Source organism: Chrysemys picta, chromosome 12 (assembly GCF_011386835.1).
Source record: "Chrysemys picta bellii isolate R12L10 chromosome 12, ASM1138683v2, whole genome shotgun sequence".
Classification (NCBI taxonomy): domain Eukaryota; kingdom Metazoa; phylum Chordata; order Testudines; family Emydidae; genus Chrysemys; species Chrysemys picta.
The window spans coordinates 19,818,153-19,889,134 of NC_088802.1; the positions used below are offsets into that span (position 1 = coordinate 19,818,153).

Genomic DNA, 70,982 nt, shown 5'->3' on the forward strand with positions numbered 1-70,982 from the left:
GCCATGGCGGAGGTTAACAGCTCTTCCGGCCTTGGTTCGGTAGTGGGAGCAGAGAGCTCCTCTGGCCTCGGGGCCGTGGAGGGGGCAGAATTTTTACTCCCCATCCTGAAATAAGGAGAAGAGCCAGAGACGCAATATGTGACTTTGATATGGTAACTGATTTTATATGGAAAGTGCTCTGATACCATGGTGATGGGTGGCAATACATAAGCCTCAGACAGATCAATCGATCAATAGATAGAGGGGTATGGATGGGTATGGATGGATAGCTAGACATGATAAGTTCATGGAGGATAGGTCCATTAATGGCTATTAACCAAGAGAGTCAGGGATGCAACCCTATGCCCTGGATGTCCCTAAGCCTCTGATTGCCAGATGCTGGAATTGGACAACACAGGATGGGTCACTCAATAATTGCCCTGTTCTGTTTATTCTCTGTGAAGCATATGACATTGGCCACTGTGTGAAGACAGTATATTTATATTGGTGTAAATCTGTAATTACTCCATTGATCTGAGTGGAGTTTTTTCTAGATATTTACCAGTGTAAATACCTCAGTGTGCCAAAACAGATTGCACGTTATGTTCTCCTGGAGAAAATAATGTCAAGAGTTGATTATATTTATAAAGAAACACAGAATGAGACGATGGTAATGGGAGAAAGTTGGCCATTTTATTTTGTGGAGAATAGCCGTAACCCAATCATTTTCCACAGGGCAGATTTGATATCCTTGTTCCTCATGCTATAAATGATCAGATTGATCATGGGAGGCACCAGGGCATAAAAAACTGGCACCACGAGATCCAGACATGAGATTGAGCTGGAGGTGGGTTTAATATAGGTAAAACTAGCAGTGCAAACAAACACAGAGACCACAATGAGGTGAGAAAGGCAGGTGGAGAAGGCTTTATGCCAGACCTGCTCAGAGGGGACTCTCAGCACTGTTTTGAAGATCAAAACATATGACACAATTTTAAAGACAAAGCAGTTTAAGGCAAAGTACAAGCTAAAGGCAATAGCCCCAGTTTCACTGAGATATGAGTCATAAGAAGCAAGTTTGAGGAGCTGGGGGATTTCACAGAAGAACTACTCCATCTCATTGTCTCCATGGAAGCTTATTGTAAATGTGTTTCCAGTGTGCAGTGCAGAATTGGGAACCCCACTGATCCAGATACTGGCTGTCATTTGGACACAAGCTCTCCTGTTCAATATTGACTCATAGTGCAGTGGTTGGCAGATGGTGAAGTACCGGTCGTATGCCATGATGGTCAGTAAGAGAAGCTCTGCTACAGCGAAGAAAAGGAAGAGAAAGTATTGGGCGGCACATCCATAATATGTAATGGCCCTGGTGCTCATGAGGGAATTGGCAATGGACTTGGGGACGACAGTGGAGATTGAGCTAAGGTCTAGGACGGACAGATTCTTCAGGAAGAAATACATGAGTGTGTGAAGACGGTGGTTGAGAGCTATGCCTGTGAGGATGAGAAGATTCCCAGTCAGGGCTGCCGGGTAAATCCCTAGAAACAGCAAGAAATGCAAAATTTGCAGCTCCCAAATGTCAGAGAATCCCAGGAGAAGGAACTCAGTCATGGTGATTTGGTTGGACATTTTCTTCCTGAGTACATCATGTTATGCCTGTGAAGGGAAAGAAAAGGGCAATGGCCAGGGTTCGGCTGCCGTAAGTAGAGGCCTTGCTGGAGCCCTAGACAGGGCCGGCTCCAGCGTTTTTGCCGCCCCAAGCAGCAAAATAAAAAAAAAAATAAAAAAAGCTGCAATCGCAAGCGGCGGCAGCTCTACCACCGCTTCATTCTACGGCGGCAATTCGGCGGCAGGTCCTTCCCTCCGAGAGGCAGTGACGCCCTTGCTGCTGAATTGCCGCTGAACGACCGGACGTGCCGCCCCCCTCTTCATTGGCCGCCCCAGGCACCTGCTTGGTACGCTGGTGCCTGGAGCTGGCCCTGGCCCTAGGCATAACTAACAGTGTGAACCAAAGGCTGCAAACCAAAGTAGGCCTGACCTTGGCAGAATAGTAACACACCAGGTATTGACTAACCAAGTGAGCACATTCCTGATCAGAGAGGATGGAACAAGAACACCCAGATTTCTCAAATAACTTTGTAAACAAATTCCCAAGAGGTGATACAGGAGCACACTGACCCCTTGTCAGATAAGGAGGGGAGGACAGGATAATGGATGAGGATGTTTTGTTTGATCCAGCAGGTACTAGGTGTAGGGCTGGTAACTAACAACATCTAGAATGTAATATGAAATTTGTTTCTATCAATGTATAAAAGGAGAAGTCATGGTGGGGGCATCTTTGAATCGGCCAAGGGCACAGGATCCTGTTATGTTGACTGAGCCTTTACCTTGTCATGGGCATACATGTGTTTGTGCCCCTGTGACCTGTTGGACAGGGCGCTAGTACCGTGCTTTGCTGACAGTAAACCCGGCTGAGCACCTCTGCAACTGAACCAAGCCTCTCTTTATGAACAACATCAAGATCTACTGAATCTGGCAGCAGTGTTGCACACCAGATATGGTTTTGGCTGCTTGGTTCAACTCTCATCCTGAATTTAAAGGCACTAGTTGGTACAAAACAAATTCTGTGGGCTATCAGCTTTGTTGCTTACTCAGTTTTACCATCTGGCAGCTACCCCTCTGAAACAGAAATAAGAAGAGATTCAAGAGAGTGTACGGGTTTGAAATTATTGTATTATTGGACAATATTTGCATTCCCCAGTCTTTGTTAAAAGCTCAGTTTACAATTAAGGGTGGTCAGAAAATTTCTGCTTAAATTGTTTTCAAAGGAGAATTGTGTTATCAATTAATCAAATTTTCATAGAAAGTCTCAGGTATCCTCAAATATATTTAATGGATTCTTCATATGGGTGGATCTAGTCAGAAAAATATCAATTTTCTGCAATTTTTAACTGAAAATGTTTTTTCTCAGTTGTCCAAACATGAATAATTGGAGATTTTATTTTTTTATGAAAGAAATTCTGATAGGCTCTAGATGATTGATTAACTTGATAGCAAAAGTCTTAAAGAGTTCCAAACCAAATTCAAATGTATGTTCTTAAATTAGCCTTGTATATTAATACTCTAACATATTTAATTAAATGGCAAACTTACTGTGCTGGTCTTTGTGGAATTTTTCCCAGTCTGTGATGCATTCGAGCCTCCAGTGTTAGGGATCATTGGTCATATCTATCTATCTATCTATCTATCTATCTATCTATCTATCTATCTATCTATCTATCTATCTATCCACTACCAGGATTGTTTGGTTCTCTCTCTCTCTCTCATGCCCCCTTCACCGTATTATACAGCAGCCATTGCGGTGTCCCTTCGCTGGATGTCCTGAGTTGATGGGTCTCTCTGCAGTTCCTAGCAGACAGGGATCTACTCCACAGATGGGCGCTCTCTGCTCCCCTCCTTGGGCAGGCTTGGCTGAGAGTTGATGGACTAAATGGGATGAGGGACTGAAAGCCTCTCCCAGCTCTAGAAAGGGCCAGGCACAGGAAGGAGGAGAGTGGTGTGGGAAGGAAATGGTGGCCAGGGCTGGCCAAAGGACAGAATCAGGAGAGAATGTCTGGTGTTTGGAACTTTGACAGGAGGAAGCAGAGGTCGTGAGCTGATCCCTGGTGCTGGGGCCATATCAGGGGAGTGGAGCTGAGCAGAAGAGGGGACTGGTGGGCAAAGGGGTTCAACAGGAATCTCTGAGGAAGCTGAGTCAGGAACTCTGAGTGGAGAATTGGCTCTGGGCCATGGAGGGGACTCTCAAAAAACAGGGACCGAGAGTGTCTGTGAGGTGGAGGGTTGTGAGAGGGAAGGAAGGGGATTAAGGGCTGGGGGGCTGGGGGATGTTTGCAGGTCTGGGCTGTGTGTGGCAGAGGGAAGGAGACACCCAGGGACTAGAGTAAGAGCGTTCAGGGGGTGGAGGATGCATCAGAGGCTGGAGTCAAAGGGCCTGAATCTCTTCTCCCTGAAACCAGACATACTCAAGTGTAACACTATGGAATTACCCCGAGATAAGTGATGGGGGAATCAGCCCCATTGACTTCAGTGTGGTTACTCCTGTTTTACAGCAGGGTTAGTGAGAGGGAAATCAGTTGACTGCAGTGGAGTATTTCTAACTTTTCATACATTTGGTGCATTTTGGTGACGATACATTGTGCATAGCTAGAGATCAAACCGGGGCTCAGATCCTCATGCAGGGTCTCCAAAGCTCAAGGGCCAACTCAGCAGAGTGCAGTCCACCCACTGACCCTGAGGGGGAAATAAAGTGACAGCGTTATTAGCCACAGTGTTTAATTCTCAGTTAGGCGTGTCAGCCTTTGAAGTGGTTGGAGTCACAACAAATGGATTGCACTGTGCATGTGCCTGGCGAGAGGAGGAGATGGTTGAAAACTGTTTCTGACTTGCAGCCCCATAGCTGCTGAAAGGAGAATGTTCTGGCCAACAAACCTAGGTCCTGTGAGGCAAAATCTAACCCTGGGCAGAAATCTGTGCCTAAAAACAGGAGGCATCTGCCTCTGTTGAAGGGTTTCTAATCTTGAGGAAATATCCCTTGAGCACAGCCGAATATTGAGAAGGTGCTGAAACTATTTTTGAAATGAAAATAAATAACCCATGCACACGCTCACTGGGAAGTGGGGGGGGGGGGATAATGGGGGTGGAAGAGTTTGTGGAAAAGGAACACTACCTGCTCCTCTCTTAAAGTATAAACTTTATACAGGGTTGTAGTGAGGCCCTATTGGTATCAACTGGGAGGTGGGCGGGCTTACCCGCCCACTTCTAAAGGCCCCTCCCCGAGCCTAGCGGGAGGGACCACTGGACCCAGGAACCAAGTAATTTCTTGGGACAACTAATGAGAAAACAGGGAGTGAGGTGACGGTTAAAGGTTCAAAATCAGGGTACCAGATGCGGACACCGATCAGAGAACCCCGGACAGCGCCCACTGCTCTTCAAAGGTGGCAAAGGAGCCAGCGGACGCTGCCCAGTGAAACTTTGCCCAGAGATGTGAGACTAGGGAGGTACGGAAATAGGCCCCACAGTCGCAGAGCACCTCTTCGTCCAACATCCTCTCCCTGGTATTATAGATGGTGAGTTTGGCTAAAGCCAGGAAGAGGTTGACGAGGAGGTCTCGGATAGGGTGTGCATAAATGAACAGGTGTGGAGAAAAGTGCAGCCAGAACTTCAACAAGAGGTTCTGGAGGAGCCGGAACAGGGGCTGCAACCTGGCGCACTCGAGGTAGGCATGCATCAGGGTCTCCCTCATGCCGCAGAATGGGCAGGCCTCGGGAATAGGGGTGAACCACGCCAGGTACACGCCCGTTCTCAGGGCTCCGTGAAGGAGCCGCCAACCAATGTCCCCGGTGGGTCTTGGGACCAAGGTGGAATAAAGGCTGGCCCACCGGGGCTCCTCACCCTCCACAGGTTGCAGGTAGTCCCGCCATTTAGTGTCAGGGCGGGACGCGAGGGTGAGGAGATGCAACGTGTGGAGCACAAGCGTGTACAGGTGGTCTCTGGGCGCGGTTCGAAACCGGACCGGCTGCAGAGCATGCAGCTGGCTCGGATTATGGGAGCGGGGTAGCCGGGGGGGGCTCGCGGAACAGGGCCCCGATAAAAAGGTCCGGAGGGCCCGGGGTGAGGGGTGGGTGGGGAGCGCCCTCTCGCAGGGCCCGACACAGGAAGCTGAGAGAAGGGGGCGACAAGGCAGCGCCCACCTCCTGAAGTACACGCAGAGGGGTCACAAGGGTGGAGAGCCCCATGTGCCGGCCAAGCGCACGGGGATCCACCCAGTCCCCCCTGGCGTAGTCCAGGAGGTCTCCGACCTTGGTGGTTTCTGCCAGGACCAACCTCCGGCTCACCGAGGGCGACTCCGCCACCTGCACATGGAGATCGGGGTTGTGCAGCAGGGGCTCCATGAGGAGGTCCGCCCCCTCGGTGGCCACAATGGACCTGGTCACTGAAAAAAGCTTCCAGGTCCGGAGGTGGTCCTGGTAGAAGACCAGCAGCTCCGAGAGGTCTCGTGGAAGACGTCTCGGGTGAAGAAAAAGGAACTGCCGGTCGTATCGGAGCCCTCGGAGGCGGCGGAGGAAGGTGTGCGCTAACGTGCTCCACGCCGGACTACCTGTACCATAAAGGAGCCTCTGCAGGGCCTGGAGGCGGAAGACGTGGACCTGGCTACGAAGGCAGACCAGGCCCTGTCCTCCCTCCTCCAGGGGAAGACTCAGAACCCCTGCAAAGACCCAGTGCAGTTCCAGCCAGAAAAACTCCAGGGCCGTCCTCTGGAGCCTGGCCAGGAGCCCCGTGGCCGGGCTCAGGGTGTTGAGCCGGTGCCAGAGCATGGACAGGACGAGCTGATTCAGCACCAGTGCCCTCCCTCGCAGGGAGACACACCGGAGCAGTCCTGTCCATCTCTGCAGCCGCTCACCCACCCTGACCTCCAAATCCTGCCAGTTCTCTGGTGGAGAAGGATGCGTGGTGGAAAGGTAAACGCCGAGATAGAGCAGCGGACCCGCGCTCCACCGAATGGCTTCAAGCGCGGGTGGGAGGGAGCTCGCCTGCCACCTGTCCCTGACCACCAGGCCAGAGCTATTGACCCAGTTGACCCGGGTGAAGGAGGCCGCTGAGTAAACGGCCTGGCAGGCCTCCACCCACACCAGGTCCCCCGGGTCCTGAACCACGAGGAGCACGTCGTTGGCGTACGCCGACAGGACCAGCCGCAGCTCCGGCTCCCGAAGTGCCAACCCCGCCAACCTCTGATGGAGGAGGAAGAGGAAGGGCTCGATCGCCAGAGTGTACAGCTGGCCCAAGAGGAAGCACCCCTGCCGTACTCCCGCCCAAAGCTGACTGGCTCGGTCAGGGTCCAGTTGAGCCTGACCAGACACTCTGCCTCAGCGTACAGCACTTGGAGAAAACCCACAAACTGGGGCCCGAAGCCAAATGCCTGCAGAGTGCCCAGGAGATACCCGTGGTCCATCCTGTCAAATGCCTTCTCCTGGTCCAGGGACAGGAGGGCGAACGACAGACCACCCCTAAGCCCCAGCTCTAATAGGTCCCGGACCAAGTACAGGTTATTAAAGATGCTCCGGCCCGGGACGGTGTAAGTGAGCCCCATTGCTGCTGAGCTCTTCCCGCTACCAGCACAAGCAGCCCTGTCATACAGTCCCACTCAGACATTTGTCCAGCTATCTTCAAACTAATTCAGTCATTTTCCTCCCACAACTCCTATTGGGAGGATGCTCGAGAACCTCGCCCTGCTGGTGGTTAGAAACCTCCCTGTAATTTCTAGCCAGTCTCTCCATCTCCCACATGCCCGAATGTACATGTGAGCTAACACAGTCTGGCCTCGTGTCCCCCGCCTAGTGGTTAGGCCATGAATGGTGGTTTATAACACAATGGGCCCAGAACCCAGCCGGTGCCAATGGTTATACAGCTCCATTGGAGGCAGTAGGTCAGCTCCACAGATGCTGCAATTTGATTATGTGCCACCATAGTCAATGGAACTACACTGATGTGTTCAGGATCTACCCCAAATGTCTTCGCACCTACCCCATTCTTACACCAGTCTGACTCCTGTGGTTCCAATGAAGCCACTCCCTGATTTAGACAAACAAGCAAGACAACTCCCATCATTCTTTCAGTGGCCATGGAACAGGCGCTAGTGGCCAAGCAGTGTAACGGCTATTGTTTTGGCACAGAATGAAAGTCTGATTCCTCTCGTGCACACAATTTACACCCATTTACTCCACAACTGGACCAGAATTTTTACTGGTGTAAATCACCCCAGCGGCAGTGACATCAGCGGAGTTAATTTAGATTTGCATTGGTGCAACTAGGTCAAAATTAGACGTGTTTGTGTGCAATCTGTGTGGTTATGAAAATAACTGACATTAATGAATAGCTAAAGATACTACATGAGCAAACTTTAATTAGAGAAAGACAGAAAATTAATTCTTGGTGAATTACCTACACCCAGTCAGTCTCCTCAGGGCAGCTTTGATCTCTTTGTTCCTCATGCTGTAGATAATTGGATTCACGATTGGTGGCAATACGGAATAAAGAACAGCCGCCACAAGATCCAGAGAAGATGGGGAGCTGGAGGTGGGTTTCAGGTAGGCAAGGGCCCCAGTGCAAACAAACAAGGAGACCACAGTGAGGTGAGGAAGGCAGGTGGAGAAGGCTTTATGTCGTCCCTGCTCAGAGGGGATTCTGAGCACTGATTTGAAGATCTGAACATATGACACAATCATAAAAACAAAGCAGACTAAGAGTAAACACACACTAAATGCAAGAACCCTAACTTCACTAAGATAGGAGTCAGAGCAGGCGAGCTTCAGCAGCTGGGGGATTTCACAGAAGAATTGATCCACCATGTTGCCTCCACAGAAGGTCAATGCAAATGTGTTCCCGGTTTGTAGTATAGAGTTGAGAATCCCACTGAGCCAGGCACCAGCTGCCATTTGGACACAAGCTCTGCTGTTCATGATTGTGTCATAGTGCAGTGGTTGGCATATGGCAATATATCGGTCATACGCCATGACAATGAGAAGGGAAAAATCCGCTGGGATGAAGAAGGTGAGGAAAAAGACTTGGGCAACACATCCAGCATAGGAAATGGACCTGGTGTTCATGAGGGAGTTGGCCATGGATTTGGGGACGGTGACAGAGATGGAGCCAACGTCTAGGATGGACAGATTCATCAGGAAGAAGTACATGGGGGTGTGAAGGTGATGGTCGAAGGCAATGGCCATGAAGATAAGAAGATTCCCCACCAGGGCTGCCAAGTACATCACTAGAAACCCCACAAAGTGCCAAATCTGCAGCTCCCGAACATCAGAGAATCCCAGGAGAAGGAACTCGGTCACGGTGGTTCGGTTGGACATTTTCTTTCTCAGGATATCGTGTGATGGTTGCAGAGGGAGGGACAAGAGCAAGGGCCAGGATTAGATCAGTAAAATAACTCTCCTTTTGTGAAAACCACCTGAATTTCCTTGAGTCAGACCCTCAGCTCAATGGACTCCAGTGCAGTGACTACTAATTTACACCAGGGTGATGGAGAGGAGAATTAGGAATAATTGCTTTTGAGGTATTTGTATATCTCTGTCACCCAAAGGTGGGCGAACTATGTATAATCTTGTATAAATGTTTCTATCCATAGTTTACTGAGGGGAATCGGGTGTCTGGCTGGCCAGATTCTGCTGTCAGGGGCATTGTTGCGAATGTGGGGTAATTTCACAGCATGCCATGGAATTACTCCCCATATATACTGCCCTAAATGGGAGCAGCATCTCGCATGGAGGTGACCAAACCCAGCCATAATTACGCGGTAAACTCTAATCATGAATACAGCTCAGGAGTCCTGATGCCCCGTCCCCAGTTCTAGCCATTTTCCATGCTCGCTGCGAGAGACAGACATTCCAGCTCCCCTCCTGCTTCTCTAACCACTCAACTAAACTACCTTCCAGAGCTTGGAAGGGAACCCAGGAGTCCTGACTCCCAGTTTGCCCCCTGCTCTAACCCACTAAATGCAACACGCCTTCCGGAGCTGGAAATACAGGACAGGAGTTCTTGCTTTACCCGGTGGACTCAACTCTTCCCAGAGCTGGGAACACAAGTGAGGTGTCATGACTCCCAGTCACCTCCTCTAATGACTACATCAGACTGCATCTCAGCCTCTGTCCCAGGGACTCTCCACTGCCATCAGGAATGACTGCTGTGAGTGATAATGGAGAGTCATTGGGCCAGGGTAGGGGCGTGAGAGTGATTCGCCAGCGTGGTACTTGGGACACTCACCTGGTGTCTGGTAGAGCCAAGTTCATGTCCCTGCTCCAATGACTATTTAATTATTGATACAAAGTGGAGCAGCTTCAACAGGAGAGACTGAGACAGTCTCATTTCAGAGCAGCAAGGCCCAGGATTAGATCAGTAAAATAACTCTCCTTTTGTGAAAACCACCTTAATTTCCTTGAGTCAGACCCTTAGCTTCTGAAGATTGATGTAATATGGGAATGAGAATGGGGGAAACAGTCCCGCTGATTCCAATGGAGTTACTCCTGATTTACACTGGGGTGAGAGAAAGTAAAATCAGCTCAATGGGCTCCAGTGCAGTTACTCCTAATTTACATGAGGGTGATGGAGAGGAGAATTAGGAACAATTACTTTTCAGGTATTTGTATACCTCTGTTACCCAGAGGTGGGCGAACTCTGGATAATGGTGTATAAATGTTAATATTCTCAGTTTACTGAGATTAATCGGGGGTCTGGCTGGCCTTATTTTGGTGTCAGGGGCACTGCTGTGAATGTGGGGTAATTTCACTGCATGCCATGGAATTACTCCCCATTTATACTGCTCTAAATGGGAGCAGCATTTTGCATGGAGGTGACCAAACCCAGCCATAATTACACATTAAACTCGAGTCAGGAATACAGTTCAGGAGTCCTGATGCCTCGTCCCCCCTTCTAGCCGAATATCCTTGCTCATAGAGAGAAACAAATGTTCTGGCTCCCCTCCTGCTTCTCTACCCACTCAGCTAAACTCCCTCCCAGAGCTTGGAAGAGAAACTAGGAGTGCTGACTCCCATTTCGCTCCCTGCTCTAACCCACTAAATCCAACACCCCTCCCGGAGCTGGAAATACAGGCCAAGAGTTCTGGCTTTACTCACTAGACTCAACTCCCTCCCACAGCTGGGAACAAAGTGAGGTGTCATGACTCATAGTTCGCTCCTCTAGCGTATACATTAGACTGCATCTCAGCCTCTGACCCAGTGACTCTCCATTGCCAAAAGGAATGATTGCTGCGAGTGACAATCTAGAGTCATTGGGCCAGGGTAGGGGCATGAGAGTGATTCTCCAGCGTGGTACTTGGGGCACTGACCTGGTGTCTGGTAGGGACAAGTTCTAGTCCCTGCTCCAATGATTATTTAATTATTGATACAAAGTGGAGCAGCTTCAAAAGGAGAGACCGAGACAGTCTCATTTCAGAACAGCCCATAGCCTAGCAGCTCAGGCACCCTCCTGTAAATTGGGAATTCAAATCCCTTCTCTTCATCAGTCAGAGGGAGTCTGAGTTTGTCACTGGCCAGACGAGTGCCCACAGTCTTTATGAGAGACAGAAATAGAACCCCCCCAGTTCTGGCTCCTCTACACACTGGACTGAATTTCCTCCCAGAGCCACATATAAAACTCAGGAGTCCTGGCTCTCAGTCCTTGCTACTCTTACCCACTTCACCCCACTCCGTTTCCAGAGCTGGGGATTGAATCCAGGCTCCTCGTCCCCACTACTGCAAACCCACTTGACTCAACTACCTTTGCAGCAATCTAATAGACAGATGAAACAATAAACTGAGAACTAGACAAAAACTAACGCTAGATAGACAGATAGATAGTTTGATAGATCTAACAACAAACTAACAGAGAGACACAAGTAAGAAAAGAACCGATACAGAGAGTGAGAGAGAAAAAGAGAACAAACCCAAACTAACAGGTAGATAGAGAAGTATAAACAAACTAATATAGAGAGAAAAGTATAAACAGACAGATAGACAGAAAGAACAAGAAACTAATGTATACAGAGAGAAAAGCAACAATGAGACGATAGTGTTTGTCACAATTTTTGGAGAATTTTAATCTAAACCCTTGATCCATTCTAAAAAATATGTGTCAATTTCCTCAATTCCCCCACTCCCTATAGAATGAAAAGGAGGCACGAATATTCTGCCCCCTCTTTCCTAAGGTAAATGCTTTGGACTGCCTCAGTTTCCCATGCCCAAATTGAGGTAAGAGTAAAAATATGAAAAAAAATCTATTGGCACTTACAATTTCTTCCTTAAAATGCCACTCTGTAACTCACCAATATATTTCATTGCAAGAGCAAACTTACGGTGCCGGTCTGCGTGGAATCCTCCCAGACTGAGATGTCTTTTCTCCTCCAGCTACAGACTGCAATTGGTTACCCCTCTCTCTCTAGCCCCATGCACACCGCTCTATCGATCTATCTCTCTAACTAATGCCCCTGTCACTGTATTATGAGAGGCTGTTCCCCCCTCATACTGAGGCTGAGCTGCTGCAAATACAGTGAGATCTGTGCTCTCTGCAGATGAGCTGTGTGTCAAAAACTTTGTTGCTGTGGGAAGGTGATTTATCCATGTCTGTTTACAACGGGTTTGTCGGACTCACACCCTGGAGCCCTCAAGGGCTCAGAGGCAAGATTTAATTTTCTTGCCCTCTAGTTCCCCGGAGAGTTTGCAGAAACTAAAATAATCACAATTAAAACAAGGCAGCAGGGTCTAGAGGAAAGATTGTTAGGCAAACACTAAGGACACACAGGGCTGTACTCCAGACATCTGGCAACAATTCCTAGCCCTGCCGCTGACCTGAGTGTTACCTTGGGAAAGTCATTCCATAGGGCTGTCTTTCTCCTCCCACCCTTTGCCTTTCTTTTCTACTGGAAGTTCTTTGGGGCGGAGACTGTGTCTTACATAATATAATGGGCCTCTCATATCAGGTGCAACTATCAGATAATTAATTCTTTATTAAAAAGCTAAGGGGCAAGCTGTCCTGAGATCTGATCCCAACTATTCCCCTGACTTTGTTCAGTCTCTTCACCGCGCCATTCCTCAGTTTGTCATCTGTCCAATGGGCATAATAGTTACTTGGAGGATAATTCATAATGAGTGGTGATGGTGGGGGGAAGTCGTTTTTGGTATTATGAAAACCTGGAAATGGAAAACATTTTTGTATATTTTTTCAGGTTTGGGGGGGAAAGTTTTCAATATCAGAAATATTTTCCCAAAACTATAAAATGTTTACCATAAACTTGCATTTTTACTAGAGAAGTTTATTGAAAACCAAACACTTTTCAGATTCCAGTTTCATTTTTTTGCCCACCCCCCAACCAAAAGCAATATTATGGGATGTTACTGAAAAATGACAATTCCCATAAAAATATAACTTTCATTTTTGACCAGCTTTAATAATGAGTAACTAAAACTAAATTAAATGCTTTTGAGTTGATGTGGGTGCAACATTCATTGCAATTTTATTTGACAGCATCTGCTTGTCATAGGAACTGTCTAACTAGGTAAGATGTTTTGACCATCCAGTCCAGTATTCTGTCCCTGATAGTGGCCAGTACCACCAGATTCAGAGGAAAGTTTAAGAGGCCCCTTAGAGGACAGTTCTTGAATAACCTGCCCATGGCGGAGTCTCATCATCAGCTTGTGAATGGTCTATGGCGTGAGGAGTTTTATCATAGAGTTTTATCTACTCCAAAGTAACTGCATGCTCTCATTATCCAGATAGGCTGAAATATTCAGAGGAATATACTGGATTTGTGTGTCTAAATGCCATTGGCTTTTGACAGGAGAGGAGTGCCCAGTTCCATTAATCCTCTTTGAATATCTCGCTTAGTTTATTATTAATTACTTATTTTGTAGATACCATCACTGATAATTTTCAAATCAAGATTGGATGTTTTACTAAAGGATCTGCTCTAGGTATTATTTTGGGGATGTTCTGTGGACTGGGTTATACAGGAGGTCAGACTAGACAGTCACTATGGTCCCTTCTGGCCATGGAATCTATTAATCTAATTTGATCTCCACCAAAAATAGGAACAACATTTTTTCAAAAATTGACAAAATGGTAGAATTTTTAATTGTCCCACTCTACTTGGCACTGGTGAGGCCTCAGCTGGAGTACTGTGTCTGGTTCTGAGTGACACACTTTAAGTAATATGTGGACAGATTGGAAAGAGTTCAGAGGAGACCAACAAAAATGATCAAAGGTTTAGAAAACCTAACCTATGAGGAACAGTGAAAAGCAGAAGAATGGGGTTTAACTTGAAAAGAAGACCAGCAACCTCAGTCTGTAGCAGAATACAAGAAAATTTATTTAAAATACTGTTTGAATGGTACCTCACACAGCCAGGTTAAATATATATAATGGGATTCTCTGATGTTCGGTGGCTGCGTATTTTACTCTTTGTACTGTTTCTAGGGATTTACTTGGTATCCCTGACAGGGAATCTCCTTGTTATCATCCTTGCACTGCTTGACCATCACATTCACACCCCCATGTACTTCTTCCTGATAAATCTGTCTGTCTCAGACCTTGGATCTATCTCCCTCACTGTTCCCAAGTCCGTGGCCAACTCCCTGTTAAACACCATGTTAATTTCTTATGCTGGATGTGTTACCCAAGTCTTTCTCTTCATCTTCTTCACTGCAGTTGACTTTGCTTTTCTTACCATCATGGCGTATGACTCATACGTCGCCATCTGCCAACCACTGCACTATGAGATTTTAGTGAACAGGAGAGCTTGTGTCCAAATGGCATCCAGTGCCTGGATCACTGGAATTCTCCTTTCTATACTGCACTCTGGGGTCACATTTTCAATAATCTTCTGTGGAGGCAACATGGTGGGTCAGTTCTACTGTGAAATCCCCCAAATACTGAAGCTGTCCTGCTCTGACCTGTACCTTGGTGAAACTGTGGTTCTTTCCTTTAACATATTCTTAGGCTTAAGCTGCTTTTACAATTGTGTCATATATTCAGATCTTCAAAACAGTGCTGAAAATTCCCTCTGAGCAGGGTTGCCATAAAGCCTTCTCCACTTGCCTTTCTCACCTCATTGTGGTCTCCTTGTTATTTTGCCTAGTGGTTCCAAGTAATAACAGACACAATAAAATAAAACACGCAAGTCTATGCCTAATACAGCAAGGAAGTGATTCCAGATGAAATCTCACAATCAGAGATGTTCCAGGAAGCTTCTTTTACAGACTAGCCTCCTTCTAGTCTAGGTCCAGCAATTACTCACACCCCTGCGGTTACTGTCCTTTGGTCCAGTTTCTTTCAGGTATCATAACTTCGAATACAAAAAGATATATGCATGTAAATAGGATGAATATATCCAGTAGATCACAGCCTTTGCAGAGATATGTTAAATGGCACCTCTAACATAGAACATATTCCAGTCATGTCATATTTACACTCATAAGCATATTTCCATAAAGCATGATGGGGTTTATTATTTCTAGAAAGCAACGCCACACCGGACATTCTGGTACTTCTGGGAAAGCTGTGGCCCCGCCCCTACCTCATGGTCCTAACTGCATGCGTCCCTCATCCGTGATACTGGACAAAACCATATCTGGTTTTGTCTCAGTACCAGACAGGGGACAAACCACACAGAAAGGGGATTATCCAGCTTAAAACAAAATGAATGTCCAGCTACCCACCATGCTCACCACTCCCAAAGAGCTTCTGCGTGGCTTTCTAGAAATCTCCTTTACCAGGAACAAGTTCCAACAAACTGGATCTCCTGTATTCTGTCCCAAAGGCACTGAGTAGATATGATGGGGTCAAGGCTATTCTCCAAAAAAATAAAAGGGCCATCTTTCTCCCATGACCATCATCTCATTCTGTGTTTCTTTATAAACATAATCAACTCTTGACATTATTGTCTCCATGAGAACATAACGTGCAATCCGTTTATGCACAATGAGGTATTTACACTGGTAAATATCTAGAAAAACTGCACTCAGGTCAATGGAGTTACTATAAATTTACACCTATATAAATATCCTGTCTTCACACAGTGGTCAAAGTCAGATCCTTCAGAGAGAATGAACAGAACAGGACAATTATTGAGTGACCCATCCTGTGTTGTCCAATTCCAGCATCTGGAGTAGGGCCTAATGGACTTAAAGGGGTCCTTGGGAACTTGTGTTTAACTCCTTAGGCCTCTTAGAAAATCACAGTTCTGGTCTTAGACCAACCTCCTGTCTTCTCCCTAGACATAACACCTCTTGGTTAGGTGTCAGGCACACTGCCTTGGAGAATTTCACTTGCTTTGTAGGTGAAAAGAAGGATTTAGTTCTCCAGGGTTCTCAATTAAGGAACAAAGAAACAAGAAACTGAAAACAGGCTTTAGTTTAGAATTTTAAAGGTCCCTAGGGGGTTTGGACCATAGGTTCCATCAATAGAATAGGCTGTCAAGGGAGCTTGTGGAATCCCCATCATTGGCGATTTTTTGAAAAACAGGTTGGACAAGCAACTGTCAGTGCTGGTCTAGATTTACTAGGTCCTACCTCAGCTTCTCAAGGTCCTTTTCAGCCTAACATTTCTATGGTTCTGTGATTCTATAATATACCTACAAAAGACATTTTTTTTTATTAGGTGGGCTGGCGCCAGCTGCAGAATTAGCAGAGATATGGGAATGTTCTTCAAAGGGGAGGACTATTCTTTCCAGGAATTTAGGATGGGATTTTAGAGCCAGATGATAAGAGCCAGCCACCCAATTTCCCTTTGCTTCCAGTCCCTCCCAGAACAGTATTTCTGTGATTCTAGGGTCTCTGGTGGATATCGAAGATCATAAGTCAATGGACCCATAGCTGCACACCACGGTATCATTGCCCAATATAAACACCTGCACTTCATCACCTAAGGCCTGGTATTCAAAGATGTTTAGCTGCCTGGGAGGTTTTCATAAAGCCTCTTGGTGTCCAAAACTTATTGGTTTCAGTGGGAATTAGCTGCCTAGTTGCTTTTGAAAAACCCACTAGGTGCGTAAATACCCCCTGGGGCCTGGATCCTTAAAGAGGCCCAGACATGGTGACCCACAGTGTGGCAACAACTAACTGTTAGGCACCTAGAAAATCACTGGGGCAACAACAGAATCACACACAGCCTGAGTCAGGACCCGGGCTCCTATATGACGGATAGGGAGAGACAGACACCTAAGAATGGGAGTCACAAAATCCAGCATGCTAGGAGTGGAAGCACCTGAGCTAGCTGATGGGAGATGCCTAGGAGAGGAGTGTGTGCTTGCTCAGAGAGAGATGCTTAAGGCCAGTCAGGGAGGCCCTTGTCTCTGCTAGAGAACCACGAACCAGGGGAAGATAGGTGCATGCTCGGTCCGAGGCCTGATCTGTTAGTACCCAATACTTGATGACATCAAATGGATACTTCGATCTAATCAAATATACCTCACCCTCCCAAACCCCCACTCACCAAAAACATCTGGAACAAAGAAACAAATCAATCAACCAACAAAATATAGTACATCCTCGCTATAACGAACCCCTTGGGATCCAAGCCATTTGTTCTTTAAAGCCAGGGGTTCATTATAGGAAAAGATCCCTGCCGCCAGGGCAATGGCTGACACCATGAACCCCATGGCCATGGCGGAGGCTGACAGGTCTTCCAGCCCTTGGTCAATACTAGGGGCAGAGAGGTCCTCTGGCCTCGCGGCCGCAGCAGGGACAAAATTTTTACTCCCCACTCTGGAAAAAGGAGAAGAGACAGAGACCCCATGTGTGAATTTGATATGGTAAGTGATTTTACGTGGAAAGTGCTCTGACACCATGGTGATGGGTGGCAGTACAAAAGCCTCAGACGAATCGATCGATCAATAGATGGAGGGGTATGTATGGGAATGGAGAGATAGATAGACATGATAAGTTCATGGAGGATAGATCCATCAATGGCTATTAACCAAGAGGGTCAGGGATGCAACCCTATGCTCTGGGTGTCCCTAAGCCTCTGACTGCTAAATGCTGGAATTGAACAACACAGGATGGGTCACTCAATAATTGTCCTGTTCTGTTCATTCTCTCTGAGGCATCAGACATTGGCCACTGTGTGAATACAGGATATTTATATAGGTGTAATTTTATAATAACTCCGTTGACATGAGTGGAGTTTTTCTAGATATTTACCAGTGTAAATACTTCAGTGTGCATAAACGGAGTGCACGTTATGTTCTCATGGAGACAATAATGTCAAGAGTTGATTATATTCATAAAGAAACACAGAATGAGACGATGATCATGGGAGAAAGTTGGCCATTTTATTTTTTGGAGAATAGCCGTAACCAATCATTTTCCACAGGGAAGATTTGATATCCTTGTTCCTCATGCTATAAATGATCAGATTCATCATGGGAGGCATCAGGGCATAAAAAACTGGGACCAAGGGATCCAGACATGAGATTGAGCTGGAGGTGTATTTAATATAGGAAAAACTAGCAGTGCAAAGAAATTGCTGGGGGATTTCACAGAAGAACTGCTCCACCTCATTGTCTTCACAGAAGATTATTGCAAACATGTTTCCAGTGTGCAGTGCAGAATTGAGAACCCCGCTGATCCAAATACTGGCTGCCATTTGGACACAAGCTCTCCTGTTCATCATTGACTCGTAGTGCAGTGGTTGGCAGATGGTGAAGTACCGGTTGTATGCCATGATGTTCAATAGAGAAGCTCAGCTGCAGCAAAGAAAAGGAAGAGAAAGTATTGGGCGGCACATTCATAATAGGAAATGGCCCTAGAGCTCATGAGGGAATTGGCAATGGACTTGGGGACGACAATGGAGATTGAGCTAAGGTCTAGGACGGACAGATTCTTCAGGAAGAAATACATGGGTGTGTGAAGATGGTGGTTGAGAGCTATGGCTGTGATGATGAGACGATTCCCAGTCAGGGCTGCCGGGTAAATCCCTAGAAACAGCAAGAAATGCAAAATTGGCAGCTCCCGAGTGTCAGAGAATCCCAGGAGGAGGAACTCAGTCGCAGTGATTTGGTTGGTCATTTTCTTCCTCAGTACATTATGTGATGGCTGTGAAGGGAAAGACAAGGGCAATGGCCAGGGTTCGGCTGCCGTAAGTAGAGGCCTTACTGGAGCCCTAGACAGGGCCGGCTCCAGGGTTTTTGCCGCCCCAAGCAGCAAAAAAAAAAAAAAAAAAAAAAAAAGGCGCCATGGCAAGCGGCGGCAGCTCTACCTCCGCTTCATTCAACTGTGGCAATTCAGCGGCAGGTCCTTCGATCCGAGAGGCAGTGACGGCATTGCTGTCTTAGGAGTCATTGGTCCTATCTATCTATCTATCTATCTATCTATCTATCTATCTATCTATCTATCTATCTATCTATCTATCTATCTATCTATCTATTCACTGCCGGGATTGTTTGGTTCTCTCTCTCTCTCATACCCCCATCACCGTATTATTCAGCAGCCACTGCGGTGTGCCTTCGCTGGATGTCCTGAGTTGCTGGGTCTCTCTGCAGTTCCTAGCAGACAGGGATCTACTCCACAGATGGGCGCTCTCTGCTCCCCTCCTTGGGCAGGCTTGGCTGAGAGGTGATGGACTAAATGGGATGAGGGACTGAAAGCCTCTCCCAGCTCTAGAGAGGGCCAGGCACAGGAAGGAGGAGAGTGATGTGGGAAGGAAATGGTGGCCAGGGCTGGCCAAAGGACAGAATCAGGAGAGAATGTCTGGTGTTTGGAACATTGACAGGAGCAAGCAGAGGTCGTGAGCTGATCCCTGGGGCTGGGGCCATATCAGGGGAGTGGAGCTGAGCAGAAGAGGGGACTGGTGGGAAAAGGGGTTCAACAGGAATCTCTGAGGAAGCTGAGTCAGGAACTCTGAGTGGAGAATAGGCTCTGGGCCATAGAGGGGGACTCTCAAAAAACAGGGACCAAGAGCGTCCGTGAGGTGGAGGGTTGTGAGAGGGGAGGAAGGGGATTAGGGGCTAGGGGGGTTGTTTGCAGTTCTGGATTGTGTGTAGCAGAGGGAAGGAGACACCCGGGGACTAGAGTAAGAGCGTTCAGGGGGTGGAGGATGCATCAGAGGCTGGAGTCAAAGGGCCTGAATCTCTTCTCCCTGAAACCAGACATACTCCAGTGTAACACCATGGACTACCCCTGAGATGAGTGATGGGGGAATCAGCCCCATTGTCTCCAGTGGGGTTACTCCTGATTTACACCAGGGTGACTGAGAGGGAAATCAATTGACTGCAGTGGAGTATTTCTAACTTTTCATACAGTTGGTGCATTTTGGTGCTGATTCATTGTACATTGCGAGAGATCAAACCGGAGCTCAGATCCTCATGCAGGGTCTCCAAAGCTCAAGGGCCAACTCAGCAGAGTGCAGTCCACCCACTGACCCTGAGGGGGAAATAAAGTGACAGCGTTATTAGCCACAGTGTTTAATTCTCAGTTAGGCGTGTCAGCCTTTGAAGTGCTTGGAGTCACGCCAAATGGATTGCACTGTGCATGTGCCTGGCGAGAGGAGGAGATGGTTGGAAACTGTTTCTGACTTGCAGCCCCATAGCTGATGAAAGGAGAATGTTCTGGCCAAGAAACCTAGGTCCTGTGAGTCAAAATCTAACCCTGGGCAGAAATCTGTGCCTAAAAACAGGAGGGATCTGCCTCTGTTGAAGGGTATCTAATCTTGGGAAACTATCTCTTGAGCACAACTGAATATTGAGAAGGTGCCGAAACTATTTTTGAAATGAAAATAAATAACCCATACACATGCTCACTGGGAGGGGGGGATGATTGGGGGCGGAAGAGTTGGTGGGAAAGGAAGAGAGGAGTTTTGGGGGCAGTGAGAGGAGGGGTGATTATGGAGAGGAGGATAAATGAGGAGGTGGGATGGAGACAGGTTGGGGGTTAGGAGATTGGGAGGGGTAGGGTACTGGGAAGGGGAACATGAGGGTGAGTGACAGCAGCCTGGGGGAATATTGGGGACAGGGGCACCTGAAAGCCCCACATTCCCCTCCCATGTATGTGCCAATATCTGGAGGTTTCCAATCCATCTATGGGGGTCCAACACTACCTGCTCCCCTCACGTGATCTTGAGGGATTTGTCCTTGTCCTTCTGGGGGGCTTAACCTGTCTCCCTTAACGCTTTTTCATGTGTGCCGGGTCTAGGGAAGCGCGGCCTCTTGGTGTGTGAAGCTGAGAAGAGTCACATGGAAAGGGTGCACCAACAACACCATGAAGACCCGGCTGGCCTTGGGGTGACTGGTACGAGTGATACAGTTCACACCTCTCGGAGCTATTGATTCTGGCTGCACCATCTCCTGGAACGGTATTCACTCAGCTCAGAAGAGCTAATTAAGGTTAACAGGCCACTTCTCTGAGCATCCAATGTGGCAGATGGATGCATCCGACTTTGTGCTGCACTTATGGAGAGGTTCTGGGGGTCGATGTGAGGGGAACCCAGACAGGCACAGAATAGAGTTCCTGTCCAGAAAAACGTGGTGGTTCTGAAAAGAGCCTTTTGCTTCTCTTGTCCTCCATATCCATTGCTATGTACAGCTGACACAAGGACCACTTACTCCTACTAACATTTTTCTTTGTCTTCAAACAGCTAGAAAATTAAATAGCCAAAAACTTCACTGAAACAGAGTTAAGGTCTTCCAGTGAGAGCTCGTGCCCATCCAGAAGGTCCCGTTTAGCAAAACTCAAGCTTCAGAAAACCATGACATATAGAATTAAGGTAAGATAAGGTAATGGAAATGCCCACATAACCTTAACTCTGCCCCCTTTGGGCGATGCCCCACAACACCCGTAACACCCACACTCAGGCTCTGCCTTGTCACTGCAATGGACAGGCGCTACCTGCGCTTGCCCTATGCTCGAACACTGTGTCTGAACTATCACTGGGCAACCTTAACTCTGTGTTAAAAACGCAAAATCCTTTGGGTTTTTTTTTTGCCATTTATAGTTAGAATGATCAATCGATTCTTATCTGATTTACACTGGTGTAAACCTAGAGTAACTCCACTGACTTCAGTGAATTTAGTCTGGATTATTACCACTGTAAACAAAGCATTTTGTATAAAAAAGATTGCACATCATCTTCCCATTGAGGCAATAATGTCATCATTTGATTATATCAGTAAGGAAACACAGAATGAAACCATGGTGAAGGGAGAAATCTGAAAATTTAATTTTTGATGAATAACCTCCATCCAGTTAGTTTCTTCAGGGCACCTTTGATCTCCTTGTTCCTCATGCTGTAGATGATTGGATTCATCAGAGGAGGCACCATGGAAGAAAGCACACCTACCACACGATCCAGACCTGATGGAGAGCGGGAAGTGGGCTTCACCTAAGCAAAAACAGCAGTGCAAAATAACAAGGAGACCACAATGAGGTGAGAAAGGCAAGTGGAGAAGGCTTTATGGCAACCCTGCTCAGAGGGAATTTTCAGCACTGTTTTGAAGATCTGAATATATGACACAATTGTAAAAGCAGCTTAAGCCTAAGAATATGTTAAAGGAAAGAACCACAGTTTCACCAAGGTACAGGTCAGAGCAGGACAGCTTCAGTATTTGGGGGATTTCACAGTAGAACTGACCCACCATGTTGCCTCCACAGAAGATTATTGAAAATGTGACCCCAGAGTGCAGTATAGAAAGGAGAATTCCAGTGATCCAGGCACTGGATGCCATTTGGACACAAGCTCTCCTGTTCACTAAAATCTCATAGTGCAGTGGTTGGCAGATGGCGACGTATGAGTCATACGCCATGATGGTGAGAAAAGCAAAGTCAACTGCAGTGAAGAAGATGAAGAGAAAGACTTGGGTAACACATCCAGCATAAGAAATTAACATGGTGTTTAACAGGGAGTTGGCCACGGACTTGGGAACAGTGAGGGAGATAGATCCAAGGTCTAAGACAGACATATTTATCATGAAGAAGTACATGGGGGTGTGAATGTGATGGTCAAGCAGTGCAAGGATGATAACAAGGAGATTCCCTGTCAGGGATACCAAGTAAATCCCTAGAAACAGTACAAAGAGTAAAATACGCAGCCACCGAACATCAGAGAATCCCATTATATATATTTAACCTGGCTGTGTGAGGTACCATTCAAACAGTATTTTAAATACATTTTCTTGTATTCTGCTACAGACTGAGGTTGCTGGTCTTCTTTTCAAGTTAAACCCCATTCTTCTGCTTTTCACTGTTCCTCATAGGTCAGGTTTTCTAAACCTTTGATCATTTTTGTTGGTCTCCTCTGAACTCTTTCCAATCTGTCCACATATTACTTAAAGTGTGTCACTCAGAACCAGACACAGTACTCCAGCTGAGGCCTCACCAGTGCCAAGTAGAGTGGGACAATTACCTCCCGTGTCTTACATACGACATTCTTTTTAATACAGTCCAAATGATATTAACCTTTTTCGCAACTACATCACATTGTTGACTCATTCAATTTGTGATCCACTCTAGCCAGTGATTCCCCATTTTGGAGTTGTACATTTGATTTTTCCTTGGTAAGAGAAGAACTTTGCACTTGTCTTTATTGAATTTCCTCTTGCTGATTTTAGACCAATTCTCCAATTTGTCAAGGTCATTTCGAATTCTAATCCTGTCCTCAAAAGTGTTTGAAACCCTTCCCAGCTTGGTGTCACATGCAAGTTATATAAGCATATTCTCTCCTCCATTATCCAAGTCGTTAAAAAAATATTGAATAATAGCCTTAAAAATGCCACCAGAAAAGTGTTGCAGGTTTTGATCGTAAAACTATGGGTGGAGATTTTCACCTGGGGGCCTGGGATGACCAATTCCCATTAAAACTAATTGGAATTTTTGATATTTTGATATATGGTGTCCAAATATCTATAGGCTACCTTGAAAATCCCATCACCGGTCATGTTGGCCCCTCCAGGAACACAAAATAGCCGACATCACCATGAGAGAGGTGGAGTTGTGTTACCCTGATGTGTTGCCTAATTCAGCTAAAATCTCCCAGAATTAATTTGAATAAATCTGGTCAAAAACAGGAGAGAGGATCAGAATCCTCCTACACCATTATTTAAAGAAATGTTTTTTTTAATTCATAGAAATTTAGAATCTTTTTTAAAAAATCTACCATTTTGTCAATTTTTGGAAAAATGTTGTTCCTACTTTTGGTGGAGATCAAATTAGATTAATAGATTCCATGGCCAGAAGGGACCATAGTGACTGTCTAGTCTGACCTCCTGTATAACCCAGCCCACAGAACATCCCCAAAATAATACCTAGAGCAGCTCCTTTAGTAAAACATCCAATCTTCATTTGAAAATTTTCAGTGATGGAATCTACAAAATAAGTAATTAATAATAAACTAAGCGAGATATTCAAAGAGGATTAAAGGAGCTGGGCACTCCTCTCCTGTCAAAAGCCAATGGCATTTAGACACACAAATCCAGTATGTTCCTTTGAATATTTCAGCCTATCTGGATAATGAGAGCATGTAGTTACTTTGGAGTAGATAAAACTCTATGATAAAACTCCTCACGCCATAGACCATTCACAAGCTGATGATGAGACTCCGCCATGGGCAGGTTATTCAAGAACTGTCCTGTAAGGGGCCTCTTATACTTTCCTCTGAATCTGGTGGTACTGGCCGCTATCAGGGACAGAATACTGGACTGGATGGTCAAAACATCTTACTTAGTTAGACAGTTCCTATGACAAGCAGATGCTATCAAATAAAATTGCAATGAATGTTGCACCCACATCAACTCAAATGCATTTAATTTAGTTTTAATTACTCATTATTAAAGCTGGTCAAAAATGAAACTATATTTTTATGGGAATTGTCATTGTTCAGTAACATCCCATAATATTGCTTTTGGATGGGGGGTGGGCAAAAAAATGAAACTGGAATCTGAAAAGTGTTTGGTTTTCAATAAACTTCTCTAGTAAAAATGCAAGTTTATGGTAAACATTTTATAGATTTGGGAAAAGATTTCTGATATTGAAAACTTTCCCCACCAAACCTGAAAAAATATACAAAAATGTTTTCCATTTCCAGGTTTTCATAATACCAAAAACGACTTCCCCCAATCATCACCACTCATTATGAATTATCCTCCAAGTAACTATTATGCCCATTGGACAGATGACAAACTGAGGAATGCAGCGGTGAAGAGACTGAACAAAGTCAGGGGAATAGTTGGGATCAGATCTCAGGACACCTTGACCCTTAGCTTTTTAATAATTAATTTATTATCTGATAGTTGCACGTGATATAAGAGGCCCATTATATTATGTAAGACACAGTCTCCACCCCAAAGAGCTTACAGTAGAAAAGACAGGCAAAGGGTGGGAGGAGAAAGACAGCCCTAGGGAATGACTTTCCCAAGGTAACACAGCAGGTCAGCGGCAGGGCTAGGAATTGTTGCCAGATGTCTGGAGTACAGTCCTGAGTGCCCTTAGTGTTTGCCTCACAATCTTTCCTCTAGATCCTGCTGCTTTGTTTTAATTGTGATTATTTTAGTTTCTGAAAACTCTCCAGGGAACTAGAGGGCAAGAAAATTAATTCTTGCCTCTGAGCCCTTGAGGGCTCCAGGGAGTGAGTCCGACAAACCCGTAGGAAACATACATGGATAAATCACCTTCCCGCAGCACCAACGTTTTTGACACACAGCTCATCTGCAGAGAGCACAGATCTCACTGTATTTGCAGCAGCTCAGCCTCAGTATGAGGGGGGAACAGCCTCTCATAATACAGTGATAGGGGCATTAGATAGAGAGATAGATCGATAGAGGGGTGTGCATGGGGCTGGAGAGAGAGAGGGGTAACCAATGGCAGTCTGTAGATGGAGGAGAAAAGACATCTCAGTCTGGGAGGATTCCACACACACTGGAACCGTAAGTTTGCTCTTGCAATGAAATATATTTGTGAGTTACAGAGTGGCATTTTAAGGAAGAAATCGTAAGTGCCAATAGATTTTTTTTTTTCATATTTTTACTCTTACCTCAATTTGGGCATGAGAAACTCAGGCAGTCCAAAGCATTTACCTTAGGAAAGAGGGAGAAGAATATTCGTGCCTCAGTTTCATTCTATTGGGAGTGGGGGAATTGATCAAATTGACACACGTATATTTGAGAATGGATGGAGGGTTTACATTAAAATTGTCCAAAAATTGTAACAAACACTATTGACTTGTTGTTGCTTTTCTCTCTGTATACATTAGTTTCTTGTTATTTCTGTCTATCTGTCTGTTTATACTTTTCTCTCTATATTAGTTTGTTTATAATTTTCTATATACCTCTTAGTTTGGGTTCATTTTGTTTTTCTCTCTCACTCTCTGTATCTTTTCTTACTTGTGTCTCTGTTAGTTTGTTGTTAGATCTATCAAACTATCTATCTATCTATCTAGCATCAGTTTGTGGCTAGTTCTCAGTTTATTGTTTCATTTGTCTATTAGATTGCTGCAAAGGTAGTTGAGTCAAGTGGGTTAGCAGTAGTGAGGACGAGGACCCTGGATTCAATCCCCAGCTCTGGAAAGGGAGTGTGGTCAAGAGGTAAGAGTAGCAAGGACTAAGAGCCAGGACTCCTGAGTTTTAAATGTGGCTCTGGGAGGAAATTCAGTCCAGTGTGTAGAGGAGCCAGAACTGGGGGGTTCTATTTCTGTCTCTCATAAAGACTGTGGGACTGGCACCCCTCATAACTTAAAGCTGAGTGGTTTGGGTACTCGTATGGACTGTGACAAACTCAGATTTAATCCCTCCCTCTGACTGATGAAGAGAAGGGATTTGAATTCCCAATTTACAGGAGGGTGCCTGAGCCGCTAGGCTATGGGCTGTTCTGAAATGAGACTGTCTCAGTCTCTCCTGTTGAAGCTGCTCCACTTTGTATCAATAATTAAATAGTCATTGGGGCAGGGACTTGAACTTGGCTCTACCAGACAGCAAGTACCACGCTGGAGAATCAATCTCACTTGCGTTCGCTGTCCCAATGACTCTCCATTGTCACTCGCAGCAATCATTCCTGTTGGCAATGGATAGTCACTGGGACAGAGGCTGAGGGCAGTCTAATGTACACGCTAGAGGAGGGAACTATGAGTCATGACACCTCACTTTGTTCCCAGCTCTGGGAGGGAGCTGAGTCCAGTGAGTAAAGCCAGAACTCTTGGCCTGTATTTCCAGCTCCGGGAGGGGTGTTGGATTTAGTGGGTTAGAGCAGGGAGCGAAATGGGAGTCAGCACTCCTGGTTTCTCTTCCAAGCTCTGGGAGGGAGTTTAGCTGAGTGGATAGAGAAGCAGGAGGGGAGCCGGAACATTTGTCTCTCGCAATGAGGGTGGAAATTCTGCTAGAAGGGGGGACGAGGCATCAGGACTCCTGAACTGTATTTATACAACATTATACATTGTTCCCCCACCTCTGGGTGACAGAGGTATACAAATACCTCAAAAGCAATTTTTCCTAATTCTCCTCTCCATCACCCAGGTGTAAATTAGGAGTAACTGCACTGGAGTCTATTGAGCTGATTCTACTTTCTCTCACCCCAGTGAAAATCAGGAGTAACTCAGTTGGAATCAGTGGGACTGTTTCCCCCATTCTCATTCCCATATTACTTCAATCTTCAGAAGCTAAGGGTCTGACTCAAGGAAATTAAGGTGGTTTTCACAAAAGGAGAGCTATTTTACTGATCTAATCCTGGCCCTTGCTCTTGTTCCTCCCTCTGCAACCATCACAGGATGTCCTAAGGAAGAAAATGTCCAACCGAACCACCGTGACCGAGTTCCTTCTCCTGGGATTCTCTGATGTTCGGGAGCTGCAGATTTGGCACTTTGTGGGGTTTCTAGTGATGTACTTGGCAGCCCTGGTGGGGAATCTTCTTATCTTCATGGCCATCGCCTTCGACCATCACCTTCACACCCCCATGTACTTCTTCCTGATGAATCTGTCCATCCTAGACCTTGGCTCCATCTCTGTCACTGTCCCCAAATCCATGGCCAACTCCCTCATGAACACCAGGTCCATTTCCTATGCTGGATGTGTTGCCCAAGTCTTTTTCCTAGTCTTCTTTGTGACAGCGGATTTTTCCCTCCTCATTGTCATGGCGTATGACCGATATGTTGCCATCTGCCAACCACTGCACTATGACACAATGATGAACAGCAGAGCTTGTGTCCAAATGGCAGCTGGTGCCTGGATCAGTGGGATTCTCAACTCTGTACTACACACCGGGAACACGTTTGCATTGACCTTCTGTGGAGGCAACATGGTGGATCAGTTCTTCTGTGAAATCCCCCAGCTACTGAAGCTCACGTGCTCTGACTCCTATCTGAGTGAAGGTTGGGTTCTTGCATTTGGTGTATGTTTAGTCTTAGGCTGCTTTGTTTTTATGATTGTGTCCTATGTTCAGCTCTTCAAATCAGTGCTCAGAATCCCCTCTGAGCAGGGACGACATAAAGCCTTCTCCACCTGCCTTCCTCACCTCACTGTGGTCTCCTTGTTTGTTTGCACTGCCTCCTTTGCTTACCTGAAACCCACCTCCAGCTCCCCATCTGCTCTGGATCTTGTGGCGTCTGTTCTTTATTCCGTATTGCCACCAATCGTTAATCCAGTTATCTACAGCATGAGGAACAAAGAGATCAAAGCTGCTCTGAGGAGACTGACTGGGTATAGGAATTCACCAAGAATTAATTTTCTGTCTTTCTCTAATTAAAGTATGCTTATGTAGTACCTTTAGGTATTCATTAATGTCAGTTATTTTCATAACCACACAGATTGCACACAAACACGTCTGATTTTGACCTAGTTGCACCAATGCAAATCTAGATTAACTCCGCTGATGTCACTGCCGCTGGGGTGATTTACACCAGTAGAAAATCTGGTCCAGTTGTGGAGTAAATGGGTGTAAATTGTGTGCATGAGAGGAATCAGACTTTCATTCTGTGCCAAAACAATACCCGTTACAATGCTTGGCCACTTGCGCTTGTTCCATGGCCACTGAAAAGAATATGGGAGTTGTCTTGCTTGTGTGTATAAATCAGGGAGTGGCTTAATTGGAACCAGAGGAGTCAGACTGGTGTAAGACTGGGGTAGGTGAGAGAAGACATTTTGGGGTAGATCCTCAACACATCAGTGTAGTTCCATTTACTTTGGTGCCACAAAATCAAATTGCAGCATCTGTGGAGCTGACCTACTGCCTCCAATGGAGCAGTATATCCATTGCCACCGGCTGGGGACTGGGCCCATTGTCTTATAAACCACCATTCATGGCCTAACCACTAGGTGGGGGATAAAAGGCCAGACTGTGTTAGCTCACATGTACATTCGGGCGTGTGGGAGATGGAGAGACTGGCTAGAAATTACAGGGAGGTTTCTAACCACCAGCAGGGCGAGGTTCTTGAGCAGCCTCACAATAGGAGTTCTGGGGGGAAAAATGACTGAATTAGTTTGAAGATAGAGCTGGACACATGTCTGAGTGGGATTGTATGACGGGCCTGCTTGTGATGGTGGCAGGTAGGGCTCATCAGCCCTGGGGCTCAGTTGTGGCGTATGTCTTATGTTCCCAAAAGCTCATGCTTCAGGGTCTCCTCTGGCCCCTGGCAGGGGTCAGGAAGGGATTCCTCCCCTCGACCCAGTGTATTCTGGGAGGGTTTTTTTTTAAGTCTCTGAAGCATTGGGCAGCCCGGGCTGGAGATGGGACATTGGTCGGGATGTGCCAGGGCTCTGAGAGTACACCGAGCCATTCTCTCTTTCTTTGGTTATTTGCTGGCTGGTTCTTGCCCACATCCTTAGGGTTTAACTGATCATCCTGTGGGGGTCAGGAAGGAATTCCCCCCCTGGTCAGATTGTCAGGGACATTGTGGGTGGTCACTTTCCTCAGAAACGTGTGGTGCAGATCACTTGCCAGGATTTTCTGGGTGTATTTCAATCATTTCCATGCCATTAAGGGGGCCTCAGGCTCTGGTGCCCCTCAGTCTCTCCTATTATCAGGTTTATTCCTGGATCATCTCAGACATGCCCATTCCTAGTTCCTCTGCACCCTGGAGACCAAAGATGCATGGCATTGGCAGGGGTGTGTGTGTGTTGCTCTCAGCTCAGGTTGGTAGAGCTGGTCAAAGTAACTTGTCATTGGGAAATGGTTTCCTCAACCTGTTCGTGACAAATCCTGCTATGTTTTTAGATGAGTTAAGCAGTCTGACAATATCTTAGAAAAATGTCTCCCAGCTCTTCCCTCAACTAGGTTGGCCACTGAGGCATTCCCAGAATACCGGATCTGACGGGTTCGATCACAGAAACTCCCTTGGGAACTGCCACCTGTTGTGCCTGGACTACTTCTGAGCCTGTCTTCCCTGCCAGCTTGGGACTTTAGTGCCTTGCCTGGTTTGAGCCCGACATGCTAGCCTGGTACAAACACAGACCCAGGTCTGAACCACATCCGCCAAAAGCTGCAGGCTTATCTGAAAACAGCTGAAGAAGTGTTCCTGTCTCCAACACTCAGGTACCCTACTCCGAATGGGGTCCATACCCCAAATAAATCAGTTTTACCCTTGTACAAGGGTTAACCGGGGCTCGACCCTCTCTGGGGTGGCGGGGAGCCACACCGGCTCACTACAGAGAGTTATTGTTTGGGGAATTTGTCTGTCCGCGGGGGTCTTGCTCGGCAGCCCTTGCGGTAACTGAAATAAACAATGTAAGCCCAGGCCCAAGTCAGGGCGGGCAACAATGAGTCAGGGGCTCAGACCGTCAGGCAGGGCTGAGCAGGAGCAGTACAATCAATAGTAGGCCCAGGCCCTAGGTGAGGGCAGGGCAATGCAGAGTCAGGGCTCAGACCCCAAGGCAAGGCTGAGCAACAACAGTATACACAGTAGGGAGCCCAGGCTCTAGGTCAGGGCGGGGCTACAATGCTGAGTTAGGAGCTCAGTCCCTCAAGCAGGGCTGAGCAGTAATAGTACAAACAATAGCACTAGGCACAAGCCTCGTCAGGCCTGGGAGAGGGGGAGACTGCCACCCACGAGTTGGGTGGCAGGGGGGACACAGACCCTCCCACTCCACTGCGTCCCAGCCCAGGGCCCTAGCAGCGGCAGAAGACCCGCTGCATAGTCAGTGGGGATCCTGGCCGCAACACACTGACATGGGCTCTGGCACTGCGGCAGCCAGACTAGGTTCGGCTGCCCCTGGGCTACTTCCAGACTCCCCCTCGGGTAGTACTTGGGTCATAGTGTTGTCCTCTGGGGGGTCCAGCACCTATCGGCAGGCCCGCAAGTTCCGCGACTCCCTTTTGACCTTTGGGGTGGAGACCGGGATCTTGCGGGGCCCGCTGGAGGCCGTCGATCCCCCGCCTGTGAGGATCTGTCCCAGCCCTCGCTATGACTGTCACCATATTTGCATCATTAAACACCCGGGGTTGTAGGGTGGGTCTCCGCTGGAGCCAGGTGCTCTCCTTCCTTCGGGAGGGGGGATACTCTGTGATCTTCCTGCAGGAGACCCACACGGCTCCAGCCGTCGAGGCTAGCTGGCGGCTGGAGTGGGGAGACGGGGTTTATTTTAGCCACATCAGCGCCCATTCGGCTGGGGTGGGCACCCTGTTCTCCCCCGAGCTACGGCCCGAGGTGCTGGGGGTCGCCGAGGTCGTGCCGGGCCGCCAGCTGCACATCCGTGCCCGTGTGGAGGGGCTGCTTCTTAACTTGGTCAACCTCTATGCCCCGAACACGGTCCCAGAACGAGTGCCTTCTTACCGTCGGGCGGCAGCCTTCCTCGGCACTCTGGATCCTCACGAGTGCCTGGTCTTGGGCGGGGACTTCAACACCACCCTTGAGGACTGGGAACGCTCAGGGCTTGAGACTTCCCAGGCAGCCGCGGGCGTCCTCAGGGAGATCGTGGCCCATCACTCCCTGGTGGACGTCTGGCGCGACCACCACCCGGACGACGACACCACCTTCACCTATGTCCGGGTGGAGGAGGACCGGTGCGCCACTCCCGGTTGGACCGTATCTATCTGTCATGTTTTCATCTGGCCCGGGCCCATGCCTCTGGCGTCCGGCCGGCCCCATTCATGGATCACCATCTGGTGACCATGACGGCCTCTCTGAGTTCTGGCCTATTGGCATTTTAATAATAGTTTGCTGGAGGACGTGGGCTTCGTGGCGTGCTTCCAGGAGTTCTGGCTGGCCTGGCGGGGGCAGCGGCGTGCCTTTCCCTTGGCGCGGCGGTGGTGGGACGTGGGGAAGGTCCATGCACGGCTCTTCTGCCGGAACTACGCCCGGGGTGCCAGCCGGCGGAGGGATGCGTTGATAGGGCAGTTGGAGCGGGAGGTCTTAGAGCTAGAGAGGCGTCTGGTCTCCGGCCCTGAGGATCCACCCCTCTGCGCAGCATACCGGGAGAAGCGGGAGGAGCTCCGGGCCCTGGAAGACCACTGGGCCCGGGGCGCGTTCGTTCGATCCCACATCCGTCTCCTTCGGGAGATGGATCGCAGCTCCCGCTTCTTCTACGCCCTGGAGAAAAACAGGGGGGCCAAAAAGCATGTCACCTGCCTCCTGGCGGAGGATGGCTTCCCCCTCACGGATCCGGAGGAGATGCGTGGAAGGGCCAGGGCCTTCTACGCCACTCTTTTCTCCCCGGATTCGACCGAAGCCGAGGCCCGCAGGGTGCTCTGGACCGAGCTCCCTACGGTCAGCGTGGGCGACCGAGACCGGCTGGAGCTGCCTCTCTCTCTGGCCAAGTTCTCGGAAGACCTCCGTCTCATGCCCACCAACAAATCTCCGGGCATGGATGGGCTGACCGTGGAGTTCTACCACGTGTTCTGGGATGTCCTCGGCCCAGACCTCGTCACCATCTGGGCTGAGTCCTTGCAAAGCGGGGTCCTCCCTCTCTCGTGCAGGCGAGCCATGCTCGCCCTGTTGCCGAAGAAGGGGGACCTCCGCGATTTACAGAAATGGCGTCCCGTCTCACTCCTCAGCACGGACTATAAGGTCGTAGCGAAGGCCATCTCACTGCAGCTGGGGTCCGTGCTGGCGGACGTGGTCCATACTGACCAGACCTACACCGTCCCGGGCCGGAGCATCTTTAATAACCTGTACTTGGTCCGGGACCTATTAGAGCTGGGGCTTAGGGATGGTCTGTCGTTCGCCCTTCTGTCCCTGGACCAGGAGAAGGCGTTTGACAGGATGGACCACGGGTATCTCCTGGGCACTCTGCGGGCATTCTGCTTCGGGCCCCAGTTTGTGGGTTTTCTCCAGGTGCTGTACGCTGAGGCAGAGTGTTTGGTCAGGCTCAACTAGACCCTGACCGAGCCAGTCAGCTTTGGGCGGGAGTACGGCAGGGGTGCTCCCTCTTGGGCCAGCTGTACACTCTGGCGATCGAGCCCTTCCTCTTCCTCCTCCATCAGAGGTTGGCGGGGTTGGCACTTCGGGAGCCGGAGCTGCGGCTGGTCCTGTCGGCGTACGCCGACGACGTGCTCCTCGTGGTTCAGGACCCGGGGGACCTGGTGCGGGTGGAGGCCTGCCAGGCCGTTTACTCAGCGGCCTCCTTCACCCGGGTCAACTGGGTCAAGAGCTCTGGCCTGGTGGTCGGGGACAGGTGGCAGGCGAGCTACCTCCCACCCGCGCTTCAAGCCATTCGGTGGAGCGCGGGTCCGCTGCTCTATCTTGGCGTTTACCTTTCTACCACGCATCCTTCTCCGCCGGAGAGCTGGCAGGATTTGGAGGTCAGGGTGGGTGAGCGGCTGCAGAAATGGACAGGACTGCTCCGGTGTGTCTCCCTGCGAGGGAGGGCGCTGGTGCTGAATCAGCTCGTCCTGTCCATGCTCTGGCACCGGCTCAACACCCTGAGCCCGGCCACGGGGCTCCTGGCCAGGCTCCAGAGGACGGCCCTGGAGTTTTTCTGGCTGGGACTGCACTGGGTCTCTGCAGGGGTTCTGAGTCTTCCCCTGGAGGAGGAAGGACAGGGCCTGGTCTGCCTTCGTAGCCAGGTCCATGTCTTCCGCCTCCAAGCCCTGCAGAGGCTCCATTATGGTGCAGGTAGTCTGGCATGGAGCACGTTAGCGCACACCTTCCTCCGCCGCCTCCGAGGGCTCCGATACGACCGGCAGTTCCTTTTTCTTCACCCGAGAGGTCTTCCGCGAGACATCTCGGAGCTGCCGGTCTTCTACCAGGACCTCCTCCAGACCTGGAAGCTTTTTTCTGTGATCAGGTCCATTGTGGCCACCGAGGGGGCGGACCTCCTCATGGAGCCCCTGCTGCACAACCCCGATCTCCATGTGCAGGTGGCGGAGTCGCCCTCGGTGAGCTGGAGGTTGGTCCTGGCAGAAACCACCAAGGTCGGAGACCTCCTGGACTACGCCAGGGGGGACTGGGTGGATCCCCGTGCGCTTGGCTGGCGCATGGGGCTCTCCACCCTTGTGACACCTCTGCGTGTACTCCAGGAGGTGGGCGCTGCATTGTCGCCCCCTTCTCTCAGCTTCCTGTGGCGGGCCCTGCGAGAGGGCGCTCCCCGCCCACCCCTCACCCCGGGCCCTCCGGACCTTTTTATTGGGCCCCTGTTCCGCAAGCCCCCCCCCCCCCCGGCTACCCCGCTCCCATAATCCGAGCCAGCTGCATGCTCTGCAGCCGGTCCGGTTTCGAACCGCGCCCAGAGACCACCTGTACATGCTCGTGCTCCACATGTTGCATCTCCTCACCCTCGCGTCCTGCCCTGACACTAAATGGCGGGATTACCTGCTACCTGTGGAGGGTGAGGAGCCCCGGTGGGCCAGCCTTTATTCCACCTTGGTCCCAAGACCCGCCGGGGATATTGGTTGGCGGCTCCTTCACGGAGCCCTGAGCACGGGTGTGTACCTGGCGTGGTTCACCCCTATTCCCGAGGCCTGCCCATTCTGCGGCATGAGGGAGACCCTGACGCATGCCTACCTCGAATGCGCCAGGTTGCAGCCCCTGTTCCGGCTCCTCCAAAACCTCTTGTTGAGGTTCTGGCTGCACTTTTCCCCACACCTGTTCATTTATGCACACCCTATCCGAGACCTCCTCGTCAACCTCTTCCTGGCTTCAGCCAAACACACCATCTATAATACCAGGGAGAGGATGTTGGACGATTAGGTGCTCTGCGACTGTGGGGCCTATTTCCGTACCTCCCTAGTCTCACATCTCCGGGCAGAGTTTCACTGGGCAGCGACCACTGGCTCCTTTGCCACCTTTGAAGAGCAGTTGGCGCTGTCCGGGGTTCTCTGATTGGTGTCCGCATCTGGTACCCTGATTTTGAAACTTTAACCGTCACCTCACTCCCTGTTTTCTCATTAGTTGTCCCAAGAAATTACTTGGTTCCTGGGTCCAGTGGTCCCTCCCACTAGGCTCGGGGAGGGGCCTTTAGAAGTGGGCGGGTAAGCCCGCCCACCTCCCAGTTGATACCAATAGGGCCTCACTACAACCCTGTATAAAGTTTATACAGGATAAACTCATAAATTGTTCACCCTCTATAACGTTGATAGATAGATATGCACAGCTGTTTGCCCCTCCCCCCAGGTATTAATACATTCCCTGGGTTAATTAATAAGTCAAAAGTGATTTTATTAAATACAAAGAGTAGGATTTAAGTAGTTCCAAGTAATAACAGACACAACAAAATGAATTACCAAGAATAATAAAATAAAACACGCAAGTCTATGCCTAATAGAGCAAGGAAGTGATTCCAGAAGAAATCTCACAATCAGAGATGTTCCAGGAAGCTTCTTTTACAGACTAGCCTCCTTCTAGTCTGGGTCCAGCAATTACTCACACCCCTGTGGTTACTGTCCTTTGTTCCAGTTTCTTTCAGGTATCATAACTTCGAATACAAAAAGATATATGCATGTAAATAGGATGAATATATCCAGTAGATCATAACCTTTGCAGAGATATGTTAAATGGCACATCTAACATAAAACCTATTCCAGTCATGTCATATTTATACTCATAAGCATATTTCCATAAAGCATGATGGGGTTTATTATTTCTAGAAAGCAACGCCAAACCGGACATTCTGGTATTTCTGGGAAAGCTGTGGCCCCGCCCCTACCTCATGGTCCTGCCTGCCAGTGTGACCTTGCATGCATCCCTCATCCGTAATACTGGACAAAACCATATCTGGTTTTGTCTCAGTACCAGACAGGGGACAAACCACACAGAAAGGGGATTATCCAGCTTAAAACAAAATGAATGTCCAGCTACCCACCATGCTCACCACTCCCAAAGAGCTTCTGTGCAGTTTCCTAGAAATCTCCTCTACCAGGAATAAGTTCCAACAAACTGGATCTCCTGCATTCTGTCCCAAAGGCACTGAGTAGATATGATTGGGTCAAGGCTATTCTCCAAAAAAATAAAAGGGCCATCTTTCTCCCAGGACCATCATCTCATTCTGTGTTTCTTTATAAACATAATCAACTCTTGACATTATTGTCTCCATGAGAACATAACGTGCAATCCGTTTATGCACACTGAGGTATTTACACTGGTAAATATCTAGAAAAACTGCACTCAGGTCAATGGAGTTACTATAAATTTACACCTATATAAATATCCTGTCTTCACACAGTGGTCAAAGTCAGATCCTTCAGAGAGAATGAACAGAACAGGACAATTATTGAGTGACCCATCCTGTGTTGTCCAATTCCAGCATCTGGAGTAGGGCCTAATGGACTTAAAGGAGTCTTTGGGAACTTGTGTTTAACTCCTTAGGCCTCTTAGAAAATCACAGTTCTGGTCTTAGACCAACCTCCTGTCTTCTCCCTAGACATGACACCTCTCGGTTAGGTGTCAGGCACACTGCCTTGGAGAATTTCACTTGCTTTGTAGGTGAAAAGAAGGATTTAGTTCTCCAGGATTCTCAATTAAGGAACAAAGAAAAAAGAAACTGAAAACAGGCTTTAGTTTAGAATTTTAAAGGTCCCTAGGGGGTTTAAACCATAGGTTCCATCAATGGAATAGGCTGCCAACGGAGCTTGTGGAATCCCCATCATTGGCGATTTTTTGAAAAACAGGTTGGACAAGCAACTGTCAGTGCTGGTCTAGATTTACTAGGTCCTACCTCAGCTTCTCAAGGTCCTTTTCAGCCTAACATTTCTATAGTTCTGTGATTCTATAATATACCTACAAAAGATATTTTTTTCTATTAGGTGGGCTGGCGCCAGCCGCACAATTAGCAGAGATATGGGAATGTTCTTCAAAGGGGAGGACTATTCTTTCCAGGAATTTAGGATGGGATTTTCAAAGAGCCAGCCACCCAATTTCCCTTTGCTTCCAGTCCCTCCCAGAACAGTATTTCTGTGATTCTAGGATCTCTGGTGGATATTGAAGATCATAAGTCAATGGACCCATAGCTGCACACCACGGTATCATTGCCCAATATAAACACCTGCACTTCATCACCTAAGGCCTGGTATTCAAAGATGTTTACCTACCTGGGAGGTTTTTATAAAGCCTCTTGGTGTCCAAAACGTATTGGTTTCAGTGGGAATTAGCTGCCTAGTTGCTTTTGAAAAACCCACTAGGTGCCTAAATACCCCCTGGGGCCTGGATCCATAAAGGGGCCCAGACATGGTGACCCACAGTGTGGCAACAACTAACTGTTTGGCACCTAGAAAATCACTGGGGCAACAACAGAATCACACACAGCCTGAGTCAGGACCCGGACTCCTATATGACGGATAGGGAGAGACAGACATCTAAGAATGGGAGTCACAAAATCCAGCATGCTAGGAGTGGAAGCACCTGAGCTAGCCGATGGGAGATGCCTAGGAGAGCAGTGTGTGCTTGCTCAGAGAGAGATGCTTAAGGCCAGTCAGGGAGGCCCTTGTCTCTGCTAGAGAACCACGAACCAGGGGAAGATAGGTGCATGCTCGGTCCGAGGCCTGATCTGTTAGTACCCAATACTTGATGACATCAAATGGATACTTTGATCCAATCAAATATACCTCGCCCTCCCAAACCCCCACTCACCAAAAACATCTGGAACAAAGAAACAAATCAATCAACCAACAAAATACAGTACATCCTCGCTATAACGAACCCCTTGTGATCCAAGCCATTTGTTCTTTAAAGCCAGGGGTTCATTATAGGAAATGAGGCCTGCCACCAGGGCAGCGGCTGACACCTTGAACCCCATGGCCATGGCGGAGGCTGACAGGTCTTCCAGCCCTGGGTCAATACTAGGGGCAGAGAGGTCCTCTGGCCTCGCGGCCGCAGCAGGGACAAAATTTTTACTCCCCACTCTGGAAAAAGGAGAAGAGACAGAGACCCCATGTGTGAATTTGATATGGTAAGTGATTTTACGTGGAAAGTGCTCTGACACCATGGTGATGGGTGGCAGTACAAAAGCCTCAGACAAATCAATCGATCAATACATGGAGGGGTATGTATGGGGATGGAGGGATAGATAGACATGATAAGTTCATGGAGGATAGATCCATCAATGGCTATTAACCAAGAGGGTCAGGGATGCAACCCTATGCTCTGGGTGTCCCTAAGCCTCTGACTGCCAGATGCTGGAATTGAACAACACAGGATGGGTCACTCAATAATTGTCCTGTTCTGTTCATTCTCTCTGAGGCATCTGACATTGGCCACTGTGTGAATACAGGATATTTATATAGGTGTAATTTTATAATAATTCCATTGACATGAGTGGAGTTTTTCTAGATATTTACCAGTGTAAATACCTCAGTGTGCATAAACAGATTAAACTTTAAGTTCTCATGGATACAATAATGTCAAGAGTTGATTATATTTATAAAGAAACACAGAATGAGACAATGGTCATGAGAGAAAGATTGCCATTTTATTTGTTGGAGAACAGCCTTAACCTAATCATTTCCCACATGGCAGCACTGATATCCTTGTTCTTCATGCTAAAAATTATCGGATTCATCATGGGAGGCACCACGGAATACGAAACAGCCACCATGAGATCTAGAGTTGTGATTGAGCTCGAGGTGGGTTTAATATAGGCAAAACTAGCAGTTGAAACAAACACGGAGACCACAATGAGGTGAAGGATGCAGGTGGAGAAGGTTTTATGCCAGCCCTGCTGAGAGCACTGTTTTGAAGATCAGAACATAAGATAAAATTATAAAATGAAGCAGTTTAAGGCAAAGTACACGCTAAAGGCAATAGCCCCAGTTTCACTGAGATATGAGTCATACCAAGCAAGTTTGAGGAGCTGGGGGATTTCACAGAAGAACCGATTCATCTCATTGTCTCCACAGAAGATTATTGCAAATGTGTTCCAAGTGTGCAGTGCAGAATTGAGAACCCCACTGATCCAGATACTGGCTGCCATTTGGACACAAGCTCTCCTGTTCATTATTGACTCGTACTGCAGTTGTTGGCAGATGGAAATGTATACCAGTCATACGCCATGATGATTATTAAGGAAAGCTCAGCTGTAGCGAAGAAAAGGAAGGGAAAGACTTGGATGACAAAATCCGTATAATGAAATGGCCCTGGTGCTCATGAGGGAATTGGCCATGGACTGAGGTCGACAATAGAGATGGAGCTAAGGTATAGGACGGATAGATTCATTAGGAAGAAATACATGGGTGTGTGAAGATGATGGCTGAGGGCTATGGCTGTGATGATGAGAAGATTCCCAGTCAGGGCTGACAGGTAAATCCCTAGAAACACCATGAAATGCAAAATCTGCAGCTCCCGAATGTCAGAGAATCCCAGGAGAAAGAACTCAGTCACTGTGATTTGGTTGGACATTTTCTTCCTCTGTACATCATGTGATGGCTGTGAAGGGAAGGACAAGGGCAATGGCCAGGGTTCGGTTGCAGTCACTAAAGTATAGGCCTTGCTGGAGCCCTAGGCATAACTAACAGTATGAACCAAAGGCTGCAAATAAGAAGAGATGTAATAGAATGTATGGGTTTGAAATTATCATATTATTGGACAATATTTGCATTCCCCAGTCTTTCTTAAAGATCAGTTTCCAATTAAGCATGGTCAGAAATTTCCTACTTAAATTGTTTTCAAAGGAAAATTGTGTTTTCAATTAATGAAATTTTCATAGAAACTCTCAGGTATCCTCAATTATATTTCACGGATACTTCATATATATATATACACAGGGGAACTGAAAACTCATGTTTTTGGGGTGGATCTAGGGAGAAAAAAATCAGTTTTCTGCAATTTTTTGCTGAAAATGTTTGTTTCTTATTTGCCAAAACATGAAAAATTGGAAATTTTGGGGAAATCTATGAAAAACCTATTTTTTTTACAAAAAAAAAATGCTGATAGGCTCTAGATGGTTGATTGACTTGATAGCAAAAGTCTTAAAGAGTTCCAACCTTAATTCATATTTATGTTCTTAAATTAGCCCTGTATATTAATACTCTAACATATTTAATTGAAATGGCAAACTTACTGTGCTGGTCTTTGTGGAATTTTTCCCAGCTTGCAATGAATTCAAGCCTCTAGTGTTTGGAATCATTGGTCATATCAATCAATCAATCAATCAATCTATCTATCTATCTATGCACCCCCTGCCAGGATTGTTTGGTTATCCCTCTCTCTCATGCCTCATCACTGTATTACGCAGCAGCCATTGTTGTCTCCCTTCACTGGATGTCCTGAGTTGCTGGGTCTCTCTGCAGTTCCTAGCAGACAGGGATCTACTCCACAGATGGGCACTCCCTGCTCCCCTCCTTGCGTGGGCTTGGCTGAGAGGTGATGGACTAAATGGGATGAGGGACTGAAAGCCTCTCCCGGCTCTAGAAAGGGCCAGGCACAGGAAGGAGGAGAGTGGGGTGGGAAGGAAGTGGTAGCCAGGGCTGGCCAATGGAGAGAATCAGGAGATAATGTCTCTTGTTTGGAGGTGGGACATAAGGAAGCGGGGATGGGGGGCTGTTCCCTGGGGCTGGGACCATGTCAGGGGAGTGGGGCTGAGCAGAGGAGGGGACTGGTGGGTAGAGGGGTTCAGCCGGGATCTCTGAGGAAGCTGAACTCTGGATAGATAATTGGCTCTGGCTATGGGAGGGGGAATCTCAAAGAACAGGAACCGAGAGCATCCGTGAGTTGGAGGGCTGTGAGAGGGAAGGAAGGGGATTAAGGGCTGGGGGAGTTGTTTGGGGGTCCGGGCTGTGTGAGGCAGAGGGAAGGAGAAACTCGGGGACTAGAGTAAGAACATTCAGGTGGTGGAGGATGTGGCAGAGGCTGGAGTCCAAGTGCCTGAATCTCCTCTCCCTGAAACCACACATACTCCGTGTAACACTATGGACTACCCCTGAGATGAGTGATGGGGGAATCAACCCCATTGACTCCAATGGGGTTACTCCTGATTTACACCAGGGTGACTGAGAGGGAAATCAGTTGACTGCAATGGAGTATTTCTAACTTTTCTTACAGTTGGTGTGTTATGGTGATTTATTGTGCACAGCTAGAGATCAAACTGGGGCTCAGATCCTCCTGCCAGAGTCTCCAAAGCTCAAGCGCCAACTCACCAGAGTGCAGTCCACCCACTGGGCCTCAGGGGGAAATGAAGTGACAGCGTTATTAGCCACAGTGTTTAGTTTTCAGTTAGGCGCGTCAGCCTTTGATGTGCTTGGAGTCGTGCAAAATGAATTGCATTGTGCATGTGCATGGCGAAAGGAGGAGCTGGTTGAAAGTTGTTTCTGACTCACAGCTCCATAGCTGCTGAAAGGAAAATGTTCTGGCCAACAAACCTAGGCCTTGTGACTTAAAATCTAAGCTTGGGCAGAAATCTTTGCTAAAAACAGGAAGCATCTGCCTCTGTTGAAGTGTTTCTAATCTTGGGGAACTGTCACTTGAGCACAGCTGAATATTGAGAAGGTGCTGAAACTATTTTTGAAATGAAAATAAATAACCCATACACATGCTCACTGGGAGGGGGGATGATTGGGGGTGGAAGAGTTGGTGGGAAAGGAAGAGAGGAGTTTGGGGGGCAGTGAGAGGAGGGGTGATTATTGGGAGGAGGATAAATGAAGAGGGTGGATAGGAGATGAGTTGGGGGTCAGGAGACAGGTTGGGGGTCAGGAGAAGGAGAGGGTAACATAAGAGTGAATGATAGCAGCCTGGGGAAAAATGGGGACAGGAGCACCTGATAGCCCCACATTCCCCTCTCATGTCTGTGCCAATATCTGGGGGTTCCCAAGCTATCTATGGGGGTCCAACCCTCCCTGCTCCCCTCACATAATCTTGGGATCATGTGTGCCAGGTCTAGGGAAGCGACGCCGCTTGGGGTGTGAAGCTGAGAAGAGGCACATGTGGAGCGTGAACCAACAACACCGTGAAGACCCTGCTGGCACTGGGGTGCTGGTACAAGTGGAGCAGCTCACACCTCTCAAATCGATTGTTTCAGGCTGCACCATCTCCTGGAGGGGTTCTCATTCAGCTCAGAATAGCTCATTAAGATAAATAGGCCACTTCACTGGCAGATAGATGTGTCCGGCTCTGTGCTGCACTTATGGAGAGGTTCTGGGGGTGGATGTGAGGGGAGCCAAGACAGGCACAGAATAGAGCTCCTGTCCAGAAAAACGTGGTGGTTGTGAAAAGATCCTTTTGCTTCTCTCGTCATCCATATCCACTGCTATCTACAGATGCTACAAGGACCACTTACTCCTACCAACATTTTTCTTTCTCTGCAAACAGCTAGTAAATTAAATACCCCAAAACTTCATTGAAAAAGAGTTAAGGTCTGCCAGTGAGAGCTTGTGCCCAACCAGAAAGTCCAGTTCAGCAAAACTCATAACCCCCCTCACCACTGACAAGATGACCCCAGGGCCCTGCTACTGACACGATCTACACAATTCTGTATACGGGAGCCTCAAGGGACACGTGCACCTCTTCCCTTTGGTCACACACATGAGGTGTGGGGGTGAGACCAGATCTCCCCATATCACAAACACAGCTCTATGGTGCTCCTCATCTAATCCCCAGAGCTCCTCATATCACAAACACACCACCCTTCTCCCACCACCATTCAAGTCAGCTAGAGCTAACACAATGAATGCAGCGGGAGTTTAATGCAGAGAATTCCATGGGGCTATTATCAGCTCCTGGGGGCAGAGTTAAGGTTGTATGAGCTTATATCTTAACTCTCTATTTCTTGGCTTTCCAAAGTTTACATTTTGCTGTACAACACAATATTCTGGAAGGGTCTGAACTATCACTGGGCAACCTTAACTCTGTGTTAACAAAGTGTTGTTCTTTTTTGGCCATATATAGCTTGATTGATCAATCAATTCTTATCTGATTTACACTTGTGTAAACCTAGAGTAACTCCACTGACTTCAGTTACTTCAGTCTGCATTATTACCACTGTAAACACAGCATTTTGTATAAAAAAGATTGCACATCACCTTCCCACGGAGACAATAATGTCATCATTTGATTATATCTGTAAGGAAACACAGAATGAAACCATGGTCATGGGAGATATCTGGAAATCTTATTTTTGGTGAATAACCTCCGTTCAGTTAGTTTCTTCAAGACACCTTTGATCTCCTTGTTCCTCATGCTGTAGATGATCGGATTCATCAGAGGAGGCACCACGGAATAAAGCACACTCACCACAAAATCCAGACCTGATGGAGAGTGGGAGGTGGGCTTCACGTAAGCAAAAACTGCAGTGCAAAATCACAAGGAGGCCACAATGAGGTGAGGAAGTCAGGTGGAGAAGGCTTTATGCCAACCCTGCTCAGAGTGAATTCTCAGCACTGTTTTGAAGATCTGAACAACACAGGATGGGTCACTCAATAATTGCCCTGTTCTGTTCATTCTTTGTGAAGCATATGACATTGGCCACTGTGTGAAGACAGGATATTTATATAGGTGTAAATTTCTAGTAACTCCATTGACATGAGTGGAGTTTTTCTAGATATTTACCAGTGTAAATACTTCAGTGTGCCAAAACGGATTCCGCGTTATGTTCTCATGGAGACAATAATGTCAAGAGCTGATTACATTCATAAAGAAACACAGAATGAGACGATGATCATGGGAGAAAGTTGGCCATTTTATTTTGTGGAGAATAGCCATAACCCAATCATTTTCCACAGGGCAGATTTGATATCCTTGTTCCTCATGCTATAAATTATCAGATTCATCATGGGAGGCACCAGGGCATAAAAAACTGGCACCACGAGATCCAGACATGAGATTGAGCTGGAGGTGCATTTAATATAGGAAAAACTAGCAGTGCAAACAAGCTGGGGGATTTCACAGAAGAACTGCTCCATCTCATTGTCTCCACAGAAGGTTATTGCAAATGTGTTTCCAGTGTGCAGTGCAGAATTGAGAACCCCACTGATCCAAATACTGGCTGCCATTTGGACACAAGCTCTCCTGTTCATCATTGACTCGTAGTGCAGTGGTTGGCAGATGGTGAAGTATCGGTCATAAGCCATGATGTTCAATAGAGAAGCTCAGCTGCAGCAAAGAAAAGAGAAGAGAAAGTATTGGGCGGCACATCCATAATACGTAATGGCCCTGGTGCTCATGAGGGAATTGGCAATGGACTTGGGGACGACAATGGAGATTGAGCTAAGGTCTAGGACGGACAGATTCTTCAGGAAGAAATACATGAGTGTGTGAAGATGGTGGCTGAGAGCTATGGCTGTGATGATGAGACGATTCCCAGTCAGGGCTGCCGGGTAAATCCCTAGAAACTGCAAGAAATGCAAAATTGGCAGCTCCCGAATGTCAGAGAATCCCAGGAGGAGGAACTTGGTCACAGTGATTTGGTTGGATATTTTCTTCCTCAGTACATTATGTGATGGCTGTGAAGGGAAAGACAAGGGCAATGGCCAGGGTTCGGCTGCCGTAAGTAGAGGCCTTACTGGAGCCCTAGACAGGGCTGGCTCCAGGGTTTGTGCCGCCCCAAGCAGCAAAAAAAAAAAAAAAAAAAGCCGCCATGGTAAGCTGCGGCAGCTCTACCTCCGCTTCATTCTACTGTGGCAATTCAGCGGCAGGTCCTTCGCTCCGAGAGGCAGTGACGGCCTTGCTGTCTTAGGAGTCATTGGTCCTATCTATCTATCTATCTATCTATCTATCTATCTATCTATCTATCTATCTATCTATCTATCCATCCACTGCCGGGATTGTTTGATTCTCTCTCTCTCTCTCATGCCCCCATCACCGTATTATCCAGCAGCCATTGCGGTGTGCCTTCGCTGGATGTCCTGAGTTGATGGGTCTCTCTGCAGTTCCTAGCAGACAGGGATCTACTCCATAGATGGGCGCTCTTTGCTCCCCTCCTTGGGCAGGCTTGGCTGAGAGGTGATGGACTAAATGGGATGAGGGACTGAAAGCCTCTCCCAGCTCTAGAAAGGGCCAGGCACAGGAAGGAGGAGAGTGATGTGGGAAGGAAATGGTGGCCAGGGCTGGCCAAAGGACAGAATCAGGAGAGAATGTCTGGTGTTTGGAACTTTGACAGGAGGAAGCAGAGGTCATGAGCTGATCCCTGGGGCTGGGGCCATATCAGGGGAGTGGAGCTGAGCAGAAGAGGGGACTGGTGGGAAAAGGGGTTCAACAGGAATCTCTGAGGAAGCTGAGTCAGGAACTCTGAGTGGAGAATAGGCTCTGGGCCATAGAGGGGGACTCTCAAAAAACAGGGACCAAGAGCGTCCGTGAGGTGGAGGGTTGTGAGAGGGGAGGAAGGGGATCAGGGGCTAGGGGGGTTGTTTGCAGGTCTGGGCTGTGTGTGGCAGAGGGAAGGAGACACCCGGGGACTAGAGTAAGAGCGTTCAGGGGGTGGAGGATGCATCAGAGGCTGGAGTCAAAGGGCCTGAATCTCTTCTCCCTGAAACCAGACATACTCCAGTGTAACACCATGGACTACCCCTGAGATGAGTGATGGGGGAATCAGCCCCATTGTCTCCAGTGGGGTTACTCCTGATTTACACCAGGGTGACTGAGAGGGAAATCAATTGACTGCAGTGGAGTATTTCTAACTTTTCATACAGTTGGTGCATTTTGGTGCTGATTCATTGTACATTGCGAGAGATCAAACCGGAGCTCAGATCCTCATGCAGGGTCTCCAAAGCTCAAGGGCCAACTCAGCAGAGTGCAGTCCACCCACTGACCCTGAGGGGGAAATAAAGTGACAGCGTTATTAGCCACAGTGTTTAATTCTCAGTTAGGCGTGTCAGCCTTTGAAGTGCTTGGAGTCACGCCAAATGGATTGCACTGTGCATGTGCCTGGCGAGAGGAGGAGATGGTTGGAAACTGTTTCTGACTTGCAGCCCCATAGCTGATGAAAGGAGAATGTTCTGGCCAAGAAACCTAGGTCCTGTGAGTCAAAATCTAACCCTGGGCAGAAATCTGTGCCTAAAAACAGGAGGGATCTGCCTCTGTTGAAGGGTATCTAATCTTGGGAAACTATCTCTTGAGCACAACTGAATATTGAGAAGGTGCCGAAACTATTTTTGAAATGAAAATAAATAACCCATATACATGCTCACTGGGAGGGGGGATGATTGGGGGCGGAAGAGTTGGTGGGAAAGGAAGAGAGGAGTTTTGGGGGCAGTGAGAGGAGGGGTGATTATGGAGAGGAGGATAAATGAGGAGGTGGGATAGGAGATAGGTTGGGGGTTAGGAGATTGGGAGGGGTAGGGCACTGGGAAGGGGAACATGAGGGTGAGTGACAGCAGCCTGGGGGAATATTGGGGACAGGGACACCTGAAAGCCCCACATTCCCCTCCCATGTATGTGCCAATATCTGGAGGTTTCCAATCCATCTATGGGGGTCCAACACTACCTGCTCCCCTCACGTGATCTTGAGGGATTTGTCCTTGTCCTTCTGGGGGGCTTAACCTGTCTCCCTTAACGCTTTTTCATGTGTGCCGGGTCTAGGGAAGCGCGGCCTCTTGGTGTGTGAAGCTGAGAAGAGTCAGATGGAAAGGGTGCACCAACAACACCGTGAAGACCCGGCTGGCCCTGGGGTGACTGGTACGAGTGATACAGTTCACACTTCTCGGAGCTATTGATTCTGGCTGCACCATCTCCTGGAACGGTATTCACTCAGCTCAGAAGAGCTAATTAAGATTAACAGGCCACTTCTCTGAGCATCCAATGTGGCAGATGGATGCATCCGACTTTGTGCTGCACTTATGGAGAGGTTCTGGGGGTCGATGTGAGGGGAACCCAGACAGGCACAGAATAGAGTTCCTGTCCAGAAAAACGTGGTGGTTCTGAAAAGAGCCTTTTGCTTCTCTTGTCCTCCATATCCATTGCTATGTACAGCTGACACAAGGACCACTTACTCCTACTAACATTTTTCTTTGTCTTCAAACAGCTAGAAAATTAAATAGCCAAAAACTTCACTGAAACAGAGTTAAGGTCTTCCAGTGAGAGCTCGTGCCCATCCAGAAGGTCCCGTTTAGCAAAACTCAAGCTTCAGAAAACCATGACATATAGAATTAAGGTAAGATAAGGTAATGGAAATGCCTACATAACCTTAACTCTGCCCCCTTTGGGCGATGCCCCACAACACCCGTAACACCCACACTCAGGCTCTGCCTTGTGACTGCAATGGACAAGCGCTACCTGCGCTTGCCCTATGCTCGAACACTGTGTCTGAACTATCACTGGGCAACCTTAAGTCTGTGTTAAAAACGCAAAATCCTTTGGTTTTTTTTTTTTTGCCATTTATAGCTAGTTCGATCAATCGATTCTTATCTGATTTACACTGGTGTAAACCTAGAGTACCTCCACTGACTTCAGTGAATTTAGTCTGGATTATTACCACTGTAAACAAAGCATTTTGTATAAAAAAGTTTGCACATCATCTTCCCATTGAGGCAATAATGTCATCATTTGATTATATCAGTAAGGAAACACAGAATGAAACCATGGTGAAGGGAGAAATCTGAAAATTTATTTTTTGATGAATAACCTCCATCCAGTTAGTTTCTTCAGGGCACCTTTGATCTCCTTGTTCCTGGTGCTGTAGATGAGGAAGGCACCATGGAAGAAAGCACACCTACCACAAGATCCAGACCTGATGGAGAGAGGGAAGTGGGCTTCACGTAAGCAATAACAGCAGTGCAAAATAACAAGGAGACCACAGTGAGGTGAGAAAGGTAGGTGGAGAAGGCTTTATGCCAACCCTGCTCAGAGTGGATTCTCAGCACTATTTTGAAGATCTGAACATATGACACGAATATAAAACCAAAGCAGCTTAAGCCTAAGAATAGGTTAAAGGAAAGAACCACAGTTTCACCAAGGTACAGGTCAGAGCAGGCCAGCTTCAGTATTTGGGGGATTTCACAGTAGAACTGACCCACCATGTTTCCGCCACAGAAGGTTATTGCAAACGTGTTCCCAGTGTGCAGAACAGAAAGAAGAATTCCAGTGATCCAGGCACTGGCTGCCATTTGGACACAAGCTCTCCTGTTCATTGTCATCTCACAGTGCAGTGGTTGGCAGATGGCGACGTATGAGTAATAGGCCACGATGGTGAGAATAGCAAAGTCAACCGCAGTGAAGAAGATGAAGAGAAAGACTTGGGTAACACATCCAGCATAAGAAATTGACATGGTGTTTAACAGGGAGTTTGCCACGGACTTGGGAACAGTGAGGGAGATAGATCCAAGGTCTAAGACAGACAGATTTATCAGGAAGAAGTACATGGGGGTGTGAATGTGATGGTCAAGCAGTGCAAGGACGATAAGAAGGAGATTCCCTGTCAGGGATACCAGGTAAATCCCTAGAAACAGCACAAAGTGTAAAATACGGAGCCACCGAACATCAGAGAATCCCATTATATATATTTAACATGGTTGTGTGAGGTACCATTCAAACAGTATTGTAAATAAATTTTCTTCTATTGTGCTACAGACTGAGGTTGCTGGTCCTCTTTTCAAGTCAAATCACATTCCTCTGCTTTTCACAGTTCCTCATAGGTCAGGTTTTCTAAACCTTTGATCATTTTTGTTGGTCTCTTCTGAACTCTTTCCAATCTGTCCACATCTTTCTTAAAGTGTGTCACCCAGAACCAGACACAGTACTCCAGCTGAGGCCTCACCAGTGCCAAGTAGAGTGGGACAATTACCTTCCGTGTCTTACATACGACATTCTTTTTAATACACTCCAAATGGTATTAACCTTTTTCGCAACTACATCACATTGTTTACTCATATTCAATTTGTGAACCATTCTAGCCCCGAGATCCTTTTCAGCAATGCCACCACCTAGCGAGTGATTCCCCATTTTGTAGTTGAACATTTGATTTTTCCTTGGTAAGAGAAGAACTTTGCACTTGTCTTTAATGAATTCCCTCTTGCTGATTTTAGACCAATTCTCCAATTTGTCAAGGTCATTTCGAATTCTGATCCTGTCCTCAAAAGTGTTTGCAATCCTTCCCAGCTTGGTGTCATCTGCAAGTTTTATAAGCATATTATCTCCTCCGTTATCCAAGTCGTTAATAAAAATATTGAATAATAGTCTTAAAAATGCCACCAGAAAAGTGTTGCAGGTTTTGATCGTAAAACTATGAGTGGAGCTTTTCACCTAGGGGCCTGGAATGAACAATTCCCGTTAAAACTAATTGGAATTTTGGTGGCCAAATATCTATAGGCAACCTTGAAAATCCAATCACTGGTTATTTTGGCCCCTCCATGAACACAAAATAGCCTACATCACCATGAGAGAGGTTGAGTTGTGTTACCCTGAGGTGTTGCCTAATTTAGCTAAAATCTCCCGGAATTAATTTGAATAAAACTTGTCAAAAGCAGAAGAGAGGATCAGAATCCTCCTACACCATTATTTAAAGAATTTTTTTTTTAATTCATAGAAATTTAGAATCTTTTTTAAAAAATCTACCATTTTGTCAATTTTTGGAAAAATGTTGTTCCTATTTTTGGTGGAGATCAAATTAGATTAACAGATTCCATGGCCAGAATGGACAATAGTGACTGTCTAGTCTGACCTCCTGTATAACCCAGCCCACAGAACATCCCCAAAATAATACCTAGAGCAGATCCTTTAGTAAAACATCCAATCTTGATTTGAAAATTGTCAGTGATGGAATCTACAAAATAAGTAATTAATAATAAACTAAGCGAGATATTCAAAGAGGATTAATGGAGCTGGGCACTCCTCTCCTGTCAAAAGCCAATGGCATTTAGACACACAAATCCAGTATATTCCTTTGAATATTTCAGCCTATCTGGATAATGAGAGCATGCAGTTACTTTAGAGTAGATAAAACTCTATGAGGGATAGAAACTCACCTTCCTCACACCATAGACCATTCACAAGCTGATGATGAGACTCCGCCATGGGCAGGTTATTCAAGAACTGTCCTCTAAGGGGCCTCTTAAACTTTCCTCTGAATCAGGTGGTACTGGCCACTATCAGGGACAGAATACTGGACTGGATGGTCAAAACATCTTACCTAGTTAGACAATTCCTATGACAAGCAGATGCTGTCAAATAAAATTGCAATGAATGTTGCACCCACATCAACTCACATGCATTTAATTTACTTTTAATTACTCATTATTAAAGCTGGTCAAAAATGAAAATTATATTTTTATGGGAAATGTCATTGTTTTGTAACATCCTATAATATTGCTTTTGGATGGGGGGTGGGCAAAAAAATGAAACTGGAATCTGAAAAGTGTTTGGTTTTCAATAAACGTCTCTAGTAAAAATGCCACTATATGGTAAATATTTTCTAGTTTTGGGAAAAGATTTCTGATATTGAAAACTTTCCCCCCCAAACCTGAAAAAATATACAAAAATGTTTTCCATTTCCAGGTTTTCATAAAACCAAAAACGACTTTCCCCCACCATCACCACTCATTATGAATTATCCTCCAAGTAACTATTATGCCCATTGGACAGATGACAAACTGAGGAATGGAGCAGTGAAGAGACTGAACAAAGTCAGGGGAATAGTTGGGATCAAATCTCAGGACACCTTGACCCTTAGCTTTTTAATAATTAATTTATTATCTGATAGTTGCACCTGATATGAGAGGCCCTTTATATTATGTAAGACACAGTCTCCGCTCCAAAGAGCTTACAGTAGAAAAGACAGGCAAAGGGTGGGAGGGGAAAGACCCTGCTGCCTTGTTTTAATTATGATTATTTTAGTTTCTGAAAGCTCTCCAGGGAACTAGAGGGCAAGAAAATTAATTCTTGCCTTTGGGCCCTTGAGGGCTCCAGTGAGTGAGTCCGACAAACCCGTAGGAAACAGACATGGATAAATCATCTTCCTGCAGCCCCAACATTTTTGACACACAGCTCATCTGCAGAGAGCACAGATCTCACTGTATTTGCAGCAGCTCAGCCTCAGTATGAGGGGGGAACAGCCTCTCATAATACAGTGATAGGGCATTAGTTAGAGAGATAGATCGATAGAGCGGTGTGTATGGGGCTAGAGAGAGAGGGGTAACCAATTGCAGTCTGTAGATGGAGGAGAAAAGACATATCAGTCTGGGAGGATTCCACACACACCGGCACCGTAAGTTTGCTCTTGCTATGAAATATATTTGTGAGTTACAGAGTGGCATTTTAAGGAAGAAATTGTAAGTGCCAATAGATTTTTTTTTTCATATTTATACTCTTACCTCAATTTGGGCAAGGGAAACTGAGGCAGTCCAAAGCATTTACCTTAGGAAAGAGGGGTCAGAATATTCGTGCCTCAGTTTCCTTCTATTGGGAGTGGGGGAATTGATCAATTTGACACACATAGTTTTTAGAATGGATCGAGGGTTTACATTAAAATTGTCCAAAAATTCTGACAATCACTATCAGCTCGTTGTTGCTTTTCTCTCTGTATACATTAGTTTCTTGTTATTTCTGTTTATCTGTCTGTTTATACTTTTCTCTCTATATTAGTTTGTTTATACTTCTCTATCTACCTGTTAGTTTGGGTTCATTCTGTTTTTCTCTCTCACTCTCTGTATCTTTTCTTACTTGTGTCTCTTTGTTAGTTTGTTGTTAGATCTATCAAACTATCTATCTATCTATCTAGCATCAGTTTGTGTCTAGTTCTCAGTTTATTGTTTCATCTGTCTATTAGATTGCTGCGAAGGTAGTTGAGTCAAGTGGGTTAGCAGTAGTGGGGACAAGGAGCCTGGATTCAATCCCCAGCTCTGGAAATGGAGTGGGGTTAAGTGGGTAAGAGTAACAAGGACTGAGAGCCAGGACTCCTGAGTTTTATATACGGCTCTGGGAGGAAATTCAGTCCAGTGTGTAGAGGAGCCAGTACTGGGGGTTTCTATTTCTGTCTCTCATAAAGACTGTGGGACTGGCACCCCTCATTACTTAAAGCTGAGTGGTTAGGGCTCTCGTCTGGCCAGTGACAAACTCAGACTCCCTCTGACTGATGAAGAGAAGGGATTTGAATTCCCAATTTACAGGAGGGTTCCTGAGCCGCTAGGCTATGGGCTGTTCTGAAATGAGACTGTCTCAGTCTCTCCTTTTGAAGCTGCTCCACTTTGTATCAATAATTAAATAGTCATTGGATCAGGGACCAGAACTTGGCTCTACCAGACACCAGGTGAGTGCCCCAAGTACCATGCTGGAGAATCACTCTCACTTGCGTTCACTGGCCCAATGACTCTCCATTGTCACTCGCAGCAATCATTCCTGATGGCAATGGAGAGTCACTGGGATAGGGGCTGAGATGTAGTCTAATGTACACGCTAGAGGAGGGAACTATGAGTCATGACACCTCACTTTGTTCCCAGCTGTGGGAGGGAGTTGAGTCCAGTGAGTAAAGCCAGAACTCTTGGCCTGTATTTCCAGCTCCGGGAGAGGTGTTGGATTTAGTTGGTTAGAGCAGGGAGCGAAATGGGAGTCAGCACTCCTGGGATCCCTTATAAGCTCTGGGAGGGAGTTTAGTTGAGTGGTTAGAGAAGCAGGAGGGGAGCTGGAATATCTGTCTCTTACAGCGAGCATGGAAATCTGTCTAGAAGAAGGGACAGGGCATCAGGACTGCTGAGCTCTATTCATGATTAGAGTTTACCGCGTAATTATGGTTGAGGTTTGGTCACCTCCATGCGAGATACTGCTCCCATTTAGGGCACTATAAATGGGGAGTAATTCCATGGCATGCTGTGAAATTACCCTACATTCGCAGCAATTCCCCTAACAGCAGAATGTGGCCAGCCAGACACCCGATTCCCCTCAGTAAACTGAGGATAGTAACATTTATACAACATTATACAGAGTTCGCCCACCTTTGGGTGGCAGAGATATACAAATACCTCAAAAGCAATTATTCCTAATTCTCCTCTCCAGCACCCTGGTGTAAATTAGTAGTCACTGCACTGGAGTCCATTGAGCTGATTCTACTTTCTCTCACCCCAGTGTAAATCAGGAGTAACTCCATTGGAGTCAGTGGGACTGTTTTCCCCATCCTCATTCCCATATTACATCAATCTTCACAAGCTAAGCGTCTGACTCAAGGAAATTCAGGTGGTTTTCACAAAAGGAGAGTTATTTTACTGATCTAATCCTGGCCCTTGCTCTTGTCCCTCCCTCTGCAACCATCACACGATATCCTGAGAAAGAAAATGTCCAACCGAACCACCGTGACCGAGTTCCTTCTCCTGGGATTCTCTGATGTTCGGGAGCTGCAGATTTGGCACTTTGTGGGGTTTCTAGTGATGTACTTGGCAGCCCTGGTGGGGAATCTTCTTATCTTCATGGCCATTGCCTTCGACCACCACCTTCACAACCCCATGTACTTCTTCCTGATGAATCTGTCCATCCTAGATGTTGGCTCCATCTCTGTCACCATCCCCAAATCCATGGCCAACTCCCTCATGAACACCAGGTCCATTTCCTATGCTGGATGTGTTGCCCAAGTCTTTTTCTTCCTCTTCTTCGTGACAGCAGATTTTTCCCTTCTCATTGTCATGGCGTATGACCGATATGTTGCCATCTGCCAACCACTGCACTATGACACAATGATGAACAGCAGAGCTTGTGTCCAAATGGCAGCTGGTGCCTGGATCAGTGGAATTCTCCACTCTGTACTACACACCGGGAACACGTTTGCATTGACCTTCTTTGGAGGCAACATGGTGGATCAGTTCTTCTGTGAAATCCCCCAGCTGCTGAAGCTCACCTGCTCTGACTCCTATCTGAGTGAAGTTAGGGTTCCTGTATTTAGTGTGTGTTTAGTCTTAGGCTGCTTTGTTTTTATGATTGTGTCATATGTTCAGCTCTTCAAATCAGTGCTCAGAATCCCCTCTGAGCAGGGACTACATAAAGCCTTCTCCACCTGCCTTCCTCACCTCACTGTGGTCTCCTTGTTTGTTTTCACTGGGTCCTTTGCCTACCTAAAACCCACCTCCATCTCCCCATCTGCTCTGGATCTTGTGGTGGCAGTTCTCTATTCCCTATTGCCACCAATCGTGAATCCAATTATCTACAGCATGAGGAACAAAGAGATCAAAGCTGCCCTGAGGAGACTGACTGGGTGTAGGTAATTCACCAAGAATTAATTTTCTGTTTTTCTCTAATTAAAGTGTGCTTATGTAGTATCTTTAGCTATTCATTAAAGTTATTTTCATAACCACACAGATTGCACACAAACACGTCTGATTTTGACCTAGTTGCACCAATGCAAATCTAGATTAACTCCGCTGATGTCACTGCAGCTGGTGTGATTTACACCAGTAGAAAATCTGGTCCAGTTGTGGAGTAAATGGGTGTAAATTGTGTGCACGAGAGCAATCAGACTTTCATTCTGTGCCAAAACAATACACATTACACTGCTTGGCCACTAGCGCCTGCTCCATGGCCACTGAAAAGAATGATGGGAATTGTCTTGCTTGTGTGTATAAATCAGGGAGTTGCTTAATTTGGAACCAGAGGAGTCAGACTGGTGTAAGTCTGGGGTAGGTGAGAAGACATTTGGGGTAAATCCTCAACACATCAGTGTAGTTCCATTGACTTTGGTGGCACAAAATCTAATTGCAGCATCTGTGGAGCTGACCCACTGCCTCCAGTGGAGCTGTATATCCATTGCCACCGGCTGGGGACTGGGCCCATTGTCTTATAAACCACCATTCTTGGCCTAACCACTAGGAGGGGGAGAAGAGACCAGACTGTGTTAGCTCACATGTACATTCGGGCGTGTGGGAGATGGAGAGACTGGCTAGAAATTACAGGGAAGTTTCTAACCACCAGCGGGGCAAGGTTCTGGAGCAGCCACACAATAGAAGTTCTGGGGGTCCAATGACTGAATTAGTTGAAGATAGAGCTGGACACATGTCTGAGTGGGATTGTATGATGGGGCTGCTTGTGATGGTCGGGGGTAGGGCTCATCAGCCCTGGGGCTCAGTTGTGGCCTATGTCTCATGTTCCCAAAAGCTCATGCTTCAGGGTCTCCTCTGGCCACTGGCAGGGATCAGGAAGTGATTCCTCCCCACCCCACCCAGTGTATTCTGGGAGCATTTTTTAAATCTCTGAAGCATCGGGGCGGCCCTAGCTGGAGATGGGCCATTGGGTGGGATGTGGCAGGGATCTGAGGTAGCACCAAGCCAGTCTCTCTCTCAGGTGCGTGCCTGGCTGGTTCTTGCCCACATGTTCATGGTCTAACTGATCACCATCTGGGAGTCAGGTAGGAATTTCTCCCCCGTTCAGATTGGCAGGGACCTTAGGAGGGTTTCGCTTTCATCTGCAGAGTGTAGTGCAGGTCACTTGCCAGGATTTTCTGGGTGTATCACAATCATTTCCCTCCCTTTGCGGGGACCACAGGCACTGGTGCACCTCAGTCTCTCCTATTCTCTGCCGGTGGCACAGAACTGTCTAGTCTCCTGAGGGCTGTGACATTTTGGTCTAATTTCAGTTGTTGGGTTTGGTGTTGGAGTACAGGAGATCCGACTTTGTGTTCTGGTCGTTCCTTCTGGCCTTGAACTCTATGACTCTGTGTCTTTATGGATGTGCAGGGACGGAGGAGAGGAGAAAGGGCCAGACAGAGAATAAACACTAGTAGAGTCCATGGCATTGCATTAGTACAACTGTCTGTGAGGCCCTGTCCTCCTGGCTGAGGGAGGTGACTCCAGTTCAGATGGAGCCCTTGACCTGTGTAGCTGTGCAGTGTCGCTGTATAAACACCACCCATGGGCAGTGCATGTTATGAGGCCCCTCTGTGCCGCACCTGAGGATCGGAGCCTGTTCCAGTGGCTGTCAGACATCCTGGTTTTTCAGCTCAACCTGTAAAAGCTCGTACTTTGGGCCTTAGATGTCTCTGTTTGAGTCCCCCAGGTGCCAGCCTAGATTCGATGGTGACCCTCGCATACACGCAAGTGGCCTGAGAACTTCAGGGGACCTTATTCCTGCACTAATCAGAGGCTGATGTTGCCTACCAAGCTACTGCAGAACAGCAGTGGGAGTGAGACCTAAGAGGGGAGGGGCTCCCTAGCAAGAGGAGGGGCAGGTTTATTCCCGGATCATCTCTGACATGCCCATTCCTAGTCCCTCTGTACCCTGCAGACCAAAGATACATGACATGGGCACGGGTGTGTGTGTTACTCTCAGCTCAGGTTGTTAGAGTTGGTCAAAGTAACTTGTCATTGGGAAATGGTTTCCTCAACATGTTCATGACAGATGCTGCTATGTCTTTAGCTGAGTTAAACAATCTGCCAAAAGCTTGGGAAAATATTACCCATTTCTGCCCTCAACTAGGTTGGCCACTAATGCATTGCCAGAATACCGGACATTCTGGTATTTGTGGGAAAGCTGTGGCCACACCCTGGCCTGCGTGGCCCTGCAGCCAGTGTGACCTTGATTGAGTCCCTCATCCATGATAGTGGATAAAAACATGACTGCAGACAATGCACAAAAGAAGAGGATTATCTGGCTTAAAACCAAATAAATAGCCAGCTACCTCGACCCACCATGCTCACCTCTCCCGAACACCTTCTGCACGGCTTCCTAGATACCTCCTCTGCCAGGAATATGTTCCAACAAACTGGATCTCCTGCACTATGTCCCAGAGGCACTGGTGGCAGGTATATTGTCCAACAGTGAATATTGTGGCTCCCTTCTGGAGTAGGGCCTAATGGAGTTAAAGGAGTCCTTGGGAACTTGCGTTTAACTCCTCAGGACTTTTAGAAAATCCCATCTCTGCTCTTAGAATAACCTCCTCTCTTCTCCCTAGACATGATGTCTCTGGGTTAGGTGTCAGACACATGGCCCTGGGCACGTGAACTTGCTTTATAGGTGAAAAGAAGGATTTAGTTCTCCAGGGCTCTCAGTTAAGGACCAAACTATAATTCTAAAGCCTGTTTTCAGTCTCTTTTTAAAGGTCTCTAGGGTGTTTGGACCCTAGGTCCCATCAATGGAAATTTTTGCAGAATATTCATAGCATTTAAATCCAGAAAAGACCATTATATCACCCAGTCTGAGCCTTCTGACCTCCTATAGATCAAAGGGTATTTTCCCCTGTCTTGAGCCCAATAAGTTATGTTTGACGAATGCATGTTCCAGAAGGGCATTCAGTCTCCATCTAAAGACATCAAGAGATGGAGAATCCACGACTAGCCTTGGTAAAAGCTACCAAGGTGAATTGGACGTGCAGTCCCGATTGAAGGGAATTTTCAAAGCTAATTAGGGAATTTGATAGATTTGAAGTTCTGAGCCCTATTGTATTTGTTGTCCCAGCATATGGTTTAGCATATGGCACAAGGGATTTTGCTGCTCTTTGATCATTTCCTCAATGATAGTTGCCATACTGGGAAGAGAAAAGAAGGCTGAGTGGGTACCTGATAACAGTCTTCAAATATGTTATGGGCAGTTATAAAGAGGATGGTGATCTATTCGCCTCCATGTCCATTGAAGATAGGACAAGAAGTAATGGGCTGCATCTGCAGCAAGGGAGATTTAGGTTACAGATTAAGAAAAGTTTTCTAACTCTAAGGACAGTTAAACTCTGAAACAGGCTGCCATGGCAGGTTGTGGAAGCCCGATCACTGGAGGTTTTTAAGAACAGGTTGGACAAGCATCTGTCAGGGCTGGTCTAGTGTTCCTAGGTCCTGCCTCAGCTTCTCGAGGTCCTTTTCAGCCCCACATTTTTATGGTTCTGTGATTCTTTAACATACCTACAAAAGACAGGAGTTCACTTTTTTCTATTAGTTGAGCTGGCGCCAGCCGTGGTATGTTCTTCAAAGGGGTGGGCTATTTTTTCCAGGAATTTAAGATGGGATTTCAAAGAGCCAGGCACTCGATTCCCCTTGGCTTTCAGTCCCTCCCAGCCCGGCATTTCTATGATTCTATGATCTCTGGTGGATTTCAAAGATCATGAGTCAATGGACCCACAGCTGCACACCAGGGTATCATTGCCCAGTATAGATACCTGCACTTCATCACCTAAGGCCTGGTTTTCAAAGGTGTTTAGGTGCCCGGTAGGCTTTTGTAAAGCATCTAGGTTTCCAAAACTCATTGATTTCAATGGGATTTAGATGCCTAGTTGCTTTTGAAAAACACATTGGTGCCTGGATCCATAAACAGACCCAGGCGTGGTGACCTGCAGTGCGGCAGCACCTAATTTTAGGCACCAAGGAAATCACTGGGAGAAAAATGAGCCCCCAAGCTGCCTATACGACAAATAGGGTGAGACAGCCAGCCACAAAACCCAGTATGCTCTTAGGGGAGGCGCCTGAGCTAGCCGATGAGAGATGCTGAGGAGAGGAGTGTGTGCTAGCTCAGACAGATGACTAAGTCCAGTCAGGGAGGCCTCTATATCTGCTAGAGAACCTCAAACCAGCGGAAGATAGGCACATGGTCCATCTGGGGCCTGATCTGGTTGTATCCACTACTTGATGACATCAAATGGATCCTCCCATCTAATCAAACATACCTCACCCTACCTAAACACCATTCACCAAAAACATCCGCAACATAGAAACTAATGAACCAACCAACCAACCAACAAAATACAGTACATCCTCACTATAATGAATCCCTGGGGATCCAAGCCATTTGTTCGTTAAAGCCAGGGGGTCATTACAGCAAAAGAGCCCTGCTGACGGGGGCAGAGGCTGACATTTTGAACCCCATGGCCATAGTGGAGGCTGACAGCTCTTCTGGCCCTGAGTTGCTAGTGGGGGCAGAGAGCTACTCTGGCCTCGAGGCCGGAGCAGGTGCAGAATTTTTACTCCCCACCCTGAAAAAAGGAGAAGAGCCAGAGACCCCATGTGTAACTTTGATATGGTAACTGATTATATGTGGAAAGTGCTCTGATACCATAGCGATGAATGACAGTAAAAAAGCCTCAGATGGATCAACAGATCAAAGATAGAGGGGTATGTATGGAACTGGATGGATAGCTAGACATGATAAGTTCATGGAGGATAGGTCCTCAATGGCTATTAACCAAGAGGGTCAGGTATGCAACCCTGTGCTCTGGGTGTCCCTAAGCCTCTGACTGCCAGATGCTAGAATTGGACAACACATGAGGGGTCACTCAATAATTGTCCTGTTCTGTTCATTCTGTCTGAATCATCTGATATTGGCCACTGTGTGAAGACAGGGTATTTATATAGGTGTAAATTTATAGTAACTCCATTGACCTGAGTGCAGTTTTTCTAGATATTTACCAGTGTAAATACCTCAGTGTGCATAACGGATTGCACGTTATGTTCTCATGGAGACAATAATGTCAAGAGTTGATTATGTTTATAAAGAAACACAGACTGAGACGATGGTCGTGGGAGAAAGATGGCCATCTTATTTTTTTGGAGAATAGCCTTGACTCAATCATTTTCCACAGGGCAGCTTCCATATACTTTTTCCTCGTGCTATAAATGATTGGATTCATCATGGGAGGCACAACAGAATAAAAAGAGTCACCATGAGATCCAGACCTGAGATTGAGCTGGAGGTGGGTGTAATATAGGCAAATCTAGCAGTGCAAACAAACACGGAGACCACAATGATGTGAGGGAGGCAGTTGGAGAAGGCTTTATGCTGGCCCCGCTCAGAGGGGATTCTCAGCACTTTTTTGAAGATCAGAACATAAGACACAATTATAAAAACAAAGTAGCTTAAGGCAAAGTACACACTAAAGGCAATAGTTCCAGTTTCACTGAGATATGAGTTATAGCAAGCAAGTTTGAGGAGCTGGGGGATTTCACAGAAGAACTGCTCCATCTCACTGTCTCCACAGAAGATTATTGCAAATGTGTTCCCAGTGTGCAGTGCAGAGTTGAGAACCCCACTGATCGAGATACTGACTGCCATTTGGTCACAAGCTCTCATGTTCATCATTGACTTGTAGTGCAGTGGTTGGCACATGGCGATGTACCGTTAGTACGCCATGATGGTCAGTAAGCGAAGCTCAGCTGTAGTGAAGAAAAAGAAGAGAAAGACTTGGGCAATGCATCCGTAATACGAAATGGCCCTGGTGCTGATGAGGGAATTAGCCATGGACTTTGGGATGATGATGGAGATGGAGCTAAGGTCTAGAACGGACAGATTCATTAGGAAGAAATACATGAGTGTGTGAAGATGGTGGTCGAGGGTATGGCTGTGATTATGAGAAATTTCCTGTCAAGGCAGCCAGGTAAAGCACTAGAAACACCATGAAATGAAAATTCTGCAGCTCCCGAATGTCAGAGAATTCCAGGAGAAGGAACTCAGTCACAGTTATTTGGTTGGACATATTCTTCCTCAGTACATCATGTGATGGCTGTGGAGGGAAGTACAAGGGCAATGGCCAGGGTTCAGCTGCAGTCACTATAGACCTTGCTGGAGCCCTAGGCATAACTAACAGTATGAACCAAAGACTGGAAACCAAACTAGGCCTGACCTTGGCAGAATAGTAACCCACCAGGTATTGACTAACCAAGTAAGCACATTCCTGATCGGAGAGGATGGTACAAGAACACCCAGAGTTCTCAAATAACTTTGTAAACAAATTCCCAAGAGGTGATACAGGAGCACACCGATCCCTCGAAAAATAAGGAGGGGAGGACAGGATAATGGGTGAGGAAGTTTTTTTTGACCCAGCAGGTACAAGGTGTAGGGCTGGTAAGTAACAACGTCTGGAGTGTAATATGTAATTTGAATCTATGAATGTATAAGAGTCATGGTGGGGGCATCTTTGTATCGGCCGAGGGCACAGGATCCTATTTTGTTGACTGAGCCTTTACCTTGTCATGGGCATACATGTGTTAGTGCCCCTGTGACCTGTTGGACAGGGCGCTAGTACCGTGCTTTGCTGACAATAAACCTGGCTGAGCACCTTTGCCACTGAACTGAGCCTGTGATCTCTCTTTATGAACAACATTGACATCTGCTGAATCTGCCAGCATTATTGCACACCAGATATGGTGCTAGAGTAGGAGGTCTGGGTTCTGTTCCTCTTGATCTCCTCCAAGTCCACCTGTCCTCCATATCAGGATAGATAGGCAAAACTCATAGTGGAGGAAATTCTGATCTCAAGATGAATCCAAAGACTTCATCTTTACTCTGGTGCCACTGAGATCCATGTCTGACCCAACCAGAGTCTTGCTTGATTAAATACTGATAAGTAACTCAAAATTTGGCTCCTAAATAGGCTTGTTCAGCAATTTATAACCATAGATCAATACATCAGCTGCAGATATTCCAAACCCAATTGTCTTCTGTGACGTACCTTAGAGAAAGGCAAAAATGCTACCCAGAAATAAGGACCTGGAGCCAATACAATGTATGAATATTCCTATCATTCACAACGTGCATCTGACCCCAAAACATCTCTATGGTGGTAAGAAAAATAAGCCACCACACTGCTTTGGCTTCACTCTAAGAGAAGGCAGGCCCTGTGCAGATGTTGCAAAGCTGCTACTTTTCCACCAAAGATAGGTAATAATAATATTGGGTGTGTTCCGTGGGCAATATAAATAAAAACTCTCATGTAGGAGAAATGAAAGCATCCCTAAACATTCCTCAAATGTCACAGTGATGGATATAATTCAAACCTCTGTCCATTTTGCTGAATATGTAATTGTTGTGTTAATTTTTCCATAACCAACCTCCCATATTGTTTTGAAGCATTCCTCCATGGTTGGACTATATTTCTTTTCCCATTGAGGGGTTACTAATAGCTGAGCAGTTACTAGCAGATCAGAGGTTAATTTTTCATTTCCTTTTGTGTGACCATTTCCACCAGGAAGCCCCCAGAGCATCACCAAAAGGTTATTAGATAATAAATATCCATAATTGGGTCATTTTGCTACAGATTGCTTCCAATACTCTCTAATGACGGGACATGCCCAATGCATCAAATCTCCTCCTTCACCACAATTATTCTAATATTTATCCCCATTTAGTCTGTATATATATTTTTAACCTGGCTGTGTGAGGTACCATTGAAACAGTATTTTTAATAAAAAACTCTTGTATTATGCTACAGACTGAGGTTGCTGGTCCTCTTTTCCAGATCAAACCCCATTTCTCAGCATTCCTGTTTTTTTAACTGTTCCTCATAGGTAAGGTTATCTAAACCTTTGATTATTTTTGTTGGTCTCCTGTGAACTGTCTCCAATCTGTCCACATCTACCTTAAGGTGTGGCACCCGAAGCCGGAAACAATACTCCAGCTGAGGCCTCACCAGTGCCAAGTAGAGCGGGACAATTACATCCCGTGTCTTACATACGACATTCTTTTTAAAACACCCCAAATGATATCAACCTTTTTTGCAACTACATCACATTGTTGACTCATATTCAATTTGTGATCCACTCTAGCCCCGAGATCCTTTTCAGCAATGCCACCACCTAGCTAGTGATTCCCCAGTTTGTAATTGTATATTTGATTTTTCCTTGGTAAGAGAAGAACTTTGCACTTATCTTTACTGAATTTCCTCTTGTTGATTTTAGACCAATTCTCCAATTTGTCAAGGTCATTTTGAATTCTCATCCTGTCCTCCAAAGTGTTTGCAATCCCTCCCAGCTTGGTGTCATCTGCAAGTTTTATAAGCATATTCTCTCCTCCATTATACAAGCCATTAATAAAAATATTGAATAATGGCCTTAAAAATACTACCAGAAAAGAGTTGCAGGTTTTGGTCATAAAACTATGTGTGGAGATTTTCACCTAGGGGACTGGGATGCCCAATTCCCATTAAAATTAATTGGAATTTTGGTGGCCAAATATCTATGGGCAATCTTGAAAATCCCATCGCTGATCATGTTGGCCCCACCATGAACACAAAATATCCTACATCACCAAGAGAGAGGTGGTGTTGTGTTACTCTGAGGTGTTGCCTATTTCAGCATTCTACCATTTTGTGAGGTTTTTGGAGAAACTTTATTCCCAGTTTTGGGGGAGTTCAAATTCGATTTACAGAGTCCAAGGCCAGAAGGGACCATAGTGACTGTCTAGTCTGACCTCCTGTATAACCCAGCCCAGAGAACATCCCCAAGATAATACCTAGAGAAGATCCTTTAGAAAAACATCCAATCCTGATTTGAAAATTGTCAATGATGGAATCTACAAAATAATCAATTAATAACAAACTAAGCGAGATATTCAAAGTGGATTAATGGAGCTGGGCACTCCTCTCCTGTAGAAAGCCAATGAGATTTAGACACACAAATCCAGTATGTTCCTTTGAATATTTCAGCCTATCTGGATAAAGAGAGCATGCAGTTACTTTGTAGTAGATAAACTCTATGAGGGGTAGAAACTCACATTCCTCACGCCATAGAGCATTCACTAGCTGATGATGATGAGACTCCGCCATGGGCAGGTTATTTGAGAATTGTCCTCTATAGGGCCTCTTAGACTTTCCTCTGAATCAGGTGGTACTGGCCACTGTCAGGGACAGAATACAGGACTGGATGATCCATGTGTCTTACCCAGTTAGACAGTTCCTATGACAAGCAGAATATTGCACCCAGGTCAACTCAAATGCATTTAATTTAGTTTAATTACTCATTATTAAAGCTGGTCAACAATAAAAAATATATTTTTGTGGGAAATGTCATTTTTTTGTTTTCATAGAAACATCCCATAATATTGCTTTTGGATGAGGGGTGGGCAAAAAAATAAAACTTGTCCCTGAATAGTGTTTGGTTTTCAATAACCTTCTCTAGTAAAAATGCAAGTTTATGGTAAATATTTTCTAGATTTGAAAAAAGATTTCTGATATTGAAAACTTTACCCCAAAAATTACTCTGAAATGTTGCCTAATTCAGCTAAAATCTTACAGAATTAATTTTTTTTAATCTACCATTTTGTAAGGTTTTTAGAGAATTTTTTCTCCAATTTTGGTGGAGTTGGAATTAGATTAATAGATTCCAAGGCCAGAAGGGGCCATAGTGACGGTCTAGTCTGGCTTCCTGTATAACCCAGCCCAGAGAACATCCCCTAGAGCAGATCCTTTAGAAAAACATCCAATCTTGATTTGAAAGTTGTCAGTGATGGAATCTACAAAATAAGTAATTAATAATAAACTAAGTGAGACATTCAAAGGGGATTAATGGAGCTGGGTACTCCTCTCCTGTTGAAAGCCAATGGGATTTAGACACACAAATCCAGTAGGTTCCTTTGAATATTCCAGTTTATCTGGATAATGAGAGCATACAGTTACTTTGTAATAGATAAAACAATATGAATGGTAGAAACTCACCTTCCTCACGCCATAGACCATTCACTAGCTGATGATGATGAGACTCCACCAAGGGCAGGTCATTCAAGAATTCTCCTCTATAGCACCTTGTAGACTTTCCTCTGAATCAGGTGGTACTGGCCACTGTCAGGGACAGAATACTGGACTGGATGGTCCAAATGTCTGACCCAGTTAGACAGTTCCTATGATAAGCAGATGTTGTCAAATAAAATTGCGGTGAATGTTGCACCCACATCAACTCATGTGCGTTTAATTTAGTTTTAATTACTCAGTATTAAAACTGGTCAAAAATGAAAATTATATTTTTGTGGGAAATGTCATTGTTTTGTTTTCATACAAACATACTATAATATTGATTTTGGATGGGGGGTGGGCAAAAAAATGAAACTGGAGACTGAAAAGTGTTTGGTTTTCAATAACTTTCTCTACTACCATGCCACTTTATCATAAATATGTTCTAGTTTTGGGAAAAGATTTCTGATTTTGAAAACTTTTCCACAATAACCTGAATAAATATACAAAAAAGTTTTCCATCTCCAGGTTTTTATAAAAACAGAACCAAAACCAGCTTCCCCCCACGAACAAACAAAAACCTATAGAAAAATGAGTTCTAAATGATTTTTTTCCACACCAAAATTATTTTCAAGAACAAGCAATTTTTCTTTAAAAAGCTGTTTTGACAGGAAGATATTTTTGAGCATCTCCACTAATTATGAATTATCCTCCAAGTTGTAATTATTAACCTCATTGGATGGATGACAAACTGAGGAATGGAGTTTGAGGAACAAGGAGATGAAAGCTGCCCTGAGGAGACTGACTGAATGTAGGTAATTCACCAAGAATTAATTTTCTGTCTTTCTCTAATAAAAGTTGGCTTACTTAGTGTACATCTTAACTACCCGCCGGATCAGCGGGTAGCGATCGATCTATCGAGGATCGATTTATCGTGTCTAGTGTAGACGTGATAAAATTGATCCCCGATTGCTCTGCCGTGGACTCCGGAACTCCACCGCAGCAAGAGGCGGAAGTGGAGTTGATGGGGGAGCAGCAGCGGTCGACTCACCACCGTCCTCACGGGCAGGTGAATTGACCTAAAATCGCCGACTTCAGCTATACGCTATTCGCGTAGCTGAAGTTGTGTATCTTAGGTCGACCCACCCACCCCCGCCCCTATAGTGTAGACCTAGCCTTAGTATCTGTTCATTAATGTCAGTTATTTCCATGACCACACAGCTTGAACACAAACAGGTCTGATTCTGGGAACATCCCATAATATTGCTTTTGGATGAGGGTGGGCAAAGAAATGAAACTGGAGTCTGAAAAGTGTTTGGTTGTCAATAATCTTCTCTAGTAAAAATGCAAGTTTATGGTAAACATTTTATAGATCTGGGAAAAGATTTCTGATATTGAAAACTTTTCCATCCAAACCTGAAAAAATATACAAAAATGTTTTCCATTTCCAGGTTTTCATAATACCGAAAACGACTTCCCCCAATCATCACCACTCATTATGAATTATCCTCCAAGTAACTATTATTCCCATTGGACAGATGACAAACTGAGGAATGGAGCGGTGAAGGGACTGAACAAAGTCAGGGGAATAGTTGGGATCAGATCTCAGGACACCTTGACCCTTAGCTTTTTAATAATTAATTAATTATCTGATAGTTGCACGTGATATAAGAGGCCCATTATATTATGTAAGACACAGTCTCCACCCCAAAGAGCTTACAGTAGAAAAGACAGGCAAAGGGTGGGAGGAGAAAGACAGCCCTAGGGAATGACTTTCCCAAGGTAACACAGCAGGTCAGCGGCAGGGCTAGGTATTGTTGCCAGATGTCTGGAGTACAGTCCTGTGTGCCCTTAGTGTTTGCCTCACAATCTTTCCTCTAGATCCTGCTGCTTTGTTTTAATTGTGATTATTTTAGTTTCTTAAAACTCTCCAGGGAACTAGAGGGCAAGAAAATTAATTCTTGCCTCTGAGCCCTTGAGGGCTCCAGGGAGTGAGTCCGACAAACCCGTAGGAAACATACATGGATAAATCACCTTCCCGCAGCACCAACGTTTTTGACACACACTTCATCTGCAGAGAGCACAGATCTCAGTGTATTTGCAGCAGCTCAGCCTCAGTATGGGGGGAACAGCCTCTCATAATACAGTGATAGGGGCATTAGATAGAGAGATAGATCGATAGAGGGGTGTGCATGGGGCTGGAGAGAGAGAGGGGTAACCAATGGCAGTCTGTAGATGGAGGAGAAAAGACATCTCAGTCTGGGAGGATTCCACACACACTGGCACCGTAAGTTTGCTCTTGCAATGAAATATATTTGTGAGTTACAGAGTGGCATTTTAAGGAAGAAATTGTAAGTGCCAATAGATTTTTTTTCATATTTTTACTCTTACCTCAATTTGGGCATGAGAAACTCAGGCAGTCCAAAGCATTTACCTTAGGAAAGAGGGAGCAGAATATTCGTGCCTCAGTTTCATTCTATTGGGAGTGGGGGAATTGATCAAATTGACACACGTATATTTGAGAATGGATGGAGGGTTTACATTAAAATTGTCCAAAAATTGTAACAAACACTATTGACTTGTTGTTGCTTTTCTCTCTGTATACATTAGTTTCTTGTTATTTCTGTCTATCTGTCTGTTTATACTTTTCTCTCTATATTAGTTTGTTTATAATTTTCTATATACCTGTTAGTTTGGGTTCATTCTGTTTTTCTCTCTCACTCTCTGTATCTTTTCTTACTTGTGTCTCTGTTAGTTTGTTGTTAGATCTATCAAACTATCTATCTATCTATCTAGCATCAGTTTGTGTCTAGTTCTCAGTTTATTGTTTCATTTGTCTATTAGATTGCTGCAAAGGTAGTTGAGTCAAGTGGGTTAGCAGTAGTGAGGACGAGGACCCTGGATTCAATCCCCAGCTCTGGAAAGGGAGTGGGGTCAAGAGGGTAAGAGTAGCAAGGACTGAGAGCCAGGACTCCTGAGTTTTAAATGTGGCTCTGGGAGGAAATTCAGTCCAGTGTGTAGAGGAGCCAGAACTGGGGGGTTCTATTTCTGTCTCTCATAAAGACTGTGGGACTGGCACCCCTCATAACTTAAAGCTGAGTGGTTTGGGTACTCGTATGGACTGTGACAAACTCAGATTTAATCCCTCCCTCTGACTGATGAAGAGAAGGGATTTGAATTCCCAATTTACAGGAGGGTGCCTGAGCCGCTAGGCTATGGGCTGTTCTGAAATGAGACTGTCTCAGTCTCTCCTGTTGAAGCTGCTCCACTTTGTATCAATAATTAAATAGTCATTGGGGCAGGGACTTGAACTTGGCTTTACCAGACAGCAAGTACCACGCTGGAGAATCAATCTCACTTGCGTTCGCTGTCCCAATGACTCTCCATTGTCACTCGCAGCAATCATTCCTGTTGGCAATGGAGAGTCACTGGGACAGAGGCTGAGGGCAGTCTAATGTACACACTAGTGGAGGGAACTATGAGTCATGACACCTCACTTTGTTCCCAGCTCTGGGAGGGAGCTGAGTCCAGTGAGTAAAGCCAGAACTCTTGGCCTGTATTTCCAGCTCCGGGAGGGGTGTTGGATTTAGTGGGTTAGAGCAGGGAGCGAAATGGGAGTCAGCACTCCTGGTTTCTCTTCCAAGCTCTGGGAGGGAGTTTAGCTGAGTGGATAGAGAAGCAGGAGGGGAGCCGGAACATTTGTCTCTCGCAATGAGGGTGGAAATTCGGCTAGAAGGGGGGACGAGGCATCAGGACTCCTGAACTGTATTTATACACCATTATACATTGTTCCCCCACCTCTGGGTGACAGAGGTATAGAAATACCTCAAAAGCAATTTTTCCTAATTCTCCTCTCCATCACCCAGGTGTAAATTAGGAGTAACTGCACTGGAGTCTATTGAGCTGATTCTACTTTCTCTCACCCCAGTGAAAATCAGGAGTAACTCAGTTGGAATCAGTGGGACTGTTTCCCCCATTCTCATTCCCATATTACTTCAATCTTCAGAAGCTAAGGGTCTGACTCAAGGAAATTAAGGTGGTTTTCACAAAAGGAGAGTTATTTTACTGATCTAATCCTGGCCCTTGCTCTTGTCCCTCCCTCTGCAACCATCATATGATGTCCTGAGAAAGAAAATGTCCAACCGAACCACCATGACCGAGTTCCTTCTCCTGGGATTCTCTGATGTTCGGGAGCTGCAGATTTGGCACTTTGTGGGGTTTCTAGTGATGTACTTGGCAGCCCTGGTGGGGAATCTTCTTATCTTCATGGCCATCGCCTTCGACCACCACCTTCACACCCCCATGTACTTCTTCCTAATGAATCTATCCATCCTAGACCTTGGCTCCATCTCTGTCACTGTCCCCAAATCCATGGCCAACTCCCTCATGAACACCAGGTCCATTTCCTATGCTGGATGTGTTGTCCAAGTCTTTTTCCTAGTCTTCTTTGTGACAGCGGATTTTTCCCTTCTCTGTGTCATGGCGTATGACCGATATGTTGCCATCTGCCAACCACTGCACTATGACACAATGATGAACAGCAGAGCTTGTGTCCAAATGGCAGCTGGTGCCTGGATCAGTGGGATTCTCAACTCTGTACTACACACCGGGAACACATTTGCATTGACCTTCTGTGGAGGCAACATGGTGGATCAGTTCTTCTGTGAAATCCCCCAGCTACTGAAGCTCACGTGCTCTGACTCCTATCTGAGTGAAGGTTGGGTTCTTTCATTTAGTGTGTGTTCAGTCTTAGTCTGCTTTGTTTTTATGATTGTGTCCTATGTTCAGCTCTTCAAATCAGTGCTCAGAATCCCCTCTGAGCAGGGACGACATAAAGCCTTCTCCACCTGCCTTCCTCACCTCACTGTGGTCTCCTTGTTTGTTTGCACTGCCTCCTTTGCTTACCTGAAACCCACCTCCAGCTCCCCATCTGCTCTGGATCTTGTGGCGGCTGTTCTTTATTCCGTATTGCCACCAATCGTTAATCCAGTTATCTACAGCATGAGGAACAAAGAGATCAAAGCTGCTCTGAGGAGACTGACTGGGTATAGGAATTCACCAAGAATTAATTTTCTGTCTTTCTCTAATTAAAGTTTGCTTATGTAGTACCTTTAGGTATTCATTAATGTCAGTTATTTTCATAACCACACAGATTGCACACAAACACGTCTGATTTTGACCTAGTTGCACCAATGCAAATCTAGATTAACTCCGCTGATGTCACTGCCGCTGGGGTGATTTACACCAGTAGAAAATCTGGTCCAGTTGTGGAGTAAATGGGTGTAAATTGTGTGCAGGAGAGGAATCAGACTTTCATTCTGTGCCAAAACAATATCCGTTACAATGCTTGGCCACTTGCGCTTGTTCCATGGCCACTGAAAAGAATATGGGAGCTGTCTTGCTTGTGTGTATAAATCAGGGTGTGGCTTAATTGGAACCAGAGGAGTCAGACTGGTGTAAGACTGGGGTAGGTGAGAGAAGACATTTGGGGTAGATCCTCAACACATCAGTGTAGTTCCATTGACTTTGGTGGCACAAAATCAAATTGCAGCATCTGTGGAGCTGACCTACTGCCTCCAATGGAGCAGTATATTCATTGCCACCGGCTGGGGACTGGGCCCATTGCCTTATAAACCACCATTCATGGCCTAACCACTAGGCGGGGGACAAGAGGCCAGACTGTGTTAGCTCACATGTACATTCGGGCGTGTGGGAGATGGAGAGACTGGCTAGAAATTACAGGGAGGTTTCTAACCACCAGCAGGGCGAGGTTCTTGAGCAGCCTCACAATAGGAGTTCTGGGGGTCCAATGACTGAATTAGTTTGAAGAGAGAGCTGGACACATGTCTGAGTTGGATTGTATGTCGGACACATGTCTGAGTGGGATTCTATGTCGGGGCTGCTTGTGATGGTGGCAGGTAGGGCTCATCAGCCCTGGGGCTCAGTTGTGGCGTATGTCTTATGTTCTCAAAAGCTCATGCTTCAGGGTTTCATCTGGCTCCTGGCAGGGGTCAGGAAGGGATTCCTCCCATCAACCCAGTGTATTCTGGGAGTGTTTTTTTTACATCTCTGAAGCATTGGGCAGCCCGGGCTGGAGATGGGACATTGGGCGGGATGTGCCAGGGCTCTGAGAGTACACCGAGCCATTCTCTCTTTCTCTGGTTCTTTGCTGGCTGGTTCTTGCCCACATCCTTAGGGTTTAACTGATCATCCTGTGGGGGTCAGGAAGGAATTCCCCCCCGGTCAGATTGGCAGGGACATTCTGGGTGGTCACTTTCCTCAGAAGCGTGTGGTGCAGATCACTTGCCAGGATTTTCTGGGTGTATTTCAATCATTTCCCTGCCATTAAGGGGGCCTCAGGCTCTGGTGCCCCTCAGTCTCTCCTATTATCAGGTTTATTCCTGGATCATCTCAGACATGCCCATTCCTAGTCCCTCTGCACCCTGGAGACCAAAGATGCATGGCATTGGCAGGGGTGTGTGTGTTGCTCTCAGCTCAGGTTGGTAGAGCTGGTCAAAGTAACTTGTCTTTGGGAAATGGTTTCCTCAACCTGTTCATGACAAATGCTGCATTTGGATCACAGAATGCCCCTTGGGAACTGCCACCTGTTGTGACTGGACTACTTCTGAGCCTGTCTTCCCTGCCAGCTTGGGACTTTAGTGCCTTGACTGGTTTGAGCCCGACATGCTAGCCTGGTACAAACACAGACCCAGGTCTGAACCACATCCGCCAAAAGCTGCAGGCTTATCTGAAAACAGCTGAAGAAGTGTTCCTGTCTCCAACACTCAGGTACCCTACTCCGAATGGGGTCCATACCCCAAATAAATCAGTTTTACCCTTGTACAAGGGTTAACCGGGGCTCGACCCTCTCCGG

At 46.5% G+C, this 70,982-nt stretch overlaps 5 protein-coding genes and 2 pseudogenes across 5 annotated transcripts; 4 read left to right on the plus strand and 3 right to left on the minus strand.

The window, feature by feature from the left end:
• Window positions 1-7,973: 7,973 nt before the first annotated feature.
• LOC135974604 (olfactory receptor 14A16-like) lies at window positions 7,974-8,894 on the minus strand. The gene has a single exon (XM_065563022.1). It carries the CDS (start codon window positions 8,892-8,894, stop codon window positions 7,974-7,976), a length of 921 nt encoding a protein of 306 aa, XP_065419094.1.
• Window positions 8,895-14,084: 5,190 nt separating this feature from the next.
• On the plus strand, window positions 14,085-21,879 carry LOC135974525 (olfactory receptor 14C36-like; annotated as a pseudogene).
• Window positions 21,880-21,903: 24 nt separating this feature from the next.
• LOC135974526 (olfactory receptor 14C36-like) lies at window positions 21,904-22,501 on the minus strand (annotated as a pseudogene).
• Window positions 22,502-25,206: 2,705 nt separating this feature from the next.
• On the plus strand, window positions 25,207-28,261 carry LOC135974605 (olfactory receptor 14A16-like). Its single transcript, XM_065563023.1, has 2 exons — window positions 25,207-25,438; window positions 27,270-28,261. Exons 1-2 carry the CDS (start codon window positions 25,373-25,375, stop codon window positions 28,242-28,244), a joined length of 1,041 nt encoding a protein of 346 aa, XP_065419095.1. The 5' UTR covers window positions 25,207-25,372; the 3' UTR covers window positions 28,245-28,261.
• Window positions 28,262-42,939: 14,678 nt separating this feature from the next.
• Window positions 42,940-48,143, minus strand: LOC135974527 (olfactory receptor 14A16-like). Its single transcript, XM_065562952.1, has 3 exons — window positions 47,499-48,143; window positions 43,982-44,180; window positions 42,940-43,136 (listed from the first exon to the last, which is right to left on the minus strand). Exons 1-3 carry the CDS (start codon window positions 48,141-48,143, stop codon window positions 42,940-42,942), a joined length of 1,041 nt encoding a protein of 346 aa, XP_065419024.1.
• A 4,899-nt stretch (window positions 48,144-53,042) lies between these two features.
• Window positions 53,043-53,963, plus strand: LOC135974606 (olfactory receptor 14A16-like). Its single transcript, XM_065563024.1, has one exon. The coding sequence runs from the start codon at window positions 53,043-53,045 to the stop codon at window positions 53,961-53,963; it is 921 nt and encodes a 306-aa protein (XP_065419096.1).
• Window positions 53,964-68,242: 14,279 nt separating this feature from the next.
• LOC135974528 (olfactory receptor 14A16-like) lies at window positions 68,243-69,199 on the plus strand. Its single transcript, XM_065562953.1, has one exon. It carries the CDS (start codon window positions 68,243-68,245, stop codon window positions 69,197-69,199), a length of 957 nt encoding a protein of 318 aa, XP_065419025.1.
• Window positions 69,200-70,982: the final 1,783 nt, after the last annotated feature.

Bases quoted from the DNA above. Each gene is read 5' to 3' on its own strand.
- LOC135974528 (XM_065562953.1), top strand. From the start codon at position 68,243: ATGTCCAACCGAACCACCATGACCGAGTTCCTTCTCCTGGGATTCTCT.
- LOC135974606 (XM_065563024.1), top strand. From the start codon at position 53,043: ATGTCCAACCGAACCACCGTGACCGAGTTCCTTCTCCTGGGATTCTCT.
- LOC135974604 (XM_065563022.1), bottom strand. From the start codon at position 8,894: ATGTCCAACCGAACCACCGTGACCGAGTTCCTTCTCCTGGGATTCTCT.
- LOC135974605 (XM_065563023.1), top strand. From the start codon at position 25,373: ATGGCAGTCTGTAGATGGAGGAGAAAAGACATCTCAGTCTGGGAGGAT. The intron at 25,439-27,269 runs GTAAGTTTGCTC...CAACCATCACAG, and splicing joins ATTCCACACACACTGGAACC to GATGTCCTAAGGAAGAAAAT.
- LOC135974527 (XM_065562952.1), bottom strand. From the start codon at position 48,143: ATGTACTTCTTCCTGATAAATCTGTCTGTCTTAGACCTTGGATCTATC. The intron at 44,181-47,498 runs GTAGGTGTGCTT...CATTTCTTGCAG, and splicing joins CATCAGGTCTGGATCTTGTG to TTTCTAGGGATTTACCCGGC. The intron at 43,137-43,981 runs GTGCCGCCCAAT...TTTGCACTGCAG, and splicing joins GGCCATTACGTATTATGGAT to TTTTTGCTTACGTGAAGCCC.